At 40.6% G+C, this 62,558-nt stretch overlaps 1 protein-coding gene across 2 annotated transcripts; it reads left to right on the top strand.

Annotated features, from left to right (window-relative positions):
- Window positions 1-6,382: 6,382 nt before the first annotated feature.
- Tmem67 (transmembrane protein 67) lies at window positions 6,383-50,859 on the top strand. 2 transcript variants are annotated; one of them, XM_005066192.4, is made up of 28 exons: window positions 6,383-6,644; window positions 8,078-8,166; window positions 9,382-9,475; window positions 12,873-12,972; window positions 15,609-15,678; window positions 15,775-15,849; window positions 18,119-18,181; window positions 20,472-20,629; window positions 20,745-20,853; window positions 21,576-21,653; window positions 22,377-22,442; window positions 26,142-26,298; window positions 26,812-26,935; window positions 28,094-28,199; window positions 31,703-31,759; window positions 33,226-33,324; window positions 35,021-35,119; window positions 35,320-35,406; window positions 36,333-36,432; window positions 36,522-36,661; window positions 38,141-38,281; window positions 42,035-42,115; window positions 42,597-42,713; window positions 45,568-45,684; window positions 45,779-45,883; window positions 46,448-46,550; window positions 49,628-49,770; window positions 50,564-50,859. In XM_005066192.4, exons 1-28 carry the CDS (start codon window positions 6,422-6,424, stop codon window positions 50,642-50,644), a joined length of 2,982 nt encoding a protein of 993 aa, XP_005066249.1. In that variant the 5' UTR covers window positions 6,383-6,421; the 3' UTR covers window positions 50,645-50,859. The 2 variants fall into 2 exon arrangements, with proteins under 2 accessions (XP_005066249.1, XP_040596998.1); XM_040741064.1 differs by lacking the exons at window positions 6,383-6,644; window positions 8,078-8,166; window positions 9,382-9,475 and having other exon boundaries at window positions 15,779-15,849.
- The last annotated feature ends 11,699 nt before the right edge of the window (window positions 50,860-62,558 follow it).

The raw sequence follows: 62,558 nt of genomic DNA, 5'->3' as shown, positions 1-62,558 counted from the left end.
ATCAATCTACTGGGCATCAGTAATGTTGGTAAGTACCTTTATAAACTTGATTTCGTCTGGAATTTTTGAAACAAAGTGGGTAGACAGACCACTTCTGAGAATTGAGAAATGAAAAGTGTAATCACAATCTTGTACTGTGATGCCTGCTCTGTATTTGGTTTTCCTTAATCGCTTGAAAATAACCACAAGATGTACGTATGGGTGGTTTCAAAGCCCTCTAATAAAACAAAATCTTAGAAGAAAATGAGTTTAATTTTGGTCATCGTAAAATAATGTCCACAAGAGGTACTCTAGCAATTGAATAAAAAATGTTTCTGGGCCATCTTCAGTTTGCTATTCTAAAATGGGAATAGTAATAGAATATGCCTCTTAGATTTGAAAGAAACAATGACAATGTAAAACAGTATTAAAAGTGCTGGTGATTAAGGCCACATCTCCCTATGGGCCAATGGGGGCCATATTCTTTAAAACCACCACAGTAATATAAATGATAAAAGATAAAACCATGAATTGAGCCTTAGTGATTTCCTTCGGAGATCACTACAGATGAGGTTCTGAACTCTTAAGGCATATCTCTTAGAACAACAGTACATGATTGGTAATCCAAGTGACACTGTTCAGTGAAAAGAAACACTGGCAAAGCAAAATTACCACCAACTCTACGTCTTTTCTACACAAAATCAAACATGGAAATAGAACGTGAATGCATCCTCTTAAAACATGATCCCAGTGGATGGTGAGATGGCTCGATGGGTAAAAGTACTTTTGGAGAAGTCCAATGACCTCAGCTCAACTCCCAGAACCCAAGAACATGAAAGAAGAGAGCCAACTCCAAAAAGTTATCTTCTGACCTCCGTGTGTGCTGAGGCTTATGTGTGGCCTACACACACACACACACACACACACACACACACACACACACACACACTTTGTAAATGTGTAAACGTAAGTCTTTTTAGAAAGCCATGTAAGTAGGCAGAAAATGGCCTATTAGAGAAGAGAAAGGAAGCCATAGAAGGGAAAGGGGGACAGAGGTGAGACCAGATGAGGGATTGTGGTTTTCAGTTAAGGCTACTCGTCGTGATCTTCGCTCTCATTTGCAAAAATCTCAACCAAGATTTAATGAGGATTTAATTCACCTGGACAAGAGTGCGCATAGATGCCAAACACTCTTGACAGGCATTGCCAGCCTCCAGTCACCTCCCTCTTTGCCCTGGCCTGACTTTCCCCTTCAGTTCACACAGGCTTCCTCCAAACAGGACACCAGAGTAAATGTCTGTGTTTTTAGTCCCTCTCCTGATGGTCTCAAATGATAATGCCATTAGAGCATAAAAAGGAAAGCTCTTGTCAAGGTAATACCACTTGGTGTTCTCATTATTAGACCTATGTATTTTTACAAACAGAAAACACCATTTCCAGAACAGCAAAACAGACCATAATGTAATCACACTGGAGATTCTTCTATCTTTCCAGACACTTAAGAACAAAATCACAGAAATGCTGAATGGATGTCTAGAAATACTGGATGCCCCTCCAAGGCTGAGTAACTTTCTGAGTTGTCATGTAGGCTCTGGATTTGGGTGAGTTTTGTCTCAATTCAGTTTAACCTTGTAAACAGCCTTATCTTCCACGTCCAATCTTTTCACCAAGCACTGGACCTGGTTCACATCCATTCCTGCCACCCTTCCCTCCCTTAGGAGGGAAGAAAACTACCCCATCTGCTCCCTACACTGTTCACCTCTACTCTAGGACTCATCTACTTCACCCTCTAGCTATCCTCAGGCCAAAACAATTTACTCTTGGCACTATAGAATACAGCCAGTTTTTAAATCTGAAGCAAGTTCCCTTTCAATTACCATGTCCTTTCAAAATAGTTCATATTTGTTTCCATGTTCTTTTCTCAGAAAATGGATCATGCTTGATTTCTCTCATCTCCATCCTGGGCTTTATGTCTGGCTTCATCTTTCCTCTTTGGAGAAAAAAATGCACTGGCTTTCTTTGCCACCACATTGCATCTAGGGTAAACATTAGAAGCAAATTGTTGTTTTCACTGGCAAACATCAAAATTAACAGCTGTTTTGCAGAAGTCCTTAGTAACCATTGAGGAAAAGAGAGATTGTTTTCTGTTATTTACAGAGTTGTTTTTCTGAAGAAGATTTTCAGCTCTGCATGGTTTTGGTCGCAAGACTGTCCTGGCACACTTGGACATCTCGAGTTACTGGCTTCTGCAAACAGTACACACTAAAGACTAAAGGGGCAGGGGTGTGGTGCTTTCCTCCAGGAAGACATACATTAGAGCAGGGACTTTGATATGCAGAACTTGTGGGATCCAAAACCAACTTCTATGTAACAATCAAGAAATGAGCCTTTGCATGACTGTTCAAGGTTCAGTTCATCAGAGGCTGGACCTACCTGCTGCAGAGAGCCTAAAATTCATCTTGGAGTGACCCTTTTCCTTCAATGGACCCATGCAAAACTCAGCACTGACGAAAGAATGAATCGCCTCCTGTGAAGTCCTCCCAGCCTTCCACATCAGTCCTTCACTCTTTTCCCAAACAAGAGAAAATCAGTATTGTAAGTCTTTCCTCTGTTGAGAGTATCCTTACAGATATGTTGCCTTTATACTCTCTGTAAGCATTTCGACAGATTGGATTGGATGGATTATGGCCCTTGTGAGCCAAAGAGTACTGAGTCTTACAGCTCAGATGGAAAGGTATTCTGGCACCTCAGAACCAAGGAATACCACAGGTCACAGTAAGCATAGCTGCTTCAGGGAAAGGCCTCCCTAGTGTATCAGCTCTGCTCCGGCAGGATAGGGTTTCCCCTGCAAAGCTGTTACAGTTCAGCTCGGCCGCCTCTGCTCCTGGGAAGAGAGATTTATTGGGAGGGAAGAATCCAGGAGAGTGGCTGCCTCAGGGTGGCAGAGGACAGGCAGGCAGCCCGAACAAACAGAAACTAACAGGCACAGGGTTTATATAAGGCTTTTCAGGGGCAGAGCTTTTCTAGGGAGACTTCCAGGCTTGGGATTGGTCAGATTTCAATCCCTGAGCTAGATCTCCTACTCAGGGATTGGTTAGTTTTCTGCACAGGTTTAGGGTCAGATTTGGTTCTGGTTTCAGGATCAAAGTGTGTTTCTTTCTCTGGTCCTTTTCAGCCTTTTGGCTCTAGTTTTAGGGCCAGGGTATATTTTTTTCACTGGCTCTGATTCCAGGGACAAAGTATGTTTCTTTGGCACTGGTTTTGGGGTCAAGGTACATTTCTTTGGTTCTGGTTGCAGGGTCAAAGTTTGTTTCTTTGGCTTTGCTCAGGGTGTTTCTTTGGCTGACCCCTTTTCCCTACACTTAATTTTTTAAAATTCTTCTGTTTTATCATTTCTTTTCCAAAATTTCTCAAAATAATTATTTGTTCCTTATGTCTCATTAATGCTGTATGACTTCTTTCTCAAACCCTGTAATAAAATCATATTCTTAGAGAGAATACATGATCATTTAGTTGCTAGTTCCAAAGACCATTTCTCTATTTTAACCCCCCTTGCAACATTTATAATGTTAGGGGGCACAACATTTTGATTAAACAACCCCTGCAGTTAAATTTACAGAATTCAAAGTTTGTTTCTGCAAATTGCAAGCAGAGAATTTAAGTTTTGAATCTCTAATTCTTGTCTCCATTTAATAGAGTGATGATGACTTACAAAAATTATAACAGAATAATATAATTAATTACCATTAATATTATTTATAATTAACATTCACATTACAAAGAGAGAATAGTTTTATGCCTACATCACCATCAACATTCTCTTCAAATTCAATCTTTCTCTGGCATATTTCTAAGCTGTCATTAAGCCACATTTCCCTAGTTTCTGCCGCTTTCATGAATGACTCCTACCTATATCTTAACTGAGTAATTAATATTGAGCATGTCTCTAAACTTGGTAAATGAAGATAATTGCACTGCTTGTTCAGGGTTGCTTTGAAAATATTTAAAGGATATATGCATGTAAGGAATTTAGTACAACATATGAGAAAGTATTATCACGTACTTGATTAAAGAAGCAATGGCTGCTGCTCATCTCCTTTCCTTATGCCTATATTAACATTGAAACTTGATGTCTGCTATATGGCAGCCACCTACAGTTAATAGGAATGACCCAGTACACTAAACCAACATCAGCAACCACATACCTTGAGACTTATGAGTTTTTTTTTCATTTAGACTATTATGAATTGGCTTAAGCTGCATGGTCTTTGATTACTTTCACCCAAAATAATTCAAATGATAAAATCTCAAATTTATGCTTAATGGTTTTAGTTTATATTCTTTCCTAACTTTCTTATTGCCTGGTAAGCCTACAGTATCTACAGCTATTTCGAAGATAATTATGTTTGTCTATATCAGGTCCTTCTGCTACAGATAAACTGTTTCTTAGAAGTTTGATAAGTCCAGTGGCCAAAGGTGTTAGAAAATTATAATTCTGATGTAGGGGGTATATAACTGTAGCTTCACTGCTAGTTAGATATATGCAAGGAAGCCCTGTTTTTGTACAGCTGTTCATGTACCTGCCACTTATGATAGTGAAAAGTTAACAAGTTTTGAAACAGAAAAGTGAAGATAAATCCTGTTTTGTCACCATTTAACGTTTTTGATATTACTATTTCCACTTTATTAAAATGGGATAGTACTTCCTCTATAAGTTGTTATGAAAATTTAAGACTAAAGTTGCCAAGTGTTGTGCACAGTGTGAGGTCATCATGAAAAAGAACTCTTTTATCATTTCAATTACACAGTGGGCAAGAAGTACATAACTTGCTCTAGTCGCCTCCAGATACCAGTAACAGGTATGCACCTTATCAAGTAAAACTAGAGTCAAAATACACCCACACCGGGTTTCTGCAGATTAACTCCAACCATTCTTAATCTTAACAGCCTCCTTTCTTAGTCTCCACATTCACATCATCACAGGCTTTTAAATGCATACAAATAAGTTGTTTCCTGTTCAAAAAAGTAATGACAAGAGATTTTTCTCTTTGGAGAACCACTTGAGAGCACACAACTCTTTTTGTTTTATAGTCTAGAAACCAGACCAATGTTAGTCTTTTGAGAAAGACACAATGGTAACTTAAGAAGTATCTAACTTCCTTAGATGCATTTCCCACAGGCATTGAGCATATATATATATATATATCCTCCTTCCTAGGGGTACAACACTATTTTTATTACAAAACTTTGCCTATTCTAAAAAAAAATAAAAAAGCATGACAAGCTATTACTGATTTTTTTTATATTTTATTTATTTATTACATATACAATCTTCTGCCTGCAGGCCAGCAGAGGGCATCAGAGCTCATTCAAGGTGGTTGTGAGCCACCATGTGGTTGCTGGGAATTGAACTCAGGACCTTTGGAAGAACAGTCAGTGCTCTTAACCGCTGAGCCATCTCTCCAGCCCTATTACTGATTTTTTAAAAAAGTATGCCAGGTGATTTTACTGGGGAGAAAAGGATAAATAATATACAATTTAACAGAAAGTATAGCAAAATAGAATTGAGCTTTAAATACCAAAACCCATTTGTCTTCAGATCTACAAATTAGCTATGAATGTAATGCCAAAATATCTCTGAGTCAACAGTCTGCAAGGATGTCTACTCTGAAAGATACCTGTTTGTGTAAATTTGTTTTTTCAAAACAAGTATGAGATGAGCTTTATATGAATGGTTCTGAATACAAAACAGGGAAAGGAAAAAAACAAGATCTAGTGAGCAAGGGTTTCCTCCAGTCTTATGTCATAAAGATATTCTGGTGTTGCTTATAAAATCAATGAGGATTTTGCTGAAGATCAAGCCCAGGGCCTGAAACAACCACTATCTCAGTTGGATTGAAAAAATACTGCCTGGATAAATTTCTCTCTCTCTCTCTCTCTCTCTCTCTCTCTCTCTCTCTCTCTCTCTCTCTCTCTCTCTCTCTCTCTCTCTCTGTCTCTCTGTCTCTCTGTCTCTCTCTCTGTCTCTCTGTCTCTCTGTCTCTGTCTCTGTCTCTCTGTGTGTGTGTGTGTGTGTGTGTGTGATTGCCACCTTCATGAAACAATACTTATGTTACAACCAGATATTTTCTGTTGCTGTAGTATTTTCTCCCGACATCCTAAACTGTGTACCAGAATACATTTTAAACAGTTTATATTGTCATTACATATAATTAATACATGTATCAATTAAATACATTACAAATAAATTTTAAATACCCGCCCCTACTTTATTTAGTCTTTGCCCGACCCACCGTTTCCCGGGTGCGTGGTAACCTAGCAACCGGGCGGGGTAAAAGAGAGTTCCTGAGCCCTGTTGTCCAATCAGCTCAGCGGACTCACAACGTCGTCACCGCGGAGGCTGCTGGGGAGCCGGCGCCTGCGTACCGCGAGTGCGGGTACCATGGCGACGCGTGCGGGGCCTGTGATGGCCATGGCGGTCAAATCTAGCTCTCCAGTCGGGACGGGCACCGCGTTCCTTCTCTTGGTCCTCTGCGGAGCCTCGTGGGCCCAGATCTTCTCCTTCCCTTTCCAGCGGCCGGAGGCGTGCGGCCTCAATCAGTACTTCGACATCTCTGCGCTCTCCTGTGAGCCCTGCGGCGCCAACCAGAGGCGGGATGCCCTAGGTGAGGCGGTTTGGGGTGGATGAACCCTGACCAAAATGACAGTCTTGACAGCCCGATATTTTGCTAGAATACTATTTCCGATAACTCACAGCCTCCGAGCCTAAGGAAAGGGTTTCCGGGACGATTGCATTGACCACTAATGGGATCGGGAACCCTGCCCCCACCACCCTACCTTAACCAGGAATTCATTTCCAGGGGTCGGTTCCTGGAAGGGAATCCCTAGGTTAGCACCCGGAAAGCCTCCTAACAAAAGTAGAATAGAAATAGTAAAGAAGTAGCCTGGGGTGACGGGTTAGGCACCCTCACAAGAAAGAAAGGGAGGAAATGTGAATTTCTCTTGTGAGCTAGAGGCGGCCTTAACTGGGATCAGATTCTGCACACTCTACACATAAGGAAATTGAAACCCAGCTGTATGGTGTTCACTGGAAGCTAAGAGAACTCTTGTCTCTTTCCCTCAATCTCCACCCATGCGTCTATTGGATTTCCTTAGGGTGATTGTTACCGTTTGCTCCTGGTGCCTTTTTAGACTTATTTTAATTTTTCTCATAAATTTCGTCAATTGGTCTAGTTCTCACTGAAACTCCTCAGAGTAAGTCTGCTTCTGTTTACGGAAGTCTAAATGCTCTGAGTCTGAGTTTGGTTAACTCTGTCGTCTTCAGATCTCACTTCAGTCGTTGAGCCGTGCAGATCAGGGTGTCGGGAGAGAAAATGTGTGCTATGTTGTATTTGTTCCATGGTTATGAAGAAAGGTGTGTGTGTGTGCGTGTGCGTGCGTGTGTGTGTGTGTGTGTGTGTGTGTGTGTGTGTGTGTGTGTGTGTGTGTGCTGTGCATAGACTCCTGCGCTGCTGTTTTTACTTAGGGTCCTTAGAGCTTAATTATACAGCAAGTTGAATAGCAAGTACCACACAATATGTATTGTCTTTCTAAACAAAGAGTAGCAGTGATATATTGGATGAAAATAATTTTCCAATAAGATGTGGACAAAATTCATTAAACACACATATGGTTAAGTGACAGGAAAATAGTTTGCTTAGTTTAGTAATAATTACAATTTAAATAGTAGCAACCAAATACCAAACATATTTCTAAGTCTTGACCCTATTAGTTAGGTACTGTTATTTTCTTCATTTTACTAAGCAAGAAGCCAAGGTGTAAAATTCATTGACCCACTCAATGTTCCCATGCACACACATATGTGCACATACACATACACACATGCACACACACATGATGCCCAGGCTAGACTCCCACTCCCCATGTGGGCAAGGATAACCTTGAACACCTGCCTGACCTTCCTGCCTCTTCGCCCCAGGTGTTGGGGTTAAAGGCTTACAGCGCCACTCCTGGCTTCAAGATCTTAAGACCTGTTAAGTTTCCCTGACTGGAAGTTTTATTTACTAAGGACAAAATTGTCTTTTTTTTTTCTTTTCAGGAACTTCATGTGTATGCCTACCAGGATATCATATGGTCTCTAATAATGGAGGACCTTCCATTATTTGTAAAAAGTGCCCAGAAAACATGGTATGAAGAACTGATTTTAAATTAACTTAGAGAAAAAAGTCATAAATATCTTTCTCTCTCAAACTTCAATATAATCGTTCTCATTTCTCTACAAACTTAGTTATTATGCTACCTTTGTTATTGTACATTTTTTGAGAGATCAATAAAACTTTGGGGAGGGCATTTTCCTCATAGAGTAGAAAGCTGAGCTTTACACACTTGAAGCAATTCGGGGTGAATACTCTGATATAGATGGCTTAGACCTCTGGAGTCAGTGGTTTGACATGATGATGAATAGTCATACTGCTATGCAAAAGACATAAGCTTATGCAATGACAGATGCATCAATTAAAATTTTAAATATGATTTGCAGTTTGGTTAGTCTTTGTATTACATACTGATTTGGGGAAATTTAATCAGTTAGTAGTTGCTATATAGGCTAATTTTCAATTAATCAAAATATATTTTCCTTTCCAATTATTTTAGGAGTCTTTGTAAAAGTTCTGAGTTTTATTGTAATGTTGTTTCTTATTCTATTTGTCTGAGAATCTATTATCATTAGCAATTATCCTCTGAACTATTTGTCCTGTACATCTGATTGCCATATTTATATTTAGTTTATGTTTTGGGAGTACTAGTTATAGCTGAATGACTGATGATGAAAGCTGTGGATAGGATATAGTTTTGGGGGCAAGTTTATTTTCTAGTGATATTATTGAAGCTATTGTAGTTTTTAATGTTACACAACAGACCAAATGTGGAACGTATTAATAAGGTCAGTCTCTTCAACAAAGTCTAATTTGTGTCATTATATATTTTGGCATTAGTCTATTGATTTCAGTCATAACTGTATTTTTAATGATGTTAGTCCACGTTTGTCCTAAACCATGTGGTATGAGAAGATCAAGTTTCATGATGTCAAACTTTTGCTAGTTCACTTTACTAGATCAGTATTCCATTGAATTCTCTTAAATGAAACTAATAACTACATAACTGACATGCCATAAACCCACTTGGAATCATATCTTAAATTTTAAAAACCAATAAATTTGAGTGTTTTAACAATAGAACATTGTGGAACAGGTTAAGAGCAAACTGATAACTGGCTTTTTACCTGTTAAGTTTTCTTGTATTTTATATTTGTGAATGCAAAGTGACAAGTAATTTTAAATTTATATGATCAATTAAGACAGTTAATTAAGAAGAAAATCTCCTGTTGTTTTTTTTTAACTTTAGAAAGGTGTTACCAAAGATGGCTGGGATTGTATTTCTTGCCCTAGTGGCTTAACTGCTGAAGGAAAATGCCACTGTCCCACTGGTCATATATTAGGTAAGAATAGTATTTATAAAATAGTGATGATGAATTTTTATTTGTGTGTACTTTTTAAAAGACATCAATTTAAATGACTTTGTAGTTGTCTAAAAATTGGAGTACAAAATTTCATGATGCTTGACACAGCAGAAATTGAGAAGAAAATTTTTAAGAATTCTTTCCGATTCAACATTAGATGGGTATTTCTTTAATAAAACATGATATCTACATCTCAACTCAAAAAGCAATATGATTCTTTTTTAATTTTAAAATTACATTTATTTAAGTGTGTGCATGCGCAAATAAGCACATCGATGTGCACCTGTGTATTGCGTGCCTGTGTGTGGACATAAGCACTTAGACTTGCACCTGTGTATTGCGTGCCTGTGTGTGGACATAAGCACTTAGACTTGCACCTGTGTAGCGCATGCCTGTATGGAGGTCAGAGGAACACTTGCAGGTGACAGTTCTCCCCTCCCACCATGGGGACTGTAGGTAGTACTCCAAACCATTTTGCTGACCCCTAGTTTTGTTTGGTTTTGTTTTTTTCCCTTTTAGACAAGGTCTCTAGATAGTCCTGGTGGTCCTGGAACTTGCTTTGTAGATCCAGATCCAGATGGCCTTGGACTCAGAGATCTTCCAGCTTTTGCCCAAGGGCTAGGTTTAAAGGTGTGCACCACCAGGCCTGACACTAATTTCTCGTAGGGAAAAGTAGTAAGAATGTCTGGATAAGGATAGAAACTGTTGTACTCAAGTAAAAGTCAAAAGTATTCTTAGGAAAGAAAAGTTGTTGTTGGTTTTTTTTTGTTTGTTTGTTTTGTTTTTTTAACTCATTACCTGAATATAAAGTCACTGTATGTTCGGAAAACCCAAGGAAATCATTAAAGATTCCTATAAACACAGAGTTTCTTAAGTTATAAGATCAATATTCAGGAGTTATATCTAGGTAAAAAAGCAAATCATTAGAAAGTGTGATATAAGATAAGAAAATAAAAAATGAAACACACTTTAGAAATATATGAGATAAATTAATTGAAGATGTTTGTAAATGAGCTTTAAAAGAAGGTTTTTTTGTTGTTGCTCTGTTTTTGTTTTTTATTTTTTCTTAAGCTATGGACAGTTTTCACTAGAGTTTAAAAGAAAAACACCTCAGGGTCAGCAAGCTGTAAATCTTGGCTGTTACCCAGAGGAGGGAAGGGAAAAGTCATGCTGAGTCCTGCTGCTGAGTTAAGCTGACCAGAGGTCAGCCGTGTGGCTCTGGCCAGTGTCAGAAAAAAGATAAAGGAGAGGCTGTGGGCCAGATGAACAGCTTGGGAGGGACTGCCAAAAGCATGCTTCGACAATGAAAATATACTCTTCACATTTAGTTGAGAAAATTAAATATAAAAACTGTCAGCTGTCCTACCAGCCTGTATATTAAGGAATGGTATTATTAATAAAATCTACCAGGGTTTATTTGTCCCAGATGATACACAGATCCTCAAATTTATACACAAAGTACATGAAAATTTGAAAGAGGGAACTGTACTGTCAGATATTGTATACGTTTTATGCTTTCAACAGCATGTGTGGAACTTAAGACACAATCAAAATGAGTCCAATCATTTGGTGTGCACCAACCAATTTGGTATGAAACACTGCCATTATCACTAAGGATGAAACTGATTAACTGGTGAGCTGGGTTTCTACCTCAATCCTTAAATTACAAGTAAATCCAATATTTAAATATTTAATGTAGAACATGAAAATTCTTAAAGAAAAACATTCTTTGTATGTAAGTCTTTTTAAGTATAGAAAAACAACAACTTCAAACCTATAGAAGGGAAAATTGATAAATTTGATTGCATAAAAAATGTAACTGTTATAAAATAAAAGTCCCCAAAACCAAAGGCTGAAGACATGGGTTAGTGGGTTAATTTAAGTACTTGCTGTACATGTGACCTGAGTTTAGAACCCCAGGACCCGTGTGAAAGCCAAATGTGAGCACACAGCTATAATGCCAGCACTAGGAGTGGTGTGTGTCTGTGTCTGTCTGTCTGTCTGTCTGTCTGTCTGTCTGTCTGTCTGTCTGTCTCTCTCTCTCTCTGTGTGTGTGTGTGTGTGTGTGTGTGTGTGTGTGTGTGTGTGTGTGTGTAACAGATTGGATCCCAGAATCTTGATGGCCAGCCAGACTACCTGAAGTGTGAGCTCCAGATTTGGGAAGAGACTTTGTCTCAAACAATAGATTGAGCATTATAGAGGAAGACATCCATTTGACCTTTGGTTTCCACACACCCATGCATAGTCACACCTACCCACATCCACACACAGAAGTACCTAAAATGAAGTTGAAAACTAAAGAAATTTTCACAATGTGGACAACAGATAAAGGTCCAAGTTCTTCAATGAATATAAGGATCATCCTACAAATTATAGAGTAAAATACATAATTTTTTACTTTCTGTTAAATTTGTTGGTTGACAATTTCATATATCTATATAATGTATTATAATTACACTCATTCTCTACCCTCTTTTATCTCTCTTGGACCCTTGTTAGTCCCCCCTTCTCTGTACAAATAAGATGTATAATATCTTCTTTGTTTTGAGGCAGTGTCTCATGTAGAGTCACTGTGCAGTCGGAGATGTCCTGAATTCTTGATGCCCCTGCCTCTACTTCTCAAGTGTTGGGATGCTAGGCATATGCTGCCTTTTTTCCCCCTTTGATTTTTCAAGATAGGGTTTCTCTGTAGCTTTGGAGCCTCTCTTGGAACTCACTCTGTAGACCAGGCTGGCCTTTTACTCCCAGAGATCTGCCTGTCTCTGTCTCCCAAGTGTTCCACTACTGCCTGGCTATCATTTTTAAGATAGTAAAATATCACAAAAGTCAGAGACTAAATCTATTATACCTTAAAAAAAGTTAATCATGGGTATATCACCATTCTGCTATTTTAGGCATTTCAGTTCTGCTCTACCAAATACCATATAACCAAATACAATAACCATCTTTAATGAAGATTGTTATGTTCTGGTGCAAGTGCTTCTGTCGGTTTTGTGTCTAAAAATAAAGTTTAGTTCTGGGTGAGTATATGAGTTTGGAGATTATTGAAAGTCCTCCCATTTATGGAAACTGGCCAGCAATCTATGAAGAGAATATCTTTCCTCATCCCAGCATGACAGGAAAGACGTTAAAAATTTTGTTTAGGAAAAAATGTTGATTTACTGTTACAATCACATAGGAAACTAGTTTCTATATGTTTTCAGTTGGAGTGGGGAAGATTTTCCTTGTGTACTTTATTATATATGTGTACTTATTATATATGTGCTTGACATGCCTTCCAAGCAAATGATAATTATAATACCAATAACTACACATTTATGAGACTGTTTCAGAGCATATAGTACAACATTCACCATTTTGCTTGTATCTTGCACAGTGGAAAGAAATGTTAATGGGTCTTTGTTATCCCAAGCCACTTGCGAGCTTTGTGATGAAAACGAAAACTCATTTACAAAAGCCGACACTTTAGGAATCAGGTAAGAGGGATACTGAAAACTGACTTCACTGATGTAATCCTGTTTTTATGTTTCATCTGTACATGAAAGAATCTGAGACCGACCCAGAATCCATGAAAAGTCATGTTTTAGTCTCCAGTTAGCCTTCTGCTAGTCTGACTGTAGGTAGTCACAATCCCTGGTATTTAGAATGGGAAAATACTCTTCACTTAATAGGTTTAATAAACTGTCCTGCCTCAAAATAAACATACAAAGGTCAGCATAGTGTTGTAGTAATTACTTAGCAAAAGGCAGCTATTTTTGTTCATTATTATGTAACTTGTACATAAGGTATAGAATAGTATGTATAGAGTATGATTTGAAAACCATTTCATATTACAGTATTACATAGAAGGGTATCTTACCTTACTGTTCTTTTGCCGTGAAGAGGCACTGTAACCATGATAGCTCTTATAAAAGAAAGCATTTGTTGGGGGTTGGCTTATAGTTTAAGAGACTTAACCCATGGTCATCATCGTGGGAAGCAGACAAGCATGGCTCTGGAACAGGAGCTGAGAGCTTTACATCCTGATCTTCAGGCAACAGGAAAAGAGAGAGACAAGGCCTGGCCTGGTTCCTTGACCCCTCAAAGCCCACCCCAATGACACACCTCCTCCAACAAGGACACACCTCCTAATTCTTCCCAAACAGTTCCATTCCCTGATGACTAAGCATTCAAATATATACACCTATGGGGACCATTCTCACTCAAACCAGCACAAGGGCATATTAATAAATGCTAACATAACTCAGGTCACTGACTGGTAGCCCAATTTTGTATTGCTTCTATTCCCTTTTTATGTATGCATTTACCACATGCACACCCCTTTGTCCACATGTTCCTCTAGTGTAGACCACATTATACCTAGTCCATTATACCTATACCAGTGCCTTTTGGCACTGTTTTTCTCTTCATTTTCTAAGTTTTTTTCATATACATATTGAAGTAATTTTAATATAAATATATTTATGTGCAAAAGGCATCCATTTTAAGCACACAAAGTAAAATACAAACTTATTTTCTGATTCATAAAAGTGTATTCAATTATTGTGCATTATTAATATATATAACTATAAATTTTTAAAAATCTGAGTATAATAAAATAGAAAGACAAGTATATTTACTCTTGTTAATCTTGGTCAATTATCTAAGTGAGTGGCTAAGATTTCTTTTATGAATAGAAGACAATGAGGTGTGCTGTCACCCAAAAGGGGAATATCAGAGAGATTTATTCAATGTAATAAACACCAACCTTACATAGTGTAAATGGAGACCAAGAGAGACATCTGGATTTCCATCAAACTTGGCAGTACCTGGGTACTCTGCTCCTGTCCACTGGAATGGGGTTAAAGAAGGTATATGTCAGAGCTTTTAAACATTGGCCAGAGGCAATGAAGTCACCCCTTATTCTCTGCTGTCTGGACAACAAATACATCCGCAATGAGGAAATCCTAGTAAAGAAGCATGGGTGAATGCATAGAGACTTATGATACAGCACTGCTCCGTGATCATCCTGAGCATCCCTGGCCATAACAGTGCATTGTGGAGATATGTCAATGAGTAATTAGAATGCCCCTGAGAAACTGGGAGACTGAGCATATAGTTCAGAGGGAGAGTGTGTTGATACACAAGATTCAAGGTTCAGACCTAATAAATAAATGAATAAATATGTCTCTTCAGAGAAGTGAAAAGTAAAGAATAGATATAAATTAAATGAAACTTTTAAAAGTAGAAAGCAAGTGAGGTAAAAACACAGCATATGAGAGAAATAGAATTGAGGGCAGTAAAGAAGTAATAATACACTTGTCGGTAGAATAACTGGGTGATTGCAACAGAAAGTACGTTTATTGCTTCCCCCACTCCACTCCACTCCTCAGAGAGGGTTAGCCTTCCCATGGGGAGTCAACAAAGTCTGGCACATCACTTTCAGCCTGGACCAGGGCCCTCCCTCTATATCTAGGCTGAGCAGGGTATCCCTCCAAAAAGAATAGACTCCAAAAAGCCAGTTTAAGCATCAGGGATAAATCCTGGTTCCACTGCCAGTGGCCCCATAGACTGTCCAAGTCACACAACTGTTAACCACATTCAGAGGGCCTAAACTTGCTTTTTAACTTGTCTATCTCATAGATAATTGATGGTCCATGAGTCCATCTCCATCCCCACTAGTCCAGATCACTGTCTCCATCTCATCCCTTAATTGAATAGAGATGATAGACCAACATGTTCTTGCAACTTTGGCAAAACTCTAAACATGTTCGTATTCTCAGCTCACACTGAAAAGGTGTATTTGATACCTACTTGTGCAAATTGATTTAGTACCATTTACATGAGTATGGACGCTGTTGTTAATGATTTATAATCTTCACTATACTCATGTTATACATTTTCATGTATGTATTTAAGAAAATATCCTCTATGATTAGCCAATTTCATTTATACTTTGCTTTATTATAATGATGTAAAACTCTTTAAAGGCAGGCTAATGTTTGAAGCTTATATTAATTGTTTAGTTGACTTACTGTGTTCTAATGTATCATTTAGGAAAGATAAGTTCTCAGTTAAGTTGGTCTCAGTCTCATTCATTAATGTTTAAAATGATTTTTATTGTGTTGACCAGGTGTGTCCGCTGTGAACCAACGTTCGTGAATACCAGCAGGTCTTGTACATGTTCAGAGCCTCACATTTTGGTAAGGACAAACAAGGGGATGAAGTACATATTTTTAATTCAATAGATAATAATGCCTTTTTATAATTAGATATTTTTCTCTTATTAATTTGTGAAGACAGGTGGATTATGTTTCAGCAACACAGGGAGTTTCCGACAACGTGTGATTTCCACGGCACGTTATGGAGAGCTTGTGAGTGTTTCGGGTTCTTTTTTTGCTTGTTTGATTGAGAAAGGTTGTCCTGCATTTCTTCCTTTGATTAATTTCAGACAAACTGAGAAAGCTTTATGTGTAAATGACTTTAAAATACAAATAGCTAAAGCCATGAGTCTGACGTCTCAGCACTGTGTTTAAAAGTGTACTCCTTCTCTATACCTTATATCCCTTTAACTTATGTGGATTTACTTTTCCATAATTAAAATGGAAATTGCAAGGCAATGCTGATGCATGCCTTTAATCCCATGTCTCAGGAGGTAGAAGCAGGTGGAACTTTGTGAGTTCAAGGCCAGCCTGGTCTACAGCGTGAGTTCCAGGACAGCCAGAGCTATGCAGAGAAACCCTGTCTCAGGGAAAAAAAAAAAAAAACGGAAAGAATTTTTCAAAGAGTCAGATGATTGTGTTTCTCCTGAAATTTCCACCTTTTAGAGGTTGTGTCCTTTCTCATTTTCCAGTGTGAGAGAAGCCCTCAGTCTGTCCTTTTCTTGCATGAGCTTGACAGTTCAGATTCCAAGACTTCCCATCTGTGGGATATCCCAGCCTGCATCTGTCCTGTGTTTCATCATAATCAATGTGTTCTTGCTAGAAAACCATTAAAGGAAAAGTGGTATGCTCAACTCGGTGCTTTATGCCCTGTCAGACAGCATCCGCTGTCCACCTGTCCTGCCATGTCAGAGAGCACATGCTGTGTCTCTCTGCCTGCTCCATCACTGATACTCTCAATTTTGAACACCTGCACTGATGTTACCACGAGTACCTTAAACTTGCCATTTCCTCCTTTGTAACTCAAGAGTGCTCCTTTGTTTTTGTTTGCTTGTTTTTTGTTTTCTTTTCTTTTTTTTTTCAAGACAGGGTTTCTCTGTATTGTTTTGGAGGCTGTCCTGGAACTATCTCTTGTAGATTAGGCTGGCCTTGAACTCACAGAGATCCGCCTGCCTCTGCCTCTCGAGTGCTGGGATTAAAGGTGTGCACCACCAACACCCAGCTGAAGAGTGCTCTTTTGAAGAGAACTTCTCCCATCCAAGGGCTGTCTGAGCCTAGCCCTGCATAGCTTCTGAGATGAGGCACAGTCAGGGTGGTGCGTGGCCATAGATGGTGTGAGGAGCGTTTCATCGAGGGTGTGAGGAGCATTTCATAGCGGGTGTGAGGAGCGTTTCATAGCGGGTGTGAGGAGCGTTTCATAGAGGGTGTGAGGAGCGTTTCATAGCAGTGTGAGGAGATTCACTGATTCTAAAGTACCATCTAATCTCCCTTCATGAATCTTTAACAGCCTTCACATGTATTCATTGACACTGTATCATAAAGAACATTTGTGCATGTGTGTGTTTCTCCTACCTTGTTCTATGCATCTATTCTTTTTCCTAAAAAGGAAAATTTTGCATATTAAAGAGATTAGAACAGTGCTTCATATTGTATTTAATGTATCTGATGGCTGTGATGCCATTCTAGATGATTTGGTTGTGTCTCCTCTGTTAATCTGTAACTCACTCTTGTGTTCTCTGTGAGCTTTTGACCAGAGGTTTATACCTGTAGTTCTCAGAATTCAGTTATGAAAACAGGTTTGATGACGCACTTCTATAGTCCTAGCACTTGAAAGTGGAGTCAAGAGGATCAGGAGTTAAGGGTCACAGTTGGTCATGTAGTGAGTTTGAAACCAATCTGGGCCCCATGAAACCTGTCTCCATAAAACAAACAAACAAAAATCAGGTATGCCTGGCCTGGCCCCCTCGTGTTTCTGGTTGCCTTTGTATAAATCATGTACCTTTTGGTTTTAGGACGTTGCAAAGGTTATTATGATACCCTTCATTGTTTACAAAGCACCATTTTGGAGATGTCAGATATTACTCTGTAAATCCCAACTTTCCTGTTGTGTAGTAATTCTAATTTTTTAGTGATCATCAGTTTGATACACTTGTAATAATGCTAAGTCAGCAAATATTAACCACTCAGTACCCCGTCAGATGCTGTCATTTTTCTTTTTGCCACTTTACTTTTGGCTTTAGTGAAATTGGCATCTGTATTATAGGAGTGTGTAAATATTTTATCATCTTATCCTTTGTCTAAGTGTCATTATTTTATCACACAGCTTTAATTATGTAGAAATCACTCATCAGCATTTTAAAAATTTCAGTAGACTCTATTTTTCTAATAACATTAAGAAAATAGCATTGTTCATTTCTTAGTGAACAGGTGATTAAGGAATCCTACTTTGAATTTAAACTTGTCTTCATCTTTCTGTTTATAGGGCATGTCATTAAACTCAGAATGGTTTGCAAAGTATTTGCAGGCAGCAGCGACTGCATGCTGGGTAAGTTTAAGTGCTTTCAAAATTAATTTCACATTGACAAATTATAGTATCTTTTTTAAAAATTAGATAAAAGTTTTCTAAGTGGATATATCTCATTAGTCATATTCTGTAAGAAGATAACGTGTTTCTATTGGATTGAAATAGAGTATATAAACTATTTGTTTACACATATCTATTTTCTCCAGGGTTATTTGATGGTTGTCTTAGTTGCTGTTCAATTGCTGTGACAAAATACCAGGACCAAAGCAACTTATAAAAGACTTACAGTCCAGAAGGTTAGAGTCTGATGGCAGAGCAGGTATGGTGGCAGGGACAGCTGAGAGCTCACATCTTAATCCATAAGCAGGAGAGGGAGAGACAACACTAGGAATAAGAAGGAGTCTTTGGAAACCTCAAGGCATCCCCAGTGCCACACCCCCTCCTAACCCTTCCCAAGCAGTGCCACCCACTGGGCCCAAGTACTCAGACTTACGCACCTATGCAGTGATATGATAGGGGGAAAGGTAAGTTCTTTCTAAAGTTTTCTACGTGAATAGCAAAGTTTCTTTTTCTAAACAGGGAAAACTGGGAAAGGAAGTTGAGAGATTAAACTCAACTGATTTGATTTTGTTCATAAAAACAAATTACCCAAGCAAAGTGGAACAAATTCTATTTTAGATAAAATATACAATCACTGAGAAACCGCCATACTGATTTCCACAGTGGCTGTACAGTTTTCACTCCCACGAGCAATGGAGGAGTGTTCCCCTTTCTCCACATTCTTTCCAGCATAGGCTGTCATTGGTGTTTTTGATCTTAGCCTTCTGATCAGTATAAGATGGAATCTCAGAGTAGTTTTGATTTGCAATTCCCTGATGACTAAGGATGCTGACAATTCCTTAACAGTTTTTTCTGCCATTTGAGATTTTTCTGTTGAGAATTCTCTGTTTATACCTGTATCCCATTTTTAATTGGATTATTTGGAAGGCACATTCACACCAGAAGGACATTTGCTCAACTATGTTCATAGCAACATTATTCATAATAGCCAGAATTTTGAAACAACCTAGATGCCCCTCAACTGAAGAATGAATTTTTAAAAATGTGATATATTTACACAATGGAGTACTACTCAATGGTAAGAAACAATGACATCCTAAAATTTGCAGGCAAATGGACAGAACTAGAAAAAAAATTCTAAGTGAGGTAACCCAAAACCAGAAAGACAAATATAGTATGTACTCATAAGTCAATACCAGACATAAAGCAAAAGAAAACCAACCCAAAATCCACAACCCCAGAGAAGCTCGAATCCTCTTCCAGAAACAGTTGAAAGCAAATGCAGAAATCCACAACTAACCAATGGGTCAAGCTCCTGGAGTACAATCAAAGTGAGGAAGGAGCAATAATAAGAGCAAAGGAGTCAAGACCATGACGGGAAAACCCACAGAATCAGCTGACCTGAGCTAGTGAGAGATCACTGACTCACGTCTGACAAATGGGGAACCTGCATAAGACCGAACTAGACTCCCTTATATAGGTGACAATGCTGTGGCTGGGACAATATATGAGGCCACTGGCAGTGGGTCAGAGATCTAACAGTAATGCACCAACTGACTTAGTAGAGCCCATTCTATATGGAGAGATACCTTATCTAGCCTAGACACAGGGATGTGGGGGTGGAGAGGTGCCTTGGTCCTGCCTCAACGACATGATGGGCAGATTTAGTAGACTTCCTATTGGAGGGCTTACCCTCTCAGAGGAGCAGAAGGGAAGTGGGATGGGGGAAACGCAGGGGAAGGGAGAGGAGAGGGAAGTGGGGGAACTGGGATTAAAACAAAAACTAATAAAAAAGACTTTAAAAAAGTAAGACATAAATAAAAATATGCAAAATATAACTATTCTCTTTATTTGTTATTTAAAAAATACCATCCTCTATATTTGTACTTTTTTCAGGTACTCATAATATTTTGCCCCAAATTTGTAATTGCAATATTCTTATCTTTGTGTATTAGGAATTTATTTTGGGGACTGGGAAAATGGCTTAGCAGTTAAGAGCACTGGCTATTGCAAAGGACCCAGGTTCAGTTCCAAGCACCCACATGGTGGCTCACGACTGTGTAATTCCAGCCCCAGGAAAACTGAAGCCCTCTTCTGGCCTCTGCTGGCATGGTGCAGATAGACACACATGCAGGTCAAGTCCACAGACACATCAATAAGTGTTTAAAAGTTTATTGTCTCCTTAATTGTCTACATAGGCTTTCTGTCACCTCTTGTATGCACTGCTAATGTTGCTCCTCTTCCTTGGCAGAGTCACGCTAACCTGACATCTTGCCAAGCTCTTGGAAACATGTGTGTGATGAACATGAACTCTTATGACTCTGCCACGTTCGATGCGTGCCGCCTCTTCCATTACATCTTTGAAAGCACTGCTGGCTTGAGTAGTAATGTTCATTCTATCCCTTTCTGGTAAGGATATTTGGATTGGTGAATGTTCTGAAATGAACTCAGTGCAGTTATTTTCACAAATGTAGTAATATGAACTATTTCTTCCCTTTATTAAGACAAGTCTAATTGTTCGTAGGAGACAGAACCTTCCGTGGTTGTTTTATGGAGACCAACCAGGTTTGGCACCTCAAGTTCTCAGTACTACCCATCTTCCTACAAACTTCAGTTTTAAAGGACAAAACCAGGTACAAGTCTCCATATCACCAGAGGGATAACTTTGAGAGAAGAAATAACTGATTGGGGATATAGCTCAGTAGTGATGAGCTTATGTGACACACACAAGGTCCTGGCTTCAATCCTCCAGTCCCCAGTGTCAGAAAAAAGAGGCAGTTACTGGTCGCACTTCTCAATTTCCAAGGTTACGTTTGAAAGTATACGTATTCAATTATATAAACATCAGCTGCTATAGAAACTGCATAGTGTAGAATTGGGCTGTCTTACTTTTGGTTTCTGGGTTGGTTGGAGGGCTGAGGTGAATGGTGCCATCACCAAATGCAGACTCATCTCATTGTGTAGCCCTCACCTTTAAGACAGCATACAGAAACTGCCTGGGACTCTGTGGCACTTCATGGCACCTCTCAGCTCCTCGTTCTCACCTCTAAGTGTTGAACTTTCCAGAATGAGGTGCCATACCTTCCCTCCACGCTCACCTCATGTAATGGATTTGAGAGGAAGGTGCCTGCATTTGTGTTCATCTCGCTTCTGAAGCACACTTGTGGAAAATACAGTCTTGTCTTATGGTGTGTTTAATGTATAGATAGTGGGATTAATTTACATTCAAATAAATATAGTTGAGTTTAATTTTTAACGGAAACAGTATTAATATTGAAAAGATAGTAATAAAAATACCCTCCATAGAGTATTTGACATTATTTTACCCTTGTTTTCCTTTAATCAAAACATAAAGCTGAAGTTTGTTGCTGCTTCCTATGATATAAGAGGGAATTTTATCAAATGGCAAACTTTAGAAGGTGGTGTTTTACAGGTAAGTGTGATCCTAGCTAAAATATTACTAATATACTTTATGTTTTATCTAAGGCAAGGACAAAAGGAACAGACTAGAATATTGCTTGAAGACACTCTGTTGTGGGGAGTGTGTTGTAGTGGGAGGGTGTTCCTGATGCTTTAAATTAGAAATTTAAAATTGCAGTGTGTGCGTGCGTGTGTGTGTGTGCGTGCGTGCGTGCGTGTGTGTGTGTGTGTGTGTGTGTGTGTTCATGTACACCTATAATGTGTGGAGGATAGAGGACAACTTGTAGGAGTCAGTTGTCTTCTTCTACCATGTTGGTCCCTGTTGGGACTGAAGCTTGGTGGCAAGTGCCTTTTCCTGCAGAGCCATCTTGCCAGCCCCAAGTTGCAATTTCTTAAAAGTGTTTTTCAAGTTTTAATTTTATAATAAAACAATACTCCCTTAACTTTTTGTTTGTTTGTTTTTGTTTTTTGAGATATGGTTTCTCTGTGTAACTCTGGCTGTCCTGGAACTCACTTTGTAGACTAGGCTAGCTTCAAACTCACAGAGATCCGCCTGTCTCTCCCTCCTGAGTGCTGGGATTGGCGTGCACAGCCACCACCCACTCTCTCTTAACTTTTTATGGCCATCACACATTAAATTAGTAGAAAATAGAACATATGCTCACATGGGAGCCAGAGAACTTTTCAGCGAATAAATCATTTGAAAGAGATACTCATCAGTTGTATTCCTCTGAAGCTTTGTCCAGACACAGAGACAAGACTAGATGCGGCTTATTCTTTCGGAACGACCTACCAGCAAAACGTGAGTGTGTCTGTATTTTCACTTTGTGATAGGTGAATTTTTTTTATCAGAAATCCCTTTAATGGTAGTAAACAATTTCATTAATTAACAAATCTCATATTATCTGGGAATAGGCAATGTTAATCATCAAGACAAAGGAACATTGGCATCTACAGAATTTTAAATACTCTATGATACTAGATTTCCATAGTCAATTGTTGATCTGCATCTAGGCTTATGAGTCTTAAGCATAATGCTACTCTTCAATACTTTATAATAAAGTTGGTAATTCCCTGCTCACTTTACCCCCCAATAAAATAACAATGATTTCTTCCCTTTCTTTTAATACATCTCTCTCCTTCCCTCCCTTCCTCCCTTCTTCCCTCTCCCCCCCACCCACACTTCCTTTCTCCTTCCTATTATGACTTAATTCACTTCAATATTGCAGTATGGTACAGAAGAATATTGTAAGCCATGAACATTTGAAAGATCCTCAGTTGCATATAAAAATGTTTCTTGTATGTACATACACAAAGAGCAAAATACCTATATAGACAGAATGGCAGGGACTGTTCTTGTGTTATATTGTAGATATTGTAGATATGCATAAGATACCAGTTCTAGCAGAACCACAGAAAGACCCAGGAGTCAACTATACTCACGTTGTCTAACTAACATGGTTAGATGGAGCGCAGTAAGAAAGGAATTAATGCCACATGTGCAATGTTGGGAAGACAGAGTGGCCTAGCATGTACATGGTAAGGACTGTAATGGACTAGTATGTACATGGTAAGGACTGTAATGGACTAGTATGTACATGGTAAGGACTGTAATGGACTAGTATGTACATGGTAAGGACTGTAATGGACTAGTATGTACATGGTAAGGACTGTAATGGATTAGTATGTACATGGTAAGGACTTAATGGATTAGCATGTACATGGTAAGGACTGTAATGGACTAGTATGTACATGGTAAGGACTGTAATGGACTAGCATGTACATGGTAAGGACTATAATGGACTATCATGTACATGGTAAGGACTGTAATGGACTAGTATGTACATGGTAAGGACTGTAATGGATTAGCATGTACGTGGTAAGGACTGTAATGGACTAATATGTACATGGTAAGGACTGTAATGGACTAGTATGTACATGGTAAGGAGTTTAATGGACTATCATGTACATGGTAAAGGACTGTAATGGACTAGTATGTACATGGTAAGGACTTAATGGATTAGCATGTACATGGTAAGGACTTAATGGACTAGTATGTACATGGTAAGGACTTGATGGATTAGTATGTACATGGTAAGGACTGTAATGGACTAGTATGTACATGGTAAGGACTGTAATGGATTAGTATGTACATGGTAAGGACTTAATGGATTAGCATGTACATGGTAAGGACTGTAATGGACTAGCATGTACATGGTAAGGACTGTAATGGATTAGCATGTACATGGTAAGGACTGTAATGGACTAATATGTACATGGTAAGGACTGTAATGGACTAATATGTACATGGTAAGGACTTAATGGATTAGTATGTACATGGTAAGGACTTAATGGATTAGCATGTACATGGTAAGGACTGTAATGGACTATTATGTACATGGTAAGGAGTGTAATGGACTAATATGTACATGGTAAGGACTTAATGGACTAGTATGTACGTGGTAAGGACTTAATGGATTAGTATGTACATGGTAAGGACTTAATGGATTAGTATGTACATGGTAAGGACTGTAATGGACTAATATGTACATGGTAAGGACTGTAATGGACTAATATGTACATGGTAAGGACTGTAATGGACTAGTATGTACATGGTAAGGACTTAATGGACTAGTATGTACATGGTAAGGACTGTAATGGACTAATATGTACATGGTAAGGACTTAATGGATTAGCATGTACATGGTAAGGACTGTAATGGACTAGCATGTACATGGTAAGGACTGTAATGGATTAGCATGTACATGGTAAGGACTGTAATGGACTAATATGTACATGGTAAGGACTGTAATGGACTAATATGTACATGGTAAGGACTTAATGGATTAGTATGTACATGGTAAGGACTGTAATGGACTAGTATGTACATGGTAAGGAGTTTAATGGACTATCATGTACATGGTAAAGGACTGTAATGGACTAGTATGTACATGGTAAGGACTTAATGGATTAGCATGTACATGGTAAGGACTTAATGGACTAGTATGTACATGGTAAGGACTTGATGGATTAGTATGTACATGGTAAGGACTGTAATGGACTAGTATGTACATGGTAAGGACTGTAATGGATTAGTATGTACATGGTAAGGACTTAATGGATTAGCATGTACATGGTAAGGACTGTAATGGACTAGCATGTACATGGTAAGGACTGTAATGGATTAGCATGTACATGGTAAGGACTGTAATGGACTAATATGTACATGGTAAGGACTGTAATGGACTAATATGTACATGGTAAGGACTTAATGGATTAGTATGTACATGGTAAGGACTTAATGGATTAGCATGTACATGGTAAGGACTGTAATGGACTAATATGTACATGGTAAGGAGTGTAATGGACTAATATGTACATGGTAAGGAGTGTAATGGACTAATATGTACATGGTAAGGACTGTAATGGACTAATATGTACATGGTAAGGACTTAATGGATTAGTATGTACATGGTAAGGACTTAATGGACTAGTATGTACATGGTAAGGACTGTAATGGACTAATATGTACATGGTAAGGACTTAATGGACTAGTATGTACGTGGTAAGGACTTAATGGATTAGCATGTACATGGTAAGGACTGTAATGGACTAATATGTACATGGTAAGGACTGTAATGGACTAATATGTACATGGTAAGGACTTAATGGATTAGTATGTACATGGTAAGGACTTAATGGATTAGCATGTACATGGTAAGGACTGTAATGGACTAATATGTACATGGTAAGGAGTGTAATGGACTAATATGTACATGGTAAGGACTTAATGGACTAGTATGTACGTGGTAAGGACTTAATGGATTAGTATGTACATGGTAAGGACTTAATGGATTAGTATGTACATGGTAAGGACTGTAATGGACTAATATGTACATGGTAAGGACTGTAATGGACTAATATGTACATGGTAAGGACTGTAATGGACTAGTATGTACATGGTTAAGGACTTGATGGATTAGTATGTACATGGTAAGGACTGTAATGGACTAGTATGTACATGGTAACGACTGTAATGGACTAGTATGCACATGGTAAGGACTTAATGGACTAGTATGTACATGGTAAGGACTGTAATGGGTTAGTATGAATGGAGGAACATAAACTGGTGGAGAACATTGAGAGATGAGCTTAGCCTTCGTGAAGGGAGCCAGTCATATGCATCATTGTACATAAGGAGAAAGAATTGTCCTTCATCCTGCACGACAACAGTAGCTTTTAGACCTCTTCTTTGATATTCACTTAGTATTAAAAGTAGAAGCTGATCTTCTCCTCGTGTTATAGGTTAAAAACTGAAGTTTTTTACTGGTTAGATTTTTTTTAGTGGGCTTTTAGGAATTCATGTTTTGGAAGTCTCTTGAAAGTGCATGCAAATAATATTTTTTAAAGATACTTCACAAAATTAAAAAGAAATGTTTAATGATAACATATACTTTCTAATTTTGAGTCATGATACTTTTATTTTTATTTTACTTCCTAGTGTGAAATCTCTCTTTCTAAATTCCTGGCTGACTTTCCCAGTCCTATATTTTATGATGTTTACCTCGAGTATACTGGCAACGATCAGCACCATTATATTTGGGCTGTCCCCGTATTAAACCTAAATCTTCAACACAATAAGATGTTTGTGAATCAAGGTAAGACTTTCTACTCTGCTCTCTCATAACTGAACTCAATAGATGTAAACCAAGATGATAATATTGGTAAGCCAGTGATGACGATAATGATGGATCCTCTTAGTGTATGATTTTATACAATATGCCCCAAGGTACAGTGAAGTGGGTAAGATGGCTACCATATTTAGATCTTTTTGTAAATTTGATTTTCAGAACTTTAAGTACCATACCCTTGCTGAGAGAATATCCTGAGGAAAATGAGGAGGACTGCAATGTGACTTTTTCTTTACTGTTCTGGACCCTCTTTGGGGACAAGCCAATTTCTTTTGTTGTTACCCATGCTATAAAATAGGACCCAGGCAGGGAGAAGAGAAGACTGACAATCTCTTACAGGAGTAGCTGTTTGTGTCCATCTTACTTTAAACAAAACACTAAGTTTTAATCTTGATTTTTGTCAGTAAGTGTTGTGAGTGATATCTTAATCAGTTTGAAAGCAGTTTTCCTAATGCCTTTTTTTCCTTTTTATAACAAAAGACAGTAGCTCCAGCAAGTGGCTTCTTACCCGACGTATTTTCTTAGTGGATGCAGTCAGTGGACGAGAAAACGACCTGGGAAGTCAGCCAAGAGTCATTCGGATTGCTACCCAGATATCACTGAGGTAAGCAAATGCCTGGACTAAGTTAGACCGGGGAGCTTATGAGACAGTGCCGTAAGGGGAGTGTCTACCAGGGGCTGTCAGACTGAAACCAGAAGGAGAGCTGAGCTGAAATAGTACTTCAGCTTCCCTTAGATATGTCTAGGTTGGCAGAGACCAATAAAGGCCAAGGGATAAAGGGGCACGGATATCAAAAAGGCCTCAAGAGTTTGCCCAGATTCATGTCCTAGGTCACTCTGCACCTGTGAAGTACGGTAGGCTGAAAGAGGAAGGAAGTTGACACCAGTAGCTGAAATGGATACTTTAATAAGAGCTGAGAAAGAAGGGTGAATTCAGCCTCCTCACCCCATTTCTTCTCATGGCTGTCTCTCTAGACTGACCCAGGTCAGCAGCATCTCCCTTTTCTAAAATAGCCTACCTTAGAGTGATACCATGCAGCCTGGAATTGAACCCCTCCCCCACTCCAGTATTTTATAATTGTGCTCTGAATACATTGGTTTTTCACATTGAAGTACTTCATTTGCTCATTGGTTTCTCGCTATTCGTTTGGATTCTCATGAGTTTATGACTTGGGCACTGTGAGAATTTTCTCGTACATCATGCTGACATCCATATGTACTGCGCTTTCACATCTGCTCAATCTGCCAGTAGAATGTCTAATAAGAATGAAATCAAACCAATTAGGGTAGACTTGTTCTTGGGGAAGCCGTGCTGGCATTTTTCTTTTTATGTTCACTAACTGTACGATACTAATACATGGTTCTTGCCAAGTTGAGCCTAAAACAGAACTAGATGTAGCATGTATTTTAGTAAAACTTCATCTTTCTTATCTGAAGAGCTACACTTTGTCTGCTGTTTAGGTGTTGTGTAGTGCGGCTCAGTCAGCTGTTCCTTAAAGACTGGTCACAGTGTGTCAGTGATTTCATTTGTATGTGTCAGAGCCGACATCAGCAGAGCTTCAAACTTATCTCCTGCAGCATGCTTTACTGTGAAAGTTTTTAACCAATGACGAGGAGCTAAGGTTTAACCTTTAGCTTGTGGTTAGCCTCCCTTAGCCCTTCTGATTGAGTCTAAAATATAAACACAATCTATACAAAATTAAAAAAAGATAAGTATATGGTTAAATATATTTATAATTTTGAGTATTTTTTCTTTTAATAGCATACGCCTTGTACCCAACACAAAAAATGGAAATATATATACTCCCTTACTTAGCATTGCCTACAGTGACATTGACATCAAAAATGCTAACAGCCAGTCTGTGAAGGTGAGTTCTTTACTAGTCAGTGCCCTTGTGAATATAAATATTCATATAATGCTGATGTAGCTTATCATGGTCAAATATTTTTAAGTTTTAAACAAATGTTTATTCAAATCTTAATGAGGAGTATCTAATAAAAGAAAGAAGCTGAGCTCTTAAGGAACTTGGGTATTAAAAGGCACGAATGATGACATTTTTATTATTTTTAGTTATGTGTGTTGTATAGAGGGGTGAGGCAAGTATGTGCATGTGAGTGCAGGTTCCCGTGGAGGTCAGAGCCCGTTTCCGTTTCCCTGGAACTGAGCTGGAGCTGAGCTGAAACTGAGCATGACTCACTCAACCTGGTACTGGAATTGAACTCAACTCAGGTCCTGTGCAGGAGTGGTGTGCACTCTTGACCACTGAGCCACCCTTCCAGCCCCAAGAATGGGTGAAGATTTTCAGTGGGAGGATCACCAGTGGCTAAGAACCCCTGCTATCTATCCTGTTACATGTGAGACGCATAGCATCTAGATCTGGCTTTTTGTTCCTTGGCTGGTTAAACCAGGAACTCAGAAATCACAGTGGATCTAAGTGGGCTCATCGCTGGATAGAGATGCTTCAGCAGGCAGAAAGATTAAAATCATCAGCTTCAGAACTGGTAGTGCAGCGATGGCTGGAGAATGGAGTCTGTAGCCCAGATTCACTAAAGAGCGAAGGCCTTCTTGTCTGAGAGGCCCACCTATGAGAGAGAGAGCTCAGACATCCAAAGGCAGATGTACCAAAGACTACGCCTGCAAAATCCTGCCCACACGTGGCCAGCACCTTTCCATCCTTCCCTCAGAAAGCATTCCTGCTTGGAGGAGGGACAGATGAGAGAGGGCCAGCAGAGGAACAGGAAATCCTGGATGCTTTCTATCCTCCGGAAGATTCATGTGTTACCTGTCCTCTGGAAACATGAAAGGCAGGAGATAACTTTCCCCACCTCTGGACCTCACTGCTGTTTATTGTTATCTTAATCTTCTTGGGCAGCTAGTACTCCTGTTCCTTGCTTGCTCTCCTCTCCACTCTGACCAGGCTTTCACTGAACAAAGGAGGGACACCTAACCTAAAAGACGTCTTGTTCTCATCTGTAGTACTTAATGCAGTAAGATGCACTTCCATTCACTGGGTTTACATATACTGTAATGAGAGAAGAAAAATCAGAAACATGCTAAATAACAACACAAAACACTGCCTGGCTTAAAACTTCATACTAAGTTACTTACTTTAATGCAAATACTCTTTTCTTTAAATATTATTATTGTCCACATTTTCAAACTAAGTGTTGAGAAAGTGAAACATAAGAAATAAAGGAGCAGCAGCGCCCACTGGTGGCTCAGTGGTGAAAGTGCTGGGCAGAGGCCTGACAGCAGGGTTCAGGCCTGGAGCCTCCTCTCAGAGAAGGAGAAAAGGGCTGCACAAAGCTGAGCGTCACACGTGCCATGCAGTGCCCGTGCGCACACACAAGTAACATTGATAATAAAAGAGGAAACAAAATTAGAGCTGCGAACTACCTGACTTAATGACACTCACCTTAAAGTTATTGAAAGTGCAAAAAGAAAAATACCCTGATCTTTTAAAAATACATTTAATTAAAATATAATTGAGACATTTTAAATTTCTTCTGGCAGCCATTACAAAGTTCTGCCTGAGATTTAAATGCCCAGCATTTCTCTCTGACCCACAGCAGCTGACTAACCTCTTGCTTTACCTGCACAAATCCCTTGGATCTCCTCCTGGATACCTAAGAAGGGACTCTTCTTTGTTTCCTGTCCCATTCTTGTCTGTTCTTCCCCTCCTCAGTGGCCCTAACCCTGTGTGACACCCTGTCCTCAGTGACCCTAACCCTGTGTGACACCCTGTCCTCCTCAGTGACCCTAACCCTGTGTGACACCTTTCCTCAGTGACCCTAACCCTGTGTGACACCTTTCCTCCTCAGTGACCCCAACCCTGTGTGACACCCTGTCCTCAGTGACCCTAACCCTGTGTGACACCCTGTCCCCCTCAGTGACCTTAACCCTGTGTGACACCTGTCCTCAGTGACCCTAACCCTGTGTGACACCTGTCCTCAGTGACCCTAACCCTGTATGACACCCTTTCCTCCTCAGTGACCCTAACCCTGTGTGACACCTTTCCTCAGTGACCTTAACCCTGTGTGACACCTTTCCTCAGTGACCTTAACCCTGTGTGACACCTTTCCTCAGTGACCTTAACCCTGTGTGACACCTTTCCTCAGTGACCCTAACCCTGTGTGACACCTTTCCTCCTCAGTGACCTTAACCCTGTGTGACACCCTGTCCTCCTCAGTGACCCTAACCCTGTGTGACACCTGTCCTCAGTGACCCTAACCCTGTGTGACACCCTGTCCTCAGTGACCCTAACCCTGTGTGACACCCTTTCCTCCTCAGTGACCTTAACCCTGTGTGACACCCTGTCCTCCTCAGTGACCCTAACCCTGTGTGACACCCTGTCCTCAGTGACCCTAACCCTGTGTGACACCCTGTCCTCCTCAGTGACCCTAACCCTGTGTGACACCCTTTCCTCCTCAGTGACCCTAACCCTGTGTGACACCCTGTCCTCCTCAGTGACCCTAACCCTGTGTGACACCCTGTCCTCCTCAGTGACCCTAACCCTGTGTGACACCCTTTCCTCCTCAGTGACCCTAACCCTGTGTGACACCCTGTCCTCCTCAGTGACCCTAACCCTGTGTGACACCTTTCCTCAGTGACTCTAACCCTGTGTGACACCCGTTTTCAGCCAGCCTCTCTAATAGATCATTTCCCGTGCTTGTCGAACTCTTGGGGTGCTTCATCTTAAAAGCACACTGAAGCAACTAACAGCCAGTCAGATCTTCCCTCAGTATTGCCAGCTCCTCAGCTTGCCGCTGCTCCCTTGCTTCATTTTCCAGCCGTTTGAATCTTTTATTGTTTTTCACTCCAGCTCTTGACATTTTTCCTCTCTGAAGACCATGGAGGTCAGCCATCTTGCCCTTGGCATTGCTACATCCGATAGTGTACTTCTAAGTCCTTCCTCTCCCCAGACTCACTTCTGTGACCAGGGTCACCGCTCTCCCACACCTTTTCTCATTCTTTCTGTGCTCTCCCCAGCTTCTCTTTGGACATTTGAGTAGCTGCCTTCTTACGATATGGTTGTTTAGCTAGTTGGTAATTTTTGATGCAAAGACAATCCTATTTCTCAGCAACAAAAATGTGTGTGAAAATGAAATATGATTAGTTTGGCTTGGACTACTGTCAGTGACCTTAGTTCCTAATAAACCCCTCTGTGCTTTATGCATGCTCAAGAGAGAGATTTAATGCAGCATGAATGTTCTCATAAAAGCCTATCTGTGAATAAAAGCCAACATCCAGAATTGTGATTGTTAAAAAGATGGTGCTTATGCCAAAATCCAGCTACAAGTTTACTATTAGGAAAGTAGGTCTGTAGTGTCTAATTTTAGTATGACTGATCTGTTCTCTTTTAAATACCAGGTTTCCTTCTCAGTCAAATATGAGATGAATCAAGGAGACGCATTTGTCCAGACAGATGTGAGTACCTTTTGCCCTGTAAAATATTTACACTATAATTTTAGTTTTAAAATTTTCAGATGTAAATAAAGTTTTGAAAATAGATATGGTTTCCCATAGTGCAGTGATGGCAACCAGGAGATCAGTATTTCTGTAATCCTGTCAGTTAACCTGCGTTGTGTTTGGGTATTTCCCTATCATTTTCCAGATCTTTTGTGAGCCCTCAGTCTATAGCCGTGTCCCAGTATTCCTTCGTCTTTCATGGCCAGGATCCTTTGCTAGCATTTGAGTTTCCCTGGAAGTTTCCCATGGTTAAATTGAGTTTGTGTGGTTTTTTTAGAGATACCACAGGAGGGCATCAATCCCTTCTCAGTGCATGGGGTCAGGAGTGAGTGTGTGTGTGTGCGTGTGTGTGTGTGTGTGTGTGTGTCTGTGTCTGTGTGTGTGTGTCTCTGTGTTTGTCTCTGTGTGTGTGTGTGCGCGTCTCTGTGTGTCTGTGTCTCTGTGTGTGTGTGTCTCTGTGTGTGTGTGTCTGTGTGTGTGTGTGTGCGCGTCTCTGTGTGTGTCTGTCTCTGTGTGTGTGTGTGTGCGCGCGTCTCTGTGTGTGTGTGTCTCTGTGTGTGTGTCTCTGTGTGTGTCTGTGTCTGTGTGTGTGTGTGTGTGTGTGTGTGTGCGCGTCTCTGTGTGTATCTGTCTCTGTGTGTATGTGTGTGTGTGTCTCTGTGTGTGTGTGTGTCTGTGTCTCTGTGTGTGTGTGTGTCTGTGTGTGTGTGTCTCTGTGTGTGTGTCTCTGTGTGTGTGTCTCTGTGTGTGTGTGTCTCTGTGTGTGTGTGTCTGTGTCTGTGTGTGTGTTTCTACCTTATTTGTTTAAGACAGTGTCTCACACTGAACTCACAGATTTGACTTGACTGGCTGGCCAGCAAGCTACAGGGATCCTCAGCCTCTATCCCCGTGTCACTGGGATCACAGGCGTATGTCCCATGTTTTTTTATGTGACTGTTACATGGGTTCTGGGGACCCAAATTAATGTCCTTGTGATGGTGCAGCAAACACTTGCTGACAGAGCCATCTCCACAGCTGCTGTCCTCTACTGCTGCTGCCCACTGGTGATGCTTGTCTGTAGGATAGTATCACTGTGGTATTTGACGGATGGCTTTTATTTCCTTCGTTTCTTTAGAATTTATAAATTGGAACTTCATTACAAGGCAGAACTTTCCTTTTGCTCTCATTAATATTTATTCACTTATTTACTTAAGTCAATATGATCTCATTGATATTTAAGTTAGGTGATTTTATAATTCATTACTATTCATTTTCTTTTGAAATTTTCCCCAAATTTAGCCACTGGAATTTTTTACAGCTTGTCTCCCATGTTTTTTCAACTGCTCAGCATCAATTTTTGAGTAATTTCACATTCTATTTACGGTGGGTTTTAGGAGCAATGAGAGGAATTATGCAAGTTCTAAAATGCTTGTTTTCTTTTCTAGATTGCGTTGGGTGTGTTGGGTGGGCTGGCGGTGTTGTCATCTCTTTTGAAGACGGCAGGGTGGAAGAGACGCATTGGGAGCCCCATGATTGATTTACAGGTACAGTTGGTTTTGAAATGAATGTTTTTATGTTTTGATTATTCTGGATCTTTTCCATAAGATACAGCTAGAAGATGACTAAGCAAGCTGCCTTTGATTTTTCTGGAGTATGAGTTAGGAAAGTTATTTTGAGGTCATAGAACATATACAACTTCACTTTCTTCCCAGAATCCCAAGGTCTGTCCACATTCCCACCTCCATTTTTATTTTTGTCTTTGCCAATGCTTGGTATTTTTCAACATTAACATATTTGTACCATATGTTAAGATGTCACTGTTGATTTTATTTTTTATTTTGTTTTATTATTCATATACTTTAAAAGTGTATTTTATGTATATGGTGTTTTGCTTGCATGCATGCCTGTGCACATGCTTGCCTGTGGCCACAGAGGCCAGAAGAGGCATCAGCTCTTCTGGAACTGGAGTTAGAGATGGTTGTGACATGCCATGTGGATACTGGGAATCAAACATCTGGAAGAACAGAAAGTGTTCTTAACTGCTAAGCCATCTCTCTGGCCCTTTATATACTTTTAAAATGTTGAGACTCCCTTTTTTGTGAACTATTCAGATCTCTTGCTCATTTTTCTACTAGGTTCCTTGCTTTTCTTATTTTTATGAAGGAGCTGTCTTTTCAAAATACTAATCCCCTTCTGGTTGTTCATGTTGAGATCTTTTGTGCAAGTTTATGAGCTACCTAATGTCCATGCCTTTAACATTCAATATATAATTAGCACTTACCACCTAGTTAGCTTCTACACTGTCACATGAATTTTGTGTGTATTATATATTATGTTCTTTTTGTTCAGGAAAACTTGCCCACTCAACACCAAAGAAGATTTTACTCCATTAACTTTATAGTTTACTTCTCATTTATTTTGAAATTAAAAAAATAAAAACCTTTTGCCTAATATTTATTGAATATTTACTGTACACAGGTACATTTTTAAGCTTTGTATGTATGCTTTACTTAATCTTCACATGGCCTTATGTAGTTGGGCATTATTGTTATTCCCATTTTATATATAGTAAAAATGAAATAGAGCTTTGATTTTTCTGCTTAATTTTTGCAATAACTCAACAACAGTGTTGTTTCTGTTTTGCAAATGAAGAGCATGAGAATGGTTCTGGAATAACTTGTTCAGCCAGTGTGATAAGGAGTGAGAGCACAGGGCTTGTGCTCCTGTTTGGGCCTCTCGTGGAGGTGAATTCAAACTGCTCATTCCACGGTGGTCACTGAGGGTCTGTTGTAGAGTGCCAGGTGCTGGGGAACCTGACAGAAACAACTGCAACAGACCCTGCCTCAGAACTCGTGACAGAGAAAGGGAAGGGCATTTGACAAAAGGATGACAGTTGCTTTCCACAAAGTACTCAAGATGGAATAGGAAGTGGGTAACTTTGAGTGAGAGGTGGAAACTAGCGTGGGAGCCAAGGAGAAAGTTGACTCTAGTGGATACTGTGAAGGAGCTTGTGGGTCAAGAATTTACTGAGTAGTCGTATATTTTTAAGAAAAAAAAGTGGCGGGGCATTGGTGGCGCACGCCTTTAATCCCAGCACTCGGGAGGCAGAGGCAGGCAGATCTCTGTGAGTTTGAGACCAGCCTGGTCTACAGAGTGAGTACCAGGACAGCCTCCAAAACAATACAGAGAAACCCTGTCTCAAAAAAACAAAAAAAAATTGTATTTCTTTTTAAATTGCAGACAGTTATGAAATTCTTGGTGTACTATGCTGGTGACCTGGCCAATGTGTTTTTTATCGTCACAGTGGGAACCGGTCTCTATTGGCTTATTTTCTTCAAAGTAAGTGAATTTCTGAATGTAACCTAAATGCTCATATCTGAATGACTGGCAAGCTGTTTTAATAACAGACCACTTTTGGGGACATTTCTGTTCAAGTCCTGGGCAGCTGCTAAACTCCCCGCCCTTTGGTGTGTCATTTACTGAAGCTGTCACTATTTGCCACACTTACGCTTCCTTTGGTTTTATGTCATGTCTTTTAGGCACAGAAGTCTGTCTCTGTTTTGCTGCCAATGCCAGTTCAAGAAGAACGTTTCGTTACTTATGTGGGGTGTGCCTTTGCTATGAAGGTGTGTTTCAAAGGACAGCTTACTCAATTTCGTGAGTCTTTCAGATTCAGATGCATTCATGATTTTTGGTGAGAATTTTACATAGAAAATGTGCCTTCATTTATAATATCCCATTTAAAGTTATATCTTGAATCAATTTTTCAAAGAAGTTATAAATATGCCTGAGCAATCATGAATCGCAACTAATTTGATAAAATGATATTCAATGTTTAACTTTTCTTTTAAAATCTGGCAATGTGTCAACAATGGGACAAAATGCCTTCCATCGTGGATTTTGTTTCTTTGTTAATGAAGGGTAAAAACCGACTCTGATGAAGTGCTGGAATTGCAGAAGCTATGATTAACCTCCCCCTCATCTTTCTGTGCCCCCCCCAGCATGTCCTCATCCATGTCCCTGCCCTCACCCCCACTTGCTGTTGGAAGTGCAGTGTCTGCATCGCCCACGGAGAAAGTAACTCTTGAGGACAGTTGGCATCCTGTAGTTGGAGTTTATCCTTTGATCAGTGATGCCCCAGGGATGAGAACTAGGTTTAAAGTGCCTGCTCCTGTAAAGAGAGCACTCTGCTTCCCTCTCAGCCTGAGAGATGGAAAAGACAGCCGGGGCGTGCACTGTGTTCACGAGGCTTCGCAGCACACCTTACTCACAATGAAGTCAGATAATGCACAGAGCCTAGAGGAAGGCAGCCATCTGAGCGAGGGTCCCATGGGGGAGGGAAGAAGGACAGCTTCTCTTCTTCATGTCCCTATGGTAGGGACAAAATGAAAAACAGAAGGTGAATTAGTAGGTGTGTGACAGTTCTGTACACTTGGTGATTTGGAGTATATGATGGACTCTTGTGATTTTGCCGTGCCTAGAAAAGAATTGTGTTTATAATTAGTCCTAAATACTGATACTTCTCAGGTGTTTTGTTGTATGTTATTTTTAGGCTCTACAATTTTTGCATAAGCTCATATCCCAGATTACCATAGATATATTCTTTATTGATTGGGAGCGACCTAAAGGAAAAGTTCTTAAAGCTGTTGAAGGTAAATGAGTCAGTGTTTGTACCAAATTTCTTTTGCTGCCTTGCAGAGCAAGGGAGAAAAGCTTTTACTCATTTCTTCTCCCTCCCCAGGTGAGGGCGGTGTCCGGAGTGCCACCGTTCCTGTGAGCATATGGAGGACGTATTTTGTAGCAAATGAATGGAATGAGATTCAGACTGTGAGAAAAATTAATCCTCTCTTTCAAGTGCTTGCCACACTCTTCTTTTTGGAGGTATACACTGTGTGATGTAGTCATGTGATACAACTGAATACGACTTTTTATTAGCACTTCACAAATGTCACTAGAATCTCAACATTGTTCTGGGGTGAAGTATTGTCAAAACAGTAGAAGGGAATGTCTTTTACTTTTCCCTTTTATTCTTCCTATAAACAAACAAAAGCAAAAGGTTAACTAAGTTGTGATGGAACACATGGAATGTTTACCATCTGAACCCCCCACTCCCCCCTTCACCACCATTCCTCTTCCCTGCAGCCCCCACCCTCCCCCAGGTCACTACCTATCCTCTTTGTGTCTCTGTGAACTCTGGGATTTTAAGGAGTAGCTTTTGTACGGGTGGTCTGCAGCAGAATTCCCTGATGAACTTGTACTGTGTACATTATCATTAAAGATTATTTTGGTAGCTTTCAGGTGATCCCACCTGTATATTTTCAAGTATCTCCCTTCTGTATGATCCATATCCCCGCCCCTGCCTTAGAACCAACCACTACTATATGCTTGTTATATCCCCACTACCTGGGAATTGAGGTATGAGGGTCACAGGGTCAACGCCTGCCTGGGCTTCACAGTAAGTTCAAGGCTAGTGCCTGAACAACTGAGCAAGACCTTGTTTTCAAGTAGTTATAGGAAGGACTTGGGGGTGGAGACATACAGGAGACTGTAGCTCAATAATAGAGCAGTTACTCAGCATTCATAAAGCCCTAAGTTACTCACTAGCATATCTCCTCTACACAAATTATGTTTTTAGTATACAGCATAGTTTACATTATACATATATAGTGTGGAATGGCTGAATTAAACTAATCAACACTTGTACTGCCTCATATACTTACTTTTTGGCAAAGCAGCGTTTGTTTGTAATACTGTTTGATGAAGCCAGATGTGGTAATACAGGACTATACCCCAACTCTCTGAAGGTGGAGGCAGAAGGGATCAAGAATTCAAGGTCATGTACATAGCAAGTTCCAACTTAGCCTGGGCTAAGGAGACTGATTGAAATCCCAAAAAGTAAAAAGGATTTGAATATTTGATGAACTTGAAAATGTACTATATGCTTCTGCAGTTAACTTTGCAAGCACTAGAGTAAATAAAATTGTATAGACACCTTACTGTAAAAATTCCCAGAGCCTTTGTTTTACAAGGAGAAGAGACATGGCCGTCAATGCAATATACTTAACTATGACTTCATTTCACATAAGAAAGTACATTCCTTGGAAGACATTTTGAAATGTATTGTTTTGAAATACAGAAAATATTTAATGTAGCCACCTGGCATGTGTTAAATACTCAGGAGTTGCTAGTTTGTTTAACTTATTGGTAGCCTTAGGTTTGTAATGTGTGTCTAGGTGTTGCTACTGTTTGCAAGCCTGGGTATTTTAGTTTTTCAAGGTAAGTAGAGTTTTTCATTTTCAGTCTGGAAGACTTTTCTTTGCTTATGCTTGTTTAAATTCCCATTTCTCCTTTTTCCTTCAGGTTGTGGGGTTCAAACACTTAGCATTAATGGATTCATCCTCTAGCCTTTCTAGAAACATGTCTGACTACATAGCTCCTTACAGCCGCATTTTGAGATATGCAGTGGCTACCGCTATCTGGCTGGTGATTGGAATAATACAGGTAACAAGAGATTGTGCTGTAAGTGACATTGCCAGTTTATAAACCTCAGGTACTAATGTTTCTCTAATGCTGAGCTCTACAGCAGAAAGAAGGTGACAAAGGCAATAATAACAGCTATTTATAGTGTATCACAATCCAGGCATCTGAGAATCAATAATTGCTTTACACACATTAAGTTCTTCGTCTGTACTTCCCTTTGGGAGGGGTTAAGTTAGTGTCTTCACATTACGAACAAGGAAACCTAGGCTGTGGAGGAGTAAATGGTTGCATAAAGCTTCACAGTTAGAGTTGGCAGTGCTGGAATTTGAACCCAGGCAGTTTGGTTTCAGAGTTCACTTCCTATTCATTGTGGACTCTGGAGGGTCTTTGCAGATACAGACCCAAGGCAGACTAGTTTATATGTAACTAAGGGGCCAAATGTACTATACTTTGGATATTTTCTTTTTCTTGTTGTTTGCATGTTTTAGACAGTGTTTTCTTTACCTATGTCGGATTAAATTATCATTTTCCTTTGGATTGGATTCAAGTGGCATTCCATCACCTGAGAATGGGCTTTCCCCCACTGAGCTGGGAATTGAACTCAGGGCCTTATATGTAGCAGGCAAGTGCTCTAACACTTGAAATATGTATGTTTCCAGCCTGAGAACTGACTTTTTGAATGTACACCTTTTTTTGCATGGGTGACAGTGTTCGAACTTGAAGCTACAGAGCTGGATCTAGTGAGAGCTAGTGAATGACCACCAGGTGAAAAGGACACACAGAAGATGGAGTCTGAAACATTGCCCATTTCCTTACATGTAACAAAGCAAAACAGGAGTGCTGGGGGGAAGCTGTTCCCTCCCCTTACACCTCCTTCTTGAAAAACAAGAGCAGAAGTCGGCAGTCCAGGCTGAAGAGGTGGTTCCGTGTTGTCATCAGGACCAGGTGGAGGTGGACCCTCCATCCCTGAGTTCATCTCCTGGTCCATAATGACTGATGGGTTTACAGAAGGGAGTTAGGAATCTGGATTTTCTGTCCCTCTTTAAGTCTTGGGACAAGAGAAATGACTGTGGTTAAGAGTATACAACTCTCATCCTGTTACTGTGACATACACCAATGACAAAAACAACTGAGGGAAGAAAAGATGTATTGGACTTATGAATGGCATTGCCCATAGTTAGCTGGACTCTCCTACATCAATTAGCAATAAGACAGTCCCCAACAGACATTCCTGAAGGAGGGCCAGTCTGACCCAGGAAGTCCCCTCCACTGAAACTGCCTTCTCAGGTGACAAGACCATATCAAGTTAGTTTATACTCAACTGGAACAGCACTGGGTACTCTTGTAGGGTCCACAATTTGGTTCCAAGCACAGAAATTGTGTGGCTCACAACCTATGTAACACCAGCTCTAGAGGATCCAGTGGCCCCTCTGACCTCTGTAGACACCTGTCTGCACACATACATGCACACATACATACACACCAGCAGACACACACACACACTTAAAAGTAAAATCTATTTTAAAGAAAAGAAAGAGTCTTTGTGAAGTACCATTCAGTGTCTTAGTCATGTGGCCATACCTAACTGTGCTGATGCCCTTCGGCTAGACAACTGTGTGTGCTGCCCAAAGGTCAGATCTATGGCTAAGAAGAACGGGGGAGGGGCTTAGGACAGGGCTGGCAGTCTTGCTCTCGCTTGGCCTCAGTCAGAAAGCCTTCCTCAATGTCCTCAGGTCATTCCTCACGCAGCCTGCGCCTTCCTGTACTGTACAGCTTCACACATGCATCTCTCCTCTCTGCAGAGGAATGCTAGTCAGGCTTTAGTGTCCATCTCTTTCACGTGTTTACACCTTGACTGTTGATACTGTTGTGTGCTTTAAAAGTGTGTGTGTGTGTGTGTGTGTTGTTGTTGTTGTTGTTTTGTTGTTGCTATTGGTGTCATTACTGTCTGGTCATTTATTTGGCTCAGTTTAAGGACATGCTGTAATGAGCTGCCGTAAAGTCTAATCAGTTGTTGGACGTAAGCACGGTGTATATAATAGACATTGTGTTGAATTCATAGGAACGCTCTGACAAGAGCTTACTAGGGAGTGTGACGAGTGCTATGAAGCTATTTATAGGAATATGAGATCATCAAGCAGCAGAGCAGAGTAGAGGTCAGCGTAGAGGAACAGTGGGGCAGCTCTAAATAGGGTGGTTAGGAAATGTGTTTCTCTGAAACTTATCTGGAAAGGTCTGTAATTGAAACTTGAATTTATAAAATGTCCTTACCTAGTATTGCTATTAAATCCATATAATTAGACACTTAAAAGCATTTCATTTGAAAGTTAACACATTATCAATAGTAAAAATATAATGCTAAATATGTTTTATATGCTATTCTGTTCATGATCAATTTAAAATCCATGAAGTTCTTAATGCCTTTTGAAATTCAAAACATAAACAAAATTACAAATCTAGTCATATGTCTTGGCTACCAGTACATTGATTTATTCATATGTGTCAGTGGGTGATGTACACACCTGTTTGTATAAGTGTGTGCACATGACATATAGGTATACATGTGTGTGCATGTGTGAGCCAGAGATCAGTATGCAGTGTCTCCTTGAGTTACTCCACTATACTTAGGAGTGAGGGTCCTGCCCATCTCCACCCCTCGTGCTGAGGTTAGCTGTAGCATGCACACTAGATTCTGAGGTCAGTTGCAGCCTCCACACCAGGCTCTGAGGTCAGCTGCAGCCTCCACACCGGGTTCTGAGGTTAGTTGCAACCTGCACACCGGGCTTTGAGGTCAGCTGCAGCCTCCACACAAGACTCTGAGGTCAGCTGCAGCCTCCACACAAGGCTCTGAGGTCAGCTGCAGCCTGCACACCGGGCTCTGAGGTCAGCTGCAGCCTCCACACAAGGCTCTGAGGTCAGCTGCAGCCTCCACACAAGGCTCTGAGGTCAGCTGCAGCCTCCACACACGGCTCTGAGGTCAGCTGCAACCTCCACACAAGGCTCTGAGGTCAGCTACAGCCTGCACACCGGGCTCTGAGGTCAGCTGCAGCCTGCACACCGGGCTCTGAGGTCAGCTGCAGCCTGCACACCGGGCTCTGAGGTCAGCTGCAGCCTGCACACCGGGCTCTGAGGTCAGCTGCAGCCTGCACACCGGGCTCTGAGGTCAGCTGCAGCCTGCACACCGGGCTCTGAGGTCAGCTGCAGCCTGCACACCGGGCTCTGAGGTCAGCTGCAGCCTGCACACCGGGCTCTGAGGTCAGCTGCAGCCTGCACACCGGGCTCTGAGGTCAGCTGCAGCCTGCACACCGGGCTCTGAGGTCAGCTGCAGCCTGCACACCGGGCTCTGAGATTAGCTGCAGCCTGCACACCAGGTTCTGAGGTCAGCTGCAGCCTGCACACCAGGCTTCTGGTATGGCTGCTGGGGATCCAAACTCAGGTCCTCAGGCATGTGCAACAAGCATTCATGTCCTGAGCCCTCTTCCCAACACTAAATTTGTAAGACTCTTCCTTCCCACCTTTCTTTTTCCTGGCTTTATTAGCAAGATAAGTTTTTAAAATTAAAAATGGACTCAGTAACTCCTAACATAATTCTAAATCTCCCTTCCTTTGAGGATAGAGTCAGAACTGATAAGTGAGGTTTTATCCCATGGGAACCTCTAGAGGTCACTGTGCTCTTGGTTGGAGCTTCATTTTTTTCCTAAAATACTGCACCATGGTTATTAAAGAAGAAGCCATCATGAAGGCAGATGCTCATGACTTGACTTACTGTTGCAGGTTTTTTTCTTTGCTGCCTTTTATGAGCGATTCATAGAAGACAAAATCCGGCAATTCGTTGATCTCTGCTCCATGAGTAATGTGAGTACCTTCTGACCCCGTCTACAGCTGTTACTCCCACTCTGAAAAGACAGCTGTATTTGGAGAGGCATTACAGATGTGTTTCACAAAGCAGGTCTATTGCAGCTCCACAAGTTGGTTTGTGATGTTTGGATTGTTAATCTAATTTCAACCAGCTGTTAATCTGAGGAATAGATACAACCTTCCCTAAGTTAATACTACTGCCTTAGCTTTTTTCTTCTTTATCCACCGTTAATTTTGAATAATTAATGATTCATTCATCCTACAGCCTTCCTTTCTTAGAAAACAGTTCCAATCTTCTCTCCATCTAGTAAAATAAAATAAAATAAACTTTATTATCTTTACTCCATTGGTTTCTATTTCATGCACTTTCTAAGAATTCAATGCTTATTTTATTATTTTGGGGAAAGGAGAGAAATTTTAACCAAAACTTGCTTTTGTAGTTTTCTGGATGAGCCTCTGATTGCTTCTCTTTCGGTAGGTGTCTGTGTTTCTGCTGTCCCACAGATGTTTTGGGTATTACATTCATGGGAGGTCAGTCCATGGACATGCAGACACCAACATGGAAGAGATGAACATGAATCTCAAAAGAGAAGCGGTAGGAATGTATTCTATGTCTTCTTTATTTTAAAGTGGAAACCTGAAATGCCTTTCGAAAGTGCCAGGGATTCCAGCTCATGACCCCAAATATTAATAGTCCCATTTTGTCCTGTAGTTTGGGTGTGAAGTACACCTCAGAGTAATCAAGTAAGAGCAGGAAGGTTCCTCCTCTGCAGAGAAGAAACTGGACATTTATGTTAGGAACTCAGCATTTCACAATGACTGACAGATGAGTGAGAGTGCTGTGATCATCAGTAGTTATTACAACAAGTGCCTGCCAGTGGGGAGCGTCTAACGAAGGGTCAGGCTGGCACACTGGACACACTGACTCCCTCTCAGTACGTTACAAATGAGGCAAGCAGACATTGTACACTTCCTGGTAGCATGTGAAAATTGAGCCTGACTATAATCAAGTCTCTAGATCTAGTCATGGTTTTATAGGAAATAACAAAGACTACAGGAAGAACTTCAATAGAGTTAAGGAAGGCCTTAGCAGATCCAGTGCATAATGCCACGGAACAAATGCCTTGAGTGTTTTCAAACAAACCAATGGTGTGAACAGAAGGAAGAGGTGATGTTGTGAGAGATGAGATGCCATGTACTGAGGGAAGCCTAAGAAGCAAAGAAATGAAGCTCAAGATGTGGACTTTGGATCCTGACTCAGTCTTTGGAGAAAATCCGATGTAATGGTTTTGTTGTTACCTTACATTAAGCAACGGTTAATTTTGTTAGCTATAAAAATGTCAGTGGTAGCTCTTTTTATTAAGTCCTTTTTAGAGATACACAGATGAAATGACAGGATCTGAAGTCTGCTCTAAAATACTCTAAGAAAAAAAGAAATTTGGGAAGATAAATGAACAAAGATTAGTTAAATATTGTTAACATTGAAGCTTGCGTGATGACAGAGTTGCTGTTTTTTTCTACTATATACCCTGATAACTTTCAAATAGAAGAAAAAACTAGGGACACTTAAAAAGAAAGCCTTAGGGGTTACTGAACTTAGAGAACTTAGGAGCTAAGCCACTCTCTTAGCTCTTAGAAATTAAATCATAAGCTCCTGAAAAAGAATATGCCCAACTGAGGAATATTATTAAAGCATAACAAATAGAATTTGGGTAAAGTGCTTATAGCAAATATGATAACGATATTGATATCCAAAAACATGGTTTTCCCTCTTCAACTTACTGTACTTTTTTGAAGCTAATAGTTAGTAATATTAAAGAATAGGCACCCATAAAATAATTGTTATCAGAATAAGCTTTTACAAATGGAAAATTTTTTGAGTAATATATGCCAGGAGTTTCTCAGGACTTCCCAGTCTTTGACTGATTATATGAATTTAACTCAAGGAAAATTCAAAATATGAATAGCTAATTAGATTCTAGATTTTTAGCACAAGGAAAAACATATAAAAGATGGAGATGATTATGTAGGTTGGTTTATCTTTGCAATAAAACCTCTGAAGTAGGTACTTAGGTATTTTCTGTTTAAACGGGAGACCGTGAGTGGTGCTGTGTGAGGCTGAGGTGCATGGTTCGTGGGTCCACGATGAGTGTCTTGTCAGACAATGAGGTCTGTTTGGATAGCAGTGCCTTTGAAGATGTGGAGGAGGATGAAGGCCTAGATGACTTGGAAAATGCCTAGGAGAAGAGTCAGGAGAATGTAGAGTCCTCCCCTCTAGGGAGAAACCACAGACCGACCAGAAGTGAATCGCTCTCCGTACATGACCAAGTACCAGTGAGCCGACCCCAGAACACTCCAGAACATGATGTGTGCCCCGGTGATGGTGGAGCTAGGGAGGGAAGCTGGCTCATCGCTGTGAAGGAACTCAAGGCCTGACCTGAAAGATCCCAGCATTATTCGCTGCCTGCCAGTTGGAAGTTATGAAGACTGGGGGTTCATCATCACTGACTGAGCAGAGCTGTCACACTGCACTTGGGTACCATTCCTATGATGCCACTTTTTATATAAATAATAAGTAATAATAAATGTCACTCTTTCCACCACCGCCCCAAATGGTTTATAGAGTATGTAATGACATGGAAAATTGCTCAGGGTATGATGATAGACAAAAAGTGTGATCCTCGTTTTTTTTGTTGTCCATATGTTACGACTTAGAAAAGGTCTGGAAATGGGGGGCTTTAAATATCTTTAGTACAGATGTTAAAATTTGTAGTTAATCTTTTTTTTCTTGGTACCTCTTCATAGTTTATATATTCTCCACAATTACCTGTACTCTTTTAAGTAAAATTTTTATTTAAAATGTAGAAGTTCATTGTATATATTCTTCCTTTAACTTTGTGGAAACCAAGTGCTGTACTGATTGCTGGTTGGGATCAGACAAAGCAGAGTGGTGAGTTCTGAAGTAGATGAATGGGTGTCACAAAGCCAGAATCTGAGGGAACCAAGAGCCTTCAGTGGAAACCGGCCAGGCAGTAAACTAGAGCTTGTGATTGTCAGGGTTGCATTCTTGTGAGAAGATGTCCTGTTCATAACATTCACTGTTGAGTCTTGTCTTACAAACACAAACAAAAACAGTAAGGCTAATCACAGTGAAAGCTATGAATACCAAGTACACAATAAGTAGGGTGGTTTAATAGCCCAGTAAAGAGGACAACATGGATACCTACAGGGAAGCTAGGATAAGATGGAAGGGAACATGATCAAATCTGGAGGGAGGAAGGGACCTTGAGTGACATTAGAACCTTGGTCTCAAGTACAGTATCAGCAAAACTTCACTAGATTTATCAGTCCTATGACACGTGATGCTAACTACAGAGAAGTGGTATGCTTTGCTTTTTAGGAAAGGCCTTTTGCAATGGTCTCTATCTTAAATCCTTTAACTTTTTCAGGAAAGTTTGTGCAGCCAAAGAGGCTTGGTACCCAACACAGACGGGCAGACTTTTCAGATTGCAGTTTCTGACCAGATGAGGCAACACTATGACAGAATTCATGAAACTCTAACAAGGGTTTGTATAAAGGATTGCTCACATGCGGCTTGCCATACTTAAGGTCCAAAGCACAAAGTGTCTTATATTTACACATTTCTCTTTTTCATATTAGAGAAATGGCCCTGCCAGACTGCTGACTTCATCAGCAAGTACTTTTGAACAAAGTATAAAAGCATACCACGCAATGAATAAGTTCCTTGGCTCCTTCATTGATCATGTATGTATACTAATGTCTATGTGTAAGCTAAGGTGGTAAGGTCGTCTGCTGCTTTTGAAAAGTTAAATGGGAATTCAGTTACATTTTTAATCAGCCCAGTCAGGGAACCTCTTACTGTTTTTGTTTTCTGTGTCATTTAATACTTATAAATAATGTTAAAAAAAACGCTTATAGTCACTAACAATTTATGGTTTAGAGATAAAGTTAGATAATATGAAAGAAAGATGTGAATTTAATGTGTCCATTGACAAATGATGATTCCCTTAAATATGTCTCTACTAGAATTTTACGTTACCAAAATGTTCCACTGTGATTGTATTCTTAAAAGCATCTTATAAATCAATTTTCAGTATATCTATCCTTAAATATATTCACAGAATTTAAGATTTAAAGCTTTTTCTAAAAATATTTCTATTATAAAGACTAGTGTAGTGATTCATCTTATAGAAGTTTTTTGTATGTTATTCATTCCTCGTTTTTTTCTATTTCTAATAGAAATTTTGCATTAACTGGACATTTATTTATTTCATTACACTTTTTTACATGACTGTCTTCTCAAATCAGGTTCATAAGGAAATGGATTACTTTATAAAAGACAAGCTTCTGCTTGAGAGGGTCCTGGGGATGGAGTTCATGGAGCCCATGGAGAAGAGCATCTTCTATAACGGTGACTCCCCTTGCTGAATCTGAGTCCTGTTTGCAAGTTTGCAGTGGGAGGGTGTGCTTGAGATAGTTTTTTTTTTCATTGATTTTAGTGATTTTATGTAGAAGCAATGAGAACTTGGTTAACTCAACCTCATGGAACTATAGTCATCTCTGTGTTCCATTTTATTTTGAAATATAGCAGCAACAATACATATGTGTGTGTATGTGTGACTGAATGAAAGCAAAAAGGTCAAATTTTAAAATTAATAGTAGCTCAGATAGTAAAACAAATATATAATATTTATTTAATGCCAGACTTACAAAATGTGTAGAGTTCTATATGGTTTATCTTCTACATCTAATTCATTTTTTAGCCAGTCTTAAAAATTACTTACCTTGATATAGGAATCATCTTTACATTTAAGTTTTTGTGTTTATAGGTGTTTTGCCTGAATGTATGTCTGTGTGTCATGTATGTGCCTGATACCTACCAAGACCAGATGAGGGTGTCGTATCCTCTTAACACCGGAGTTACAGACAGTTGTGAGCCTGCCTGTGGGTGCTGGGAACCAAGCCCAGGCCTCTGAAAGAGCAGCCAGGGCTCTTAACTGCCGAGCTGTCTTTCCAGCCCCACTAAAAGAAAAGATTTTAAAAGAAATGGTTTGTGAGTTTCCCTTTGTCTTATAGAAAATACTTAATTTATACCACCAGCTATATGTAAGTTGATCCATGTGGTGTGAAATACTAAAATTACTCCATAAATGTGTCATCTCATTGCTCTTAACCTGTATTTTTTAAAGTGCATAATATAAAAGATAATGGGCTGTGTCTATGTGAGAGGGTATTACCAGCATTTTGTTTTGGTGAGCACACATGGTAACAGCAGGTTAGAAGCCACCACTAATAAGCATGGCTACTAAGTGTGCAAACTGACCCAGTATGTAGATTGGATTAGTTAATCTGGTAGCATGGTGCAGGCTAAATTTTTAAAAATGAGCCAGTCGTTGAGAATATAGCTTCAGACTCTTCTGCCCTTAGGTTTAAAACTCAACTGGACACTCGCTAGCTTTGTGAACTTCAAAACGCTGCTTAACCTTTCTGAACTTTTGAAGACCCCTTTTTTCTAATGTTAGTATGACCTTTGAAAGGTTTTTCAGAATAATTATGTGTAAAGACACAAAGCAGGGTATGAGTAGTGCCAGGAGAGGGGAGCGGGGTAGGTGTCAGGAGAGGGGTGCAGGGTAGGTCCCAGAAGAGGGGTATTTTAGGTGGGTCCCAGGATAGGGGTGCGGGGTAGGTCCCAGGAGAGGGATATTTTAGGTAGGTCCCAGGATAGGGGTGCAGGGTGGGTGTCAGGAGAGGGGTATTTTAGGTAGGTCCCAGGAGAGGGGCGCGGGGTAGGTCCCAGGAGAGGGGTTTTATGGGTAGGTGCTGAGGGAAGATGGTCTAAAAGTACAATTGTTGTCATATGTTCCTCCTGTCCCTTCGTTTTTCTTTCATTCTTTCTTCTGTTTCCCTTCCTTCTTTTCCTGCCTTCCATTTCTCTGTCTAAGTCTTCACCAGGAGATGATAATAAGTTTAAGGCAGTAGGAATGGATACAAGGAAGACAAGGGGTTTACCAGAGATGTTAGGAGAAAAAGGCACTGGGAAAGAAAAATTAGATGAAGCCAGGCATGGTACACCATACAATTCCATCAGCTCAGAAGGCTGAGGTCAGACCTCAAGTTCCAGGCCAGCCTGAGCCACATAGTGAGACCATGTCAGTAAAGAAGAGAGGAGCTGGGGAGAGGTCTGTGTGCACGAGGTCCTGCACTTGCACCAGCAATACCTGGTAAAAGCTGGACCTTGACCACAGGTATATCTGTAATCTCATTGCTACACAGGGTATGGGGCTTGCCAGCTGCCAGCCTAGCTCCAACTTCAATGAGAGACCCTGTCCCAAAGGTGTAAGGCACAGAGTAGAAACCTGGGACACCTGACGTCTTCCTCTAGCATCCACATGCATCGTAGGCATGCACAGACATGTGTACTTCCACACACATTTGTATATACCGGGCATAATCTCTAGCATCCACATGCATCAACCACACACCCCCTAGCATCCACATGCGTCATAGGCATGCACACAAATGTATACTCCCACACATGTGTTCATACACCACACACACCTTCTGCATCCACATGCATCATAGGCATGCACAGACATGTGTACTTCCACACACATGCATATAACACACACACACCGCTACTGTCATCATCACCACCACCCACAACATATTAAAAAGAAGAAAGAGGAAAGGAAGACAAAAACTGCCCAGATTTCCAACTGTGATTCTAACTTAGTGAATGACAGCAATGCCCTAATCAGGGAGTGAAGATGAGGATACGGTTTGAGGAAAGAGAATGAGACCGTGCTGTATCTGAAGGTAACTTGGGATATCTAGGAAGAGGTGTCCATTAGGGAAATGTAAGGGAGAAGCTTTTGGGAGAAAGAAGGTGCACAGTTAGTTATGGGGCCATCCTATGATGTCATTGCTAGAAGAGATAGCAGTCACCAGGCGAATATGTGGTTCTCTGAGCCCCCTACAAATTATTTGTGGCATTTGTGTATGTCTACTTGGTTTTTTTGTTTATTTTTCATGGTAAAGGGGTGTGTATCACTTATCAGGTCTTTTGAAAGTGTGTGCACATCCCACAAAGGACAGAATTGTGTGTTGCATGCAGAGGACAAAACTGTAGGAAACTGAGACAGAAATTCTAGAACACTTGTGCTATGCCTTGCTGGATTTAACTTATATTCTTTATCTTAGACATTATTTCTAAGGCTAATTTAGTCTTTGGTTCTATAGTCAGAGAAAGAATATTCACTAACTGCTCTTCAGAAGGCATTCATGGTATATTTACACTTCTAGCAATTATCATTGTTGGCTTTGATATTAACACCACAGCTTCTAAGTCTTTAACATTGAGACTGGCAAATCTTAATACCTTTTCTTCACGTGAGCCATAAAGCATTGACTGTTTAATCTACTGTTACCAGAAGCTAGCCCAGATCTGTTCTGCCGCTGTTTGACACATCTTATACATGCTTTTTGTAGACGAAGGCCATTCTTTCAGCAGTGTGCTGTATTATGGAAATGAGGCCACGCTTCTTATCTTTGATCTGTTGTTCTTCTGCATCGTGGACTTGGCTTGCCAGAATTTTGTCTTAGCATCCTTCCTCACATACCTGCAACAAGAGGTAAATATAAACGCATTCTGGGTTTCTTCTAAAGCAGAAGTGTTGGAAGTGTAGGTGTTTATTTTCTTAACAGAATGTGTGAGCCTCTACTTACAGTAAGGTTTAGGGAACGCTTAGAATATGACTAGCCCTACCAATGAAAGGAAAAAGCATTTAATAGATTGCACTCTGCATTCTGTCCTGGGGACAGTAAATCTAGGATCCAGGGCAGGGCAGAAGTTCCTTGAGCAGCCAGGAAGATACTTCACTTCCTCCCACGTACCAAAAGTGAGTCCCATCCAAACAATGGGAGGTGCCATTCAGGGCTGTACACCCTCTCACACAGCCTCACCTGTGTGCATAGTGAGTACAGTGTGGGTAAAACCGCTGAAGTGCACATTTCAAGAAATGGCAACTGTACTTGAGATGCCATTATTAATGTCACCTGAATACCCTCCTGCATGAGAGAAGGCGTGAGTCAGCACTTGACTCATTCCTGGGTAGAGACCTAGAATCATGAACAACAAAAAAAAATCCTTCATTATTTAAAGGTATATTCTTTTTAAATTAATTTTTATTTAAATTAAAAACAAGTAAAGGTATATTCTTGTAAGTATGATAGGTATATATTAATTCATAAATATATTTCATAATATTTTATAGTTTTAAAATAATTGTATCAAGTAATTAAAATATCTCATTCATGACAAGAAATGGTTGAGAAAATTGACTAATTTAATTGAAATATTTTAAATTGATTTGTGTGTTTAATTTTTTTAGGAATATTTAATTTCCTTCTCATCTGTTTTCCCAGATTTTTCGATTTATCCGCAATACAGTAGGACAAAAGAATTTGGCAACCAAAACACTAGTGGATGAAAGATTTCTGATCTAAACTATGACTACAAAACTTAAGGACTCAGAATAATTGTGGCACAAGCCGTTATGTCATGTTATATTTTTTTAAAACTTGTAATACATATTATTCTTTCATTTTTTTATCTACAGAAAAACTTATTTTTATAGCTTGTAAAATATGAGATATAGTTGAAGGTACTGTATTCCCCATTATATGTTGTATTTAATTTACTAAAAAGTACTATTTCCCCATTATGTGTTGTATTTAATTTACATCAATACTGACCATAAGACAAGAAAGGGAGGGAGGGAGGGAGGGAGGGAGGGAGGGAGGGAGGGAGGGAGGGAGGGAGGGAGGGAGGGAGGCAAGGACCCTGTGCTGCTCTCCATGGTCAGGCCTTGATGGAAAGCTAGTGTCCATCATTATCATCTGCCTACATTTTCCCAGTTACAATTCAGTTTGATTCTAGGTTCAAAGGTGGTGTTCAGGATTTGCTTGTTTGACTTATGCTTACAGTTAAATAAGTAAAGCTATTTTCAAATGTACTTAAATTTTTTATTTGTATTATTGCTGTCTCAGCATTCTTCCTTCTAATAACTCACCCTGTTTGTCAGTGGGCAGGTCCCTACAAGACATAGGACGATTTGGTACAAATCCAGTCAGTTCATCATGAGCCTGGTCTCTCAGGTCATTTACATTTATAAACTGAGTGACTTTTTCCCAACATAAGATTTTCCACACATTTTAATATTTTAACAGTACTCTTCCAAAGTGCTACTTCAATTATGAGTAAATACTATAAATACCAGACTATAAATATATCATTATATTGACCAATTTATTGAAAACAAATTTAGGCTTCATAAGTCAGGAGCTTAATTTTTTGTTTTTGTTTTGCTTTCTTTTTGTTTTTGGACACAGGGTTTTTCTCTGTGTAGCGCTGGCTGTCCTGGAATTCACTCTATAGACCAGGCTGGCCTCAAACTCAGAGATCTGCCTGCCTCTGCCTCCCAAGTGCTTGTATTAAAGGTGTGCCACCACCATCACCTGGCCTAGTAGCTAATTTTTTAATAAGGAAAAAAATGGATTCAAAATACCATTGAAATAGCTTGGCAGTGGTGGCTTACACCTTTAATCCTAGCACACAGAAGGCACAGACAGGCAGCTCTCTCTGGGTTTGAGGCCAGCGTGGTCTATAGAGTGAATTCCAGGACAGCCAGGGCTACACAGAGAAACCCTGTGTCCAAAATAAAAAAAGTCCTAAGCCATATAGTTAATCATTTTCTATCTTTCTCCTCAAGCTAGTCTTAAGTAATTCTTTTCATGGCATACCCTCTACTTCGGGGGCCCTGACACTGCAGGATGGCTGTCATACTCCAAAATCACCATCTCTGACTGCTTCCTACAAGGATGCTGTGTAACCACTTAAATGCAATGCCATGTACATACTGTATTTATCAATCAAAATATATAGTGAAATGTTTTTCATTTCTATTCCTTTTGTGTACACCAGAAAACCCAGCATTCAGGAATGCAGTATGTCTGGGCGGGTGTCCCGCCACTGCCCAAGCTGGATCTTTCAACTTCCCTTAGTTTGTAGATGACTGGGCAGAAAAGGGAAGAACTAAAAAGCTGGGTTATTGGAACTGTGGTTTCTGAAGGGCCACAGAACCGGGGTGTCTTTATCCACGCTACAGGGGGGAACAAAGGAGGCAGCAGAGTCTTAAAACTACCTACCCAGAACTTGAGCCTTCGCGCCACAGTAAATCCTCACTACTGAGGTGAGCGCTTTAAATGAATTTCAGAATGCAGGATCTGAGAATGAAAAGGGGAAAATAAAATCCATTCGGAATTAGCTTGTGTATACTTAGAGCCTTGGTTCCATCCTGTGCTCCTGTCTCACACAGTGCGGCAGCCGTTGGTCTCCGCCCACGTTAAGTCCCTGCTCGTCATTTCCCGTTTACTACTGTAGCAGCTTCCAGCTTCGCACAGTCCCTGGAAACACTGGCTGGGTCTCCTACCCCTGTCTCTTCACAGTGAAACAGGCCCTAGGGGGCTCCTGTAAGCTGTGGTGTGCTTGGTATCCTCCTCAGAAATAGGTTGTGCCACCCCCCCAGGCAGTGGTGGCGCATGCCTTTAATCCCAGCACTCGGGAGGCAGAGGCATGCGGATCTCTGTGAGTTCGAGGCGGGCCGGGCTGGACCGATAGCCTCCAAAACAATACAGAGAAACCCTGTCGCATAAAAACCAAAAAAAAAAAAAAGAAAGAAATAGGCAGTCCCCCAAATCCCTGGGTAACCAGGCGACTTCCTGTTGGAGGAGTCCATACTGGGAACCTGAATGGGGGCACATCACTGTGACTTTTAACTCAAGTGCTTTCAAGCAAGAAGCGTGTGTCCTTTCCTATATGTGCATATTGACCAGTGTCATCTCAGGGGAAGCAAATGGAAGTCAGAGCAGAATGGCTTAATGAAGCTGTACCAGCTGTGGATTCCAATGAGAGGTTTTCGCTCACCATGAAAAAACGCTACATCTTTTCAGACATACTATCCTTCCCTCACCAGTTGGATGTCCCAGAGATGTGTATATTAAGATACTGACTTATGTTAAGATGTGCTTACAACAGTCTGGGGTGTAGCTCAATGACAGAACACTTGCCTGGTGTATTAGTCAGACTTCTCTAGAGGAACAGGACTTACAGAATAGTGTGTGTGTGTGTGGGGTGTGGGGGTGTGTTGAATATAGAGAGAGGAGGGATATTAGCATGATTTACAGATAGTCCATCTTGTCCAACAATGGCTGCCTATCAAGAATGGTACAAGAACCCATTAGTTGTTCATTACACAAGCCTGGATGTCTTAGCTGGTCTTCAGTGAAGAATTAGTCTCTAATGCCAGTAAAGGAATGGACCTCCTATTGAGAATAGAGCAAGCAAGCAGGCAAAGGGAGAGTCAGCCTCCTTTTTCCATGTTCTTTCCATCGGCTGCCAGCCAAAGGCGTGGTCCAGACTAAAGGTGGCTCTTCCTGCCTCAAAGATCCAGGTTAGAAGCGGGTCTCCACACCTCAAAACGATTTCATTAAGAAAAGGCCCTCACAGGTGTGCACAACCGTTTAGGCTTCATTTAGTCCAGATGTAGTCAAGTTGACACTCAAGAACAGCCATCACATCTAACATACATGACATTGGTCCCCAGCACTACACACACAAAAGTAAGCAAAATCTTAAAATAGTATTTATGAGTGTTGAAGTTCTTATTTTTAACAATAATAATATTATTATTAGCTTGGAGTCTCTCAAAGTATATGTTCGTCTTTCTAATGAATTAATTTCATGATATTGAAACTCAGACTAATGGTCGCAGTGCCTGATACAGATGCTGAGCCTTCTTCAGTTGTTCTAGCCACACCACAAGGCCCCCGTAGTGGTGGCATAGCACAAGGTGAAGGATGGCGGGGAGGGAGCTGTCACCATCCAGTGCTGGGATTGGTTCATGGGATATTGTATCTTTAATAGCGAGGATCTCTTTCATTTGCTCATTCATTCATTCAACACCTCTCCCCACTTCCTAGCCCTTCATAAGGGTCTTATCACTGATGGAGGAAAGGGGGGATTTTAACCAGTAAGTACAATTGTAGCCACAGGGATATAACTTAAAACGTATACCTCTGGGTCATCAGGGCTTCAGTCGTAGAAAAGGTGTGTTTGGTATGAGATTTTAAGACAGGGCAAAGTCAAGTACATCCAAAACAAGAAACTGGCATATTCATAAGACGCACATAGTGGTTTAGGGTGGCACAGGTCATTTGAATAGAATACACATCTTCCATATTTTTTATTATGCTATGATGTTTCAGCATCTTAATCTTTCTTGCTGGGAGACTCTGCTCCTTCTGGAACCAGTGCTCAGAACTGTGAGGTTAGGTAGAAGCACGCCTAGAGTACATTATACAGACTAACTCATCCTGAGCCCCACCTCAGGGGGCAACTGCCCTCTGCCTTGATCATCCCAGTGCCACGAAACAAGATGATCACCCAGCTTGCTTAGAACTCTGAAATTACTCAAGCTGCTTTCCCAAACCACAACCTTGTGTTGTCTTTTCCTTGGAAATTCCAAACAAAACTGAATCCCCTTATCCCTGCCACTGTGTCCTGACTGGTGCTTTCATTCAGTTTCTAGAGCCTGGTAGCAGAATGCTCATGCGTTACTGTATTAGTTAGAGTTGCTATTGCTGTGAAGAGACACCATGACCACAGCAACCCGTATAAAGAAAACATTCAATTCAGATGGCTTACAGTTTCAGAGATTTAATCCATTATCATTGTGGTAGGACATGTCATCACGCAGGCAGACATGGTGTTGGAGAAGGAGCTGAGAGTCCTACATCTTGATCCAAAGGCAATAAAGTGAACAGTGTTACTGGCCATAGCTTGAGCATAGGAGACCTCAAAGCCCACCTCCACAGTGACACACTTCCTTCAACAAGCCCATACCTACTCCAGCAAAGCCACACCTCCAATAGTACATTCCCTATGAGGCTATGGGGAGCAATTACATTCACACTACCACAGTTATCCTCACAGCTCTACCTGGCTGCCCATCACACAAGGGAACACAGGACAGACAGTCCATTTGGGGGATTAGGAAGAAGATGAGGCTGAAAAACATTGTCACATCATGAAAAATCCCCACTCCAAGCTGTATCTCAGTCTCACATAGAGTTTAGCCAAGATAAGTTTCCTAGCTTGGATATGAACCATGACCCCCAAAGCCTGTGTGTTGAAATCTTGGTTCTCGGGTAGTGATGCTAATAAGAGGTGACTGGATCATGCAAGTCTTGACTTCTCAGTGGCTTCACTTGGGAGTGTGCCCCCAAAGGGTCCTGAGCCTCTTCCTGTCTCAACTTCCTGGCTGCCATGAGGTGAACATCTTTATGCCATAGCATGCACCCCCCCATCAGGATGTTTTGCCTCATTTCATACGATCACCAAAAAGTGACTCCAGCCAACTGTGAAATAGCACCTCTGAATTGAACTCAATCTTTCCTCTAAGTTTTCTCATATATTTTTGCATGGGGACTGAAACTAATACACTTTTCCTGCCTTAGACATAGTGAGCCCTCTAAGTCTGAGATCCAAGGATTTAGCTATGTGTCAAAATACATTTTTGTGTGCCCTAGCTGAACACATAGAAAAAATTTCCTTTACCTTATTTTCTAAACAGTACAGTCTAACCGTTTGACACTTGCATTGTAGTAGGCAGTATTTGTAAGCTAATGCAGATTTGAAGTATATAGGAAGATACAATACATAAGTGCACGGAAAAGTATTCACCCGTGTTAGTGAACAGAGTGCAGAATAAAGCCAGAAGCTACCTCCAGGGTGCCACCAATATGGCAACAGTTTTACAAAGTTACCATGCGTTGTCAGAGCTGTGTAGAATAAATGAACTTTCATATTATTTCCACTACATAAAATCATCTGACCATTGTGAAATTTAGAGGCACAAAGACTTCCCCAGAGACAACAGCAGGTGGCAGTAGAGAACGGGATGAGGCGGGGCTTTTCCGCTGGCTCTGTTCTTACTGCCCTGCAGAGCTGGGAAGCTCAGCTAGCAAGCACACTGTTGGTGCTCTTCGAGCTCAGGTTTTGAACTGGATGCTAACACCGTCATCTTCCACCGAGGAAGAGAGACACAGCACAAGCTTGACCTCAGAAATCAGAAAAGCACATTACAGAATCTCCTTCAACTCATTCTAATGTAATACCAGTTAGCCCAGTTCATTTACAAATGTGTACCCTGTGCTTCTGAAAGCCAGCTACTGTGCTAAGGAAACAGTGGGAAAGGGAAGGCAGGAGGACAAGTAACTGGGGTCAGTACAGTGATCATTTTGTTAACTCTGTAGCATTAGCAGAAGTATCTCTCAGTGCTGGATATCGAAGTCTGAAAAACACTTCGCTGGACTCAGGCTGTCATCCAGCCTGCTTGTCTTTCATGATCCCATGTCTTACCTTCACCAGATTCTAGAGGACGCTTACTCCCCATGGCTCTTGCTTCTTCCTCATCTGAAGGCAGCCGCAGAGCTCCCTCCCTCACATCTCTCCCCTGACCCTCTTGCATCTCTTTTGCTTATAAGGATTTCTGAGGCTATATTGTACGCACTAGATATTTCAGGTGGTTTCCCTGTATCAATATTTTTAATCACATTTGTAAAATCACTTTTGGAACATATCCACCGGATCTGGGTTTAGGGTGTAAGCAGTTTTGTTTTTGTTTTTGTTTTTAAGGGAAGGGATACCAGTCTATCTACCAGAAGTGAAGTCTATCTATGGAGTACAAGGATGAAAATGTGAAATTAACATTCCTGAAGAGTTTGAGTGGTCTGGGAAGGGGCATGAAAGACTTACTTTAATTGAGACAAAAGATGAGCAGAAGTGAGGGATTGTGGGATATAAATAAGGTTGAAGGTTTTCATATATTGGAAATGATGTATACAAAGGCCTACAGAGGCTGGGATGGACCATTTGATACTGAGTGACATCAGAGAAAAGATTTGCTCAGAATCAAGCAGCAAATTCAGGGCAAGAAAAAAAAACCCAAAGTGTTTTATCCACCTAATCTGTGCCTTTGGCCTCCCCATTGCCACAAACAGTGAAACTTTGAGATTGGATTTTGTAGCCAGTTAAATGTGGTTCAATGCACTGAGTAATTCTCTTTTTCTGGAGCCTTCCTCAAAGCTATCACTGCATCACTGTAACAGACCATTGTCTAGAAGTGACAGAAACCAAGGTCAGATCCCAAAGCCCACACCACTGAGCTGATCCTGTTTAGGAAAGGTCTGCTTCCGACTGGAGTCAGTATAGTTTAACATTCTTTGATGGTAGCTTTTCCCTGTCATACTTTTTCTCTCCTCCTTTTGTCTAAATGTTTGTAAGAGGATCTAGAGATGCCCTTAATTAAATTACAGACCAGAGAATGGAGGGATGAAAGATATAAAAGAAGTTCATTGTAACCCACAGCATGAAACTAAATCAACAACGAAGCAAAGGCTGCCACACATTCATTCCAATGTGCTGAAGGCTGTCCATCAAGACTGTGTAGCATTCTGCTTCCAGGAACAACCAATCAAGAAGCAGCAAAACCTTCTCTTCATGGACAAACTTCCTCCTGAGGACTTTGAGCACTGTGTGCTGTCCTGTTCTTCTTACATGTAGCCTGTGTAGGGTCAGGCTCAACCTTGTGTGCCTCTTCTCTCCCAAAACATGATACAACATCCTGCACCTTAGATCCAGAGGACATTCTCCTACCTGCTCTCTAGCCCCACCACTGGCAGCTTGAAGGCATTGCATTATTTGTCACAGTTAATCAACCCTTTACTTCAGAAACTTCTTAGTCTTGAGGCTTTATATATATATATATATATATATATATATATATATATATATATATGAGAGAGAGAGAGAGAGAGAGAGAGAGAGAGAAACAATCTTATTTCACATATCAATCCCCCTGTTCCCGCTCCCTCCCATCCTCCCCAACTCACCCCCCTCTCACTCCCCAAGGATGGAGAGGCCTTCCGTTGGGGATAATCAAAGTCTGTCACCTAATTTAAGGGAGGGCCTAGGCCCTCCTCTGTGTATCTGGGCTGAAATAGTACCCCTCCACAGGGAAGGGGTTCCCAAAGTCCATTTGTGAACTATGGATAAATACTGGTTCCACTGTGAGAGGTCCCACAGACTGCCCAGGTCTCTAACTGGCACCCACATTCAGAGGGCTTGGTTCAGTCCAATGCTGGTTCCCCAGCTTTATGACTGGGGTCCCTGCCTCTCTGTTCTCACTAGGTCAGGTCAGTTGTTTCTGTAGGTTTCTCCAGCAGGGTCTTGACTCCTTTACTCATCCCTCCTCCCTGTCTACAACCAGATTCCAGGAATATGACTCAGTACTTAGCTGTGGATGCCTGCTTCTGCTTTGATCAGCTGCTGGATGAAGGCTCCAGGGTGGCAATTAAGGTAGCCATCAATCTCATTATAGGGAAGGGCATAAAAGGCAGCCTCTCCACTACTGCCTAGATTCTTAGTTGGATCATTTTGTGGATCTCTAAACATTTCCCTAGTGCCAGATTTCTCTTTAAAGTCTTGAAGCTTGATTTAACAATTTGATATTCATTGTGCTTCAAAAAGAAATTGCTATTGCTATTACCTTCGACAATGGCATAACAAAAAACAGTAAGATATATCTATTGTGTTCCTTACAGGACTCAGTTAAACTGTCTGGCTTCAAACAGCACTGTTTAATTTAGGAATATTCATCCAGTCCCAAGACAGCAACAACTAGAACTTTCTTGACTGGTGCTTTTAAGAGTTTTATTTATCATCCCATAAAAACACATTTAAGTACTGAGAAGACAAACAAAATTCCCTTTTATTATAACTAACATTCTATGCTACATTTATGCTTCATTGGCTATTTTACAGCTGTTTACCTTTTGACATACCAGAATCTCTTAAAATTATGCATGCATTACATCCTTGTCTGTTTTATGGGACTTAAGACTCATCTTACAATTTGAGGTGGTTAGTAAATTCACACTTTGCTTTGCTTTTGCCACACGTGGTTGGCTACATTCATGGTTTATGACATGTTCAATTAGCAGTCAGGATGTTACTCCACTGTAATGCATTTCCTAGGGTGAGGCAGGTTCTGCTTTGTAGAATACACTTAATGATGCAGTTTCTAGAGACCTTTCACTCATTCAAGAACAGACAAATAGGGCTGGAGAGATAGCTCAGAGGTTAAGAGCACTGGCTGCTCTTCCAGAGGTCCTGTGTTCAATTCCTAAGCAACCAGAGGGTGTCTCACAACCATCTATAATGAGATCTGGTGCGCTCTTTTGGCATGCAGACATACTTGCAGGCAGAACACTGTATACATAGTGAATAAATAAATCTTAAAAAAAAAGGAGCAGGCAAATAGTTGCATTTTTCTTCTCTCTCCAGGGATTTGTCATCTTAAATCCTTGCCAAATGGGACACGCTGCCTTCTTGAAGATCTCTCAACCTAGCCTTCCCTTAAAATCATGTCTATCTCTGATATTTCTCCAAATACCTCTGTGTCTTTTCACTAACCTACCTGCTTCACATCCCCTGTACAGTGCTTGCTACTGTATCTTAACTTATGCTTATTGTATGTCCCTGGGCTCCCTCTGGGCCTGGCCTTGCCCAAGCCCCACCAAGGACTTCTGCTTACATGGGGCCATAGTTGGTTGCCTCTTTGGTTTCTCTAGTTTCCAGAAGAAATTCCTGGTGACTTATTTTAAAACTTTGAATCCTCCAAGAGCTCCAGATAGCATGGCATCCAATAGCTCTTCTCTCACTTTCTTCCTTTCTTTCTCTCAGATTCATCAGGACCTATCTCCTCTTGAGGTCATAAGCCACACCCAGCCTCTGAAGATGGGGGCGTGGGGGGGAGCGGGCAGGGGGCGCATCATCTCATACAGGGATTGAATTTTCCTAAAAAAGGCAAGTTCTCCTAAGGAGGGATTCTTATACCAGTAAGTGTATGTGTGTGTCTGTATGTGTGTGTGTGTGTGTGTGTGTGTGTGTGTGTGTGTGTGTGTGTGTGTGTGTACATGGGGCAGGGTACCAGGGCCATGAGCATTCTAAGTGCCCAGTCACAGAAGTATTTCCTCAGGCCTTGTACTAATAGAGTATTTTCTGCATCTTATTATAAATTCTATACACAAGGGACAATTGCTCACATATTCCCATTAATAATAAAAAAGGCCTGGCTTCACAGAATCACTTCATACTTACTCATTTAACTTAGCTTTAGAAGTGAACATGTCGGAAAAGTGCCACAGAGTGCCAACAGTGGCCCAAATCCTCTCTTTGTAAAAGTTGGCAAAGAAGAATAACCTACAAGAAAATGGGGGCTAACGGACCCACCTCAAGTTGCCATCGTTTAAAAGCACACTGCTGTTCCCTGGATTGTGTATTGTTGAAGGCTGGGTTGAAGGGTCTAAACTGTAGGAAAGTAATATAATATTCTTCTGTATTCATAGATTGGTGCCTAACCCAATTGTCATCAGAGAAGTCTCATCCAGTAACAGATGGGAGAAGATGCAGAGACCCACAACCAAACATTAGGTGGAGCTCTGGAAACCCAGTAGAAGATGGGGAGGAAGGATTGTAGGAGCCAGAGGGGTGGAGGACACCACAAGAGCACGGCACACAGAATCAACTAAGCAGGACTCATATGGGGCTCACAGGGGCTGAAGGACAATCACAGAGCCTTCATGGGTCTGCACTAGGTCCTCTGCATGTACGTTATAGTTGTTAGCTTGGTGTTCTTGTGGGGCTCCTCACAGTGGGAGCAGGGGTGTCTCTAACTCTTTTGCCCGTTCTTGGGACCCTTTTCTTCTTACTGGGTTGCTTCATCCAGCCTTGAAGTGCCTAGTCTTATTGGAACTTGTTATGCCACATTCGGTTGATATCTCTGCAAGGCCTGCTTTTTTTTTCTGAAGGGAAATGGAGGAGGAGTGGATCTGGGCGAGTGGGGAATGGGAGGAGTAGAGGGAGGAAACTGCATTCAGGATGTATTGTATGAGGGAAGAATAATTTTAAAAATAATAATGAAGTGTAGGAAAGGGCTAACGGAACCATGCAGGCACAGCCTCCCCTGCTGTTGACACTAAAATCTCTCTCTCTGCTTTACATCCGTGCCTCTCTGCAGAGCACACCCCCCCCCCCTTTATTTCCAAGATAGCCTTTGCGTAGCTCATCAAAAGTCCCTTCCAGGTATGCCTTAACAGAAAACCAGCTTTGTCTCCCTACTGTCCAGCTTCAGGAGTTTCTTTGTAAATTCTGTAGGATTAAAGTTACTAATATCCAAAGACTAGTCTACAATCTATTTTTAGGACACTGTCTATTTTACAAAAAGGGAACAAAGCCCTAAGTCATTAGACTTATTGAGCCTATGCAGTGGCCACTTACCCCTCTCGTTTGTGAGTCAGATAACTGAGGCAGGGGACAGTGCTATGGGAGGCCGAAGGTCACCAGCAAGGCCCTCACTGGAAAGTTCCCTCGGGACTGATGTAATTTAGGTTGTTTACCCTACTCGACAAACACAGCCAGTGTGGCTCAGAATTCCTCTCATCATGGCTTAGACTCAGCAGTGGTTCTCAACCTTCCTAATGCTGTCATCACACTTTAATACAGTTCCTTATGTTGTGGTGACCCCCAACCATAAAATTATTTCATTGCTACCCCATAACTGTAATTTTGCTACTGTTTTGAATGGTAATGCAAATATCTTGCCATGCAGGATATCTGATATGTGAGCCCCCTCCCAAAGGGTTAAAACCCATAGGTTGAGAACCACTAGCTTAAAGGGTTAAGTCACATGCAAATAACATGATTATACATGCAAATATAGGTACATATATTAGCTTCCGTGGACAGGTTTGTCTGGAAATTAGAAAATTATACTGTATTATCAAAAGATAGAGCCTTCTTCAATGCTAAAGAAATTGTCATTCCAATCATTAGAGGCAAAATATTCTGATATCTGGAATCCTGCCCAAGCTGCTGCACCAAGTCAGGAGATTTCCTCAGAGAAACCTGTGTCTCTTTTACATCATTAGGACAGTAAGCAACTCTTAACCCTAAGCACAGTTCTTATACATTTAAACTTCCTTTAATTTACAAAATAGTATATATTCCTTATAGAAGTTGTAGGAAACACAGAAAAGTATAAATAAAAGGAAAACATGCCATGAATTCTTAGATACTCAAGATTACATTTTGGCTTAGTTTATTTCCCACTTTTTTATGTTATGTATAATATATGCCTTTATTTACTTTTTGCATGATGAGATTATGTCCTGCATATGTTGTTTTATGGTTTACTTTTCAAAACACTGAAGAAAAAGCATATTCCACATGACTGATTAT

Source organism: Mesocricetus auratus, unplaced genomic scaffold (genome assembly GCF_017639785.1).
Source record: "Mesocricetus auratus isolate SY011 unplaced genomic scaffold, BCM_Maur_2.0 Super-Scaffold_6730, whole genome shotgun sequence".
NCBI classification, from domain to species: Eukaryota; Metazoa; Chordata; class Mammalia; order Rodentia; family Cricetidae; genus Mesocricetus; species Mesocricetus auratus.
Note: the sequence above shows the minus strand (reverse complement) of the source record. Positions and strands in the feature narration are given on the sequence as shown.

Coding starts and splice junctions, on each gene's coding strand:
- Tmem67 (XM_005066192.4), top strand. CDS start 6,422: ATGGCGACGCGTGCGGGGCCTGTGATGGCCATGGCGGTCAAATCTAGC. Junction 15,850..18,118: donor CGGCACGTTATGGAGAGCTT/GTGAGTGTTTCG, acceptor TTCTGTTTATAG/GGCATGTCATTAAACTCAGA. Junction 38,282..42,034: donor TGGTGATTGGAATAATACAG/GTAACAAGAGAT, acceptor TTACTGTTGCAG/GTTTTTTTCTTTGCTGCCTT.